At 44.7% G+C, this 60948-nt stretch overlaps 1 protein-coding gene across 3 annotated transcripts; it reads left to right on the top strand.

Annotated features, from left to right (window-relative positions):
• Positions 1-19053: 19053 nt before the first annotated feature.
• Positions 19054-60012, top strand: TSPAN2 (tetraspanin 2; the record flags this gene model as incomplete). Of its 3 annotated transcripts, XM_082833409.1 has the most annotated exons (8): positions 19054-19166; positions 35134-35236; positions 43534-43631; positions 45142-45216; positions 46436-46534; positions 47998-48069; positions 50345-50428; positions 59947-60012. In XM_082833409.1, exons 1-8 carry the CDS (start codon positions 19098-19100, stop codon positions 60010-60012), a joined length of 666 nt encoding a protein of 221 aa, XP_082689535.1. In that variant the 5' UTR covers positions 19054-19097. The 3 variants fall into 3 exon arrangements, with proteins under 3 accessions (XP_082689535.1, XP_082689536.1, XP_082689537.1); XM_082833410.1 differs by lacking the exon at positions 50345-50428; XM_082833411.1 differs by lacking the exon at positions 45142-45216.
• Between the last annotated feature and the right edge of the window lie 936 nt (positions 60013-60948).

Below are 60948 nucleotides of genomic sequence, written 5' to 3' on the forward strand. Positions count from 1 at the left end.
ACCCGAGTCCCCTGCATGGGCAGGCGGACTCTCAACCACTGCGCCACCAGGGAAGCCCAAGTAAACTTCTGATAGTGTATTTCCTGTGCAATATGTGGGACATACTTAAACTTTAAAAAAAAAAGTATTCCTTCTCTATCTGAAATTTAAATTTAACTAGATATCTTTTATCTGGCAACTCTAGAACTCAACAAAATCACAAGGCCCAAACCTAAGTCCATATATGCGGCAATGTGTGAGCAGGCAGAAATTTAAAAGTCATAGCGTCAAAATGCTGAGAAGGCAGAAAATAAAGAGTGGCTCAGAGTCAGCAGGGGGCTGCCCGGCAGTGCCCAGGTTATCTGGAATACCTCAGCTTCTGACCGCCCCTGCAGGCTGCTGCTGGCTGCGTCCCTGTCCCTGGGTCGTGGGCCCGGTGAGATCCAGAAAAACAAGTCCCGCGACTTCGCAGCCAGCTGCGTCTACTCGTCCGCTCGACCAGAGCTGACGCAAAGCACCCTGGGAGCGGGCGGGTCAGGGGCGGGGCCTCGGGGGAGGTGGTGCCAAGATCTAGGGAACGGAGATGGGTGCCGAAGGGACGGTGTGCGCTTTCAAAATGAAGAGTGATACGAAGTCTTCTTTGTTGCCAGGAAAGAAACCTCCGTGAGACCCACGCTGTGAGGGGTACTGGTACACGGGAACTTGAGAGCGGAGAAACTGAAAAACAGGAAACGGCGTGAACCAGAGCTGAAGCCACAGACTCTGAAGGCCTGATCTCCCTGCGAAGTCAACTCAGACGTCAGGGAAGTCGGAGGTTTCATCTTCTAAGAGGGGACCAAGGTGCAACCTTCAGAAAGGCAGTTTTTTTTTTTTAACATCTTTATTGGAGTATAATTGCTTTACAATGGTGTGTTAGTTTCTGCTTTACAACAAAATGAATCAGTTATATATATACACATGTTCCCATATCTCTTCCCTCTTGCGTCTCCCTCGAGAAAGGCAGTTTTTCAGAGACAGTTTTAGCAACCTCAGCTCCCACAGGCCTGAGGCTTGAGAATTGCCAAGGCTACCCAGCTAACAGACTGGAGGCTGAAGTCAGGGGAACTGCCTGGTACTCACCTTGCCGCAGCTCAGGCCTTCCTGTTCCTGGTTTTGGGCACCAGCCTCCAGGTCCTTGGTGTCCTACTGCGAGGAGGGCTGAGAACATCTGAACGTCCCGGAACATCCGGAGTCAGAGCAGCTCTCACCACCACTGAGAGTGACAGCTGGGGCTGCGTGCTTTGAGGAGCTTTGAGAAGAACCTAAGGCAGCCTTAGCAAACACCACTGCTATTATTACTGTTTACCAGGCACTAATTGTATACCAGACAACGTTAAGAACTTTATCCAGTGCCTTCCTTAATACACAACCAACCTGGGAAGTGGTCACCGTTGACTCTGTTTTACAGACGAGGAAGTGACAGCCACGGGCATCTACCAGTCTAGACAGTCAGCACTCAAGGGAGACCAGTGAGACAAAAGCTCAGACTTTGGAAATGATCATCGAGGTTAAACCCCTGATTCTTGGGAGAATGGTTATCAGGACAGAAGATGCTAAGGGCAGGCTCCAAGTCCTTGCAGAGCTGCTCTCTGACAGCAGGGGGCGCCAATGTCTCCGAAAAACTACCTGTCGCAGAAAATCTAGACAGGATTGGTGCAGAGGAATACAGATGCCAAAGGGAAGAAGTGCAAAGGATCCTTTGGGCCCCACAGGCCCCAGAAAAGAAACTCAAAACAAAACTGGCCTGTGATGCAGGCAAATCAGTCCCAGATTTAGCTCCCGGCTTATTGAGCCCTCTTATCAGCTTCTCCAGAGCTCAGCCAACGTCCCATGGGGAAAACCAGCCTGGCCTTTGTGGTTTCTCGTCTGTCATACCAGCCCCTCAAGATGGCCACAACCTCTGGTTTTTCTTTCCCTCTGTGGAGTCTGCTCTGCTCAGGTCGAGTCCACACCCATGCTCAGAATAGGCAAATGCCCCCAGGGAAGAAAATGAGTGTGGATCAGCTGGCCTAGGAAAGGCTCCTTCTCTAGTTTAGTTCGCCTCCTGCTCATTGCTTCCACTGGTCTCCATTGTTTCAGTACATGACTCTGACAACTTACCCAGTTTTCTTCTTGTTACTGTGTTATTGCAGTGGTAGTGGTGGTGGTCTGCTGCAACTCTCTCTGTCCTACCCAGGAGCGGAAGTCCAGGTTCGCTCTCTAAGCTTCTGCTTCCTCACCTGTGAAATGATGATGATAGTGTAAACATAAAGGGAAAGGAAGGATGTCTATCAGCCAGCACAGTGCCCAGAGCATGGGGGCACTTAGCAAAGTGGGGCCTGTTTTTGGCCACCTGAGGGATTTGCAGGGGAGGCCCTGTGGGTCCTGGTGAAGAGCACTGGCCTTGGAGTCAGTAGGCTCAGATTTGAACCCCAGTTCCCCAACTTGTAAGTTGTGTGACCTTGAATAAATTGCTTAACCTCTCTCAGCCTGAGTTTTCTCCCCAGTCAAATGATGAAAACTAATGTCTGCCTCATAACCTTGTGAGGATGAAATGGGGTCCTATATATGAAGCCTTTTACTCCATGCCTGGCTATTGGTAGGTACTCAGTGGTAACCAGTAGCACATCTTATTTCACTTACTAGATGAAATAAGGGCAGAGAGATTAAGGCATTGTAGTATTTGGAGTGTGCCAAATGGAGGTGATAATGTTTCTTACACTTTATATCCATTGAGCAGTTTTCCCAAGTACTTTGACATTCATCATCTCTTCCTCACCACCACCAGGTAGTCAGCCCTTCCTATCTGTGGGTTCAACCAAACACAAATCAGAAACATTCAGGGGAAAAAATTCTAGAAAGTTCCAAAATGCAAAATTTGAATTTGCCCCATGGGCAACGACTTACATTGTATTAGTATCATAAGTAGAGATGATATAAAATATAAGGGAGGACGTGGGAGGTTGTATCCAAATACTATGCCATTCTACATAAGGGACTTGAGCATCTTGTATTTTGGTAGATGTGGGAAGTGGGGAGGGGATGGAACGATTCTCCCGTGGACACCAAGAGATGACTGACTGTATGATATAGTAGAACAGGTATTATCCCCATTTTAAAGATGAGGAAACTAAGGTTCAGTGTGATTAAATGAACCAGCTAATGTCCACCCAACTACTTGGGCAGAACCAGAAAAAGAATTAGTCTTTACACCCCTAGTTCCTGCCTTCATGGGTATAATAATCCTCCCATGAAATGAGCCTCCAAAGGAGAATACAATCCAGTGGTATAAGGTGGACATTAGGCAGGGGTATGAGAGAATATTGGAGAAAGGTGAGCTGTGGGAAAGCTTGTTAGCAGAAACTATGTTTATGTGTTTGATTGAACCACTGCATCCACCATTGCCCAGTGCAGATCGGAGCCCTAAAGAGGACAGATGAAACTCAGAAACCCCGATGAGAGGAAGGCTGGGAGCACAGTTCACATCTCAGGTTGTCTGACAAGGTCAGGTTGTACGTTTTCTCATGTATTCATTCCACAAAAATGTTTTGGACTCTTACCATATAGCAGGTGCTGTGTTAGACATCAGCATACAGTCAGGAACAAAAACATAGTTCCTATCCTCATGGAGCTTGTCACCTGGTGAAGGAGACAAATAATGATCACATAAAACACAAGTAGATAGATGTGTATACGTGTACAAATTGAGATAAGTGTTATGATGGGGAAGTACCAGGTGTGTTGAGAGAGCACCTAAGCAGTAAACCTGGCCATGAGTTGGGAAGGGCATGGGAAGGCCAACTCCAGGAGCCGGGCAGGCAGAGAATAGCGTGTGTGAGTTCCCCACATGTTAGTGCATGGAACACTCAAGATAAGGGAAGACAGTGAACCAGGCAGCAGAGAGAGTGATGGAGAAGGTGGGCGGAGAGGCCACCAAGAGTGGGACAGGCTGGGTCTGCAGGCTGTGGGATCTGGGTCTTGGTCTAACAAAAGTGTGCAGCCACGACAGCGCTTTAAGCAGAGGGGGAGCTAGAAGAGCACTGAGAAAAGGGAGCAGGGAACGGCCTTTTCAGGGTTCTTTGATCTTAAACAACAGTAACAGTCTGATTTACTTCAGAAAAAAACTAATTTATTGGAAGCAGATATTGTAACATCAAAGGAAAGGCTGAACAACCGAGCCTTGAAAAGGACAGGAACCAAGGAAGTGCCACAGATGCAGGCAGTGGGGACTAAGGGATGGTCACCACCATCAGAACGAATCTGCCCAACTCTCATGGGCTCGGCTTGGCCACAGGACAATACACCTAGACGGGCAGTCTCTCGATAAAACAGCTTCCAAGGAGGGACGAGTGTTCCCCAAAGGAAAATCACCAAAAACTGTGGTGACATTCCCAAAGAAGTGGGAAAGGATTCTGGAAAAGAAAATCAGAGACCTACTACAGATTCTGAAAGAAAGGCAGGAGGATCATTAAGGACAAACTGGATTCCTATGGTTTTGCCCAGGAAACAAACTCAGACAGCATCGTGTCAAGGGTGTGGACCGTATAGGAGGCTTGGGAGATGGGAAATAGAGAAAGGAGCTACCAGATGGCAACTCATATCAGGTCACACGTCACATAGCCCTCCCCCAGGCCTCATTCTCTGAGTTATCTGCAGCATTCAGAGAGATAAGGTAACCACTAAACAAATAAGCCACCAAGCATAGTGAGGGGTGGCAGAGGAAACTGAGAAGAAATATATTCATTCTACCAGTACTTATGTATAAGCATGTTCTTCTGCCTCTGACAGGCTCCTCTGCTTTGGAGAGTGAAGGAAGAGACAAGCATTACCTATTGATGAGACCCCTGGTGTGCAGGACAAAAGGAAAATATGTCATGACACCTGCTGACAGACCTGCAGGCAGGAAGCACCCAATATGGGCAGAGCCACTTCCCCTGCTACTACAGATCTGTCTGTTAGGATGACATTGTGGTTTCCTTCCCGGACAAGCAAGCTTTGCTCAAAATGTGTAAATTCAACGCATGATTTCTCACAGGAAGAACATTTCAAATGTGGGTTGCAGTATCTTAGGAAGACATTGCAAAAGGCCTAAAGATAAAAATTGCACAAGAGTTGGACACCGGGGCAGGACGGGAAGCCTTGGTTTGCCTTCGTGCTCTTTTGCTTCCTTGGAATAGAGCTCAAGGTTCTTGTGCAGTTTTGAGGCATCGGCCTGACAGTTTCTGAAAGACTTGTTTTTTCCCCTCTTTCACAGACTTCTTCCATCGCATTAGATGAACTTCTTGGTGCAAAAAGAGTGGCAATGATTCCAAGGAAAAGAGCTCAGAGATGAAACTGTGATGTGTAATCTGTCAAATGTTCAAAACACCACTGCCAAAACCAAGAGATGCCTCTCTTGCAGAAAGGCGGTAGGAGAGACCGTGGCCGCTTCTGACAGCACGTGCGGCTTCCGTGTGCCGCCATCCGATGAATTTACAATAAGAACTTGAGCAGCACAGGCTCCTGAAAGAGGAAACTCTTATTACTGATGCACTCTGGTCGTTTCCTTACTGATCTCTCCAGCTCAGATCTCTTTTTCCAATTTAATCCACTTCACACCAGCTCTCAGATTGATCTTTCTATTGAATCACCACTCTGGTGCACCTACCCTCCTAAATCATCCCAAACTCCTTAGCCCAATTTTCCCAACTCTTTATTTCCTTGATGATTCTGTCATATCAATGTACCATCTATATTATTACTTCCTGAATATTGATTAAATTGCCTCATTTCCTTTGCATCACTGTAAGCAATATTATAATTACTGTTTACATATTTTCAATGTACATGAATATAAACACCTAACTTTAAAATGTCCATCATGTACCACCAGAAATCATCTTGTGAATCCCCTCGTGGTACCACACTTTGGGAAACATGATTCAAGGCCTGCCCATGGCTCCCACCAGGCACCCTTCATGTACCTTGCACTCCGGCCAAAATGGACGGTTCACCTTTCCCTGCACACACTGCCCACGCCCATGTTTGTCCCACCACCCGTCTCTGCCTTTCAAATCACGTTAATCACTTAAAGCCCAGCCCTCCGATGCCCCCCACTGCTGAGGCCTTCCCCGACTCTCCCAGCCTGAAGGCGTCTCGCCTCTCTGAACCCTCACTGCACTTAGAGCACTGGGTACTTCTCACTTAGGACTCAGTGTTGGTCTTGAAATAGGAGGTTTGGGTAGACGCCTTCTCCTCTTTCAGAACATCTGCAGGCTTTCTGAGACCGTAGCTGGTCATTTTAAGAGGGTCTGGCTCAGTTAACACTTATTGAATGAATGTATCCTCCCTCACTATTCAGTCTTCTCTTTGGTAAAACGCAAATCTGACGTCATTCTCCTGCTTCTCACAAAATAAAGTTCCAATAACTTAGCAGACATAAAGAGAAAATGTCCTTCACAATTTGGCCCCAAATGTCATTTTATCCACTCTGCTATCTCCCCGCTCTCCTCCCAGCCACACAGTCAGTCTCTAGCCACACCCAACCCCTTGCTGTCTCTTTGTCTAGTCTCCCTACCAGCAGCCCATGAAACGTACTTCCTCTCTGCCAAACTCCAACTCAGTCCTCAAGTGTTAGCTAAAATGGCCTCTCTTCCTTGAAGCCTTCCCTAGCTCTCCTCTGTGTTCCCAAATCATTCTATACATTTTTTTAAACATCTTTATTGGAGTATAATTGCTTTACAATGGTGTGTTAGTTTCTGCTTTATAACAAAGTGAATCAGCTATACATATACATATATCCCCATATCTCTTCCCTCTTGCGTCTCCCTCCCACCCTCCCTATCCCATCCCTCTAGGTGGTCACAAAGCACCGAGCTGATCTCCCTGTGCTATGTGGCTGCTTCCCACTAGCTATCTATTTTACATTTGGTAGTGTATGTATGTCCATGCCATGCTTTCAATTCATCCCAGCTTACCCTTTCCCCTCCCCTTTTACTGAAGCACTTGTCAATGATATTAGAATTTCTCCTTTAAAAGACTGTTGTTTCCTTTGGCCCATTAGCTCCCATAAGCAGGTATCTTATTCAATATCCCCAGTGCCTAGCACAATGCCTGGCACATAGTAGGTACTCAACATTGGTGAATGACCAATGCAAGGGTAAGAATGTAAGCTCTCTAGCCAGACCTCTGGGATTTGAAACCAAACATTGTCACTGTTTATCTTGGGAATGTTACTTAACTCCTCTGTACCTCAGTTTCCTCATTTTTAAAATGGTAATAACTCATACAGTTGTCTTAAGAATTAACTGAGTTAATAACTGTAATGAGCTTAGAATAGAGCTCTACACATTACATGCTCAATAAAGTCTGTTATTTACATTATTCCCATCAAAAACTCTGTGACTGGATGGGTCTCATGTAGTTCTTGCGTAGCTAGCTTGAACATGGACTGCCCCATGAATTTTCCATGTTTGTAAATGACAGTAAAGTTTTGCTTCTAAATTCCTAAAAAGTCTTTAGAAGTTGGGTGAAGAAGAAGAAACATGGCCAAATGGGATTCATTATGGATAAAGTGATAATGTGAGTGCACGAAGATGGAAGTATTTCAAGATACACACCTAAGACAATGGGCATTTATGAGTTGAAAGCACCTTGGTGAGAAATCTGGGCACCTGGGATCTGGCCTTACCTTAACCACCAACAAACCACATGACCTCCCTGGACCTCAGTTTCCCCAGCTGTACAATGAGGAGATTAGAATGATTGATCTTTAGGGTCCCTTCCAACTCTTATGTTCTCCTTAAAAGAATCTTAAAAGCCTTTCTAGTTAGTTTCCTCATGTCTTCACCATTTAACATCACTAAACTACCAGATACCATAAAAGTAAACCAAGCGTCATTTGCCTCAAGAGTTCCCCTGTCAACCCTCCTTTAATATTATTTTTAAACTGATTAAGCTTGCATTCCATGTTTAGTGGGAAAACTGTGGTTGCCTATTTATTCAGATATACAGTAAGCCCCTACATACGAACGACCTCCATTCCGAGAGCACGTTTGTAAGTCCAATTTGTTCATAAGTAAAACGAAGTGAGCCTAGGTACCCAACTAACACAATCGGCTATATGGTACTGTACTATAATAGGTTTATAATACTTTTCACACAAATAATACATTAAAAAAACACAAAAGATAAATAAAACATTTTTAATCTTATGGTACAGTACCTTGAAAAGTATAGTAGTACAGTACAACAGCTGGCATACAGGGGCACATTTGCATCTTTGAAAGTTCGCAACTTAAATGTTCATATGTAAGAGACTTACTGTACCCATATATTTTCTGTTTTCTTTGCTCTTCATTTCTCCTAGCATCTCTGACTGTCCAGCTGGGACCATTTTCCTTCTCCCTGAAATACATTTTTATTTATTTATTTATTTATTTATTTATTGGCTGCATTGGGTCTTCGTTGCCATGCGACAGCTTTCTCTAGTTGTGGTGAGTGGGGGCTACTCTTTGTTACGATGCATGGGCTTCTTATTGCAGTGGCTTCTCTTGTTGTGGAGCACAGGCTCTAGGTGCGCAGGCTTCAGTAGTTGTGGCACATTGGCTCAGTAGTTGTGGCTCACGGACTCAGTAGTTGTGGCTTGCGGGCTCTAGAGCACGGGCTCAGTAGTTATGGCACATGGGCTTAGTTGCTCCGCAGCATGTGGGATCTTCCTGGTCCAGGGCTCGAACCCATGTCCCCTGCCTTCAGGGCTGGCGGACTCTTAACCACTGCACCATCAGGGACGCCCCTGAAATACATTTTGTAGTATTTTCTTTAATGCAAAGACTATTTCTATTGGCCTGAAAATATTTTTGTTTCTTGTAGTCTTGAAGGTTATTTTTGCTGCCTACAAATTCCTAGAATGGCAGTTATTTTTTTCAGGACACTGAAGGTATCATTCCACACTCAGAAGGGTGCAAACAAGCAACTTTGTCCTTTCTCACCACGTACCCAGGAAATCTGCTCTGCAGCACTCACCTTTGCCACCCCTGCATGAACTCTCAGGCAGTTCCCAAAGCTTTCCTGGTCCCTTCCAGTTAATAAGAGTCCCAGTCCAGAATAATTCAAATCTCCAGCTCCTCATTCCATCTAAGACTTCCCCCAGCCCTAGCCTGGGCCTATCTGAGACTAAGAAGCCTGAAGGGAAGAGACTGTGGTAACTCCCATTCCTTTACCCCATCCTCCCCCCTCTCCCACTCTCCAGGGTCAAGTACCCAAAGCAAGCAAAAGAAAGAAGGTCTTACTTGACCCCTAGAGGTAGCACATGTCCACATTAGTTGCTTTCTCTCAAGGGCTACTTTGCAAGGTCTCTGAAGCCCCCTCCCCATCTTTAGCTCTCTTGATTTGGGTAAGGCCCCTTCCAGCCATGCAATCATGAATATCCCTTAAGCCCCTGGCTTCTAACTGTCCCCACCTCTGCTGGGAACTCCTCTTGCACAAGGTCTCTTTTAGGACATCCCAAGTCCAGGTCTCTCCAAAGGGCCCATGTCTGGTCCACTGGAAACACTTGTGTCATTAGGTCCTGTCATTCTCATTGTAGTCCTATCATGAGTCAAGGACCAGTTCTTCTGTTCCCCAAACTCCAGGGGACATACATCAAGCCCTCCAGGGGTTTTCTTGAAGCTTCTTACAGCTGACTTGAAGTTGGGGAAGGAAAGCATCCCCTCCCTCACTGCTCTCCTTGGTGGAGTGCGACTGACCCTCTCTTTTCAATCTGTCAATGTACTCTTAGCCTTCTCTTAGCCAAGATGATAAGGGATGCCCTTGGGTGGCAGAACCAGGTTTCATTCCATCTTTTTGCAAGCCCTACATAGTGTGGTGATTATTATTTTGGATGTGTCTGTGAGGAGGTGTCTATGTTCAGATTAACATTTGATTGGTAGACTGAGTAGAGCAGGTTGCCTCCCTAATGTGGGCAGGCCTCGTATAATCAGTTGAAGACCAAAATAGAACAAAAAGTTTGAGTAAGAGGGAACTCCTCCTACCTGACTTCCTTGAGCTGTGTGGTCTTTTCCTGCCTTCAGACGCCAACTGAAACAATCAGATCTTCTTGGATCTTGGGCCTACCAGCTTTTGGACTGGACCTACACCATTGGCTCTCCGGGGTCTCCAGCCTGAGCACTGCAGATCTTGGGACTTCTCAGCCTCCAAATGACATGCACCAACTCCTTATAATATATATACACATACATCCTGTTGGTTCTCTTTCTCTAGAGAACCCTGCCTATGCAGATAATCTTTCATTTTGCTTTAGAATGTAAGGGTCCTTAAGTACCTATGACTTTGCCCTCAGTATTTTGGGACTTCTGCTGAAACTTAGAAACAAAAAGAAAAGTCACATTAAAATAATACCAGATGATTATTTGGTAAATTTTAATTAATTAATTTCCTAATTCAGATGATTCAAATGAGGATCATCTAGAAGATACAATAAACATTCAGACTTAGAACTTATACCTGAGTTGGTTATGTTCCTCTCCTTCCTCCATCCCCCTATAAAAGTGAAAATTAAAATGAGTATGTTATTCCCTACTCCTAAGGTTGTCCTATGGAAACAATCAATTATCCTTTGAGTTTGCCCCCTTCTCCTGTTTCATAGTCCTCTCTTGCTTCACACATGCCTGCACAAGCACGTATGCACGCCTTCCTCTCACCAGCAAACACCAGAAGCTGAAAAATAATGAGAGGAAGCCATAGCTGCCTGAATGCTGCTGGGAGAACATTGTGAGAGGAGAGCTCAGTAACCTGTAACCATGGAGATAGTTTGTAATTAGCAAACCAAGGCCCTCACCTTCCTTCCTTCTCTAGGTATCCAGACATGGTTGGTTTAGAAACCCTGAGCCCACAGACTATTTTCCAGTAACAACGGCATAGCAACAGGATTAATATGCTGCAAACCCAGCAGTCAAAACACTGCTCATGTCCTGCTTATCAAAACCAAAATCAACAGTGGGCACATTGGGCTTCTTTTTCCAGCACTAGGGCAGACTTGATATCCTGAACTACCTTTTCCATTGAAACTAAGCACTGGAGAAAATATTTAAGCATCTTTTAAAAAACACATTGCTTAGCTAGCACAAAAGGAAGGGAATCTACAACGGCCAAAATGAAGTGAAAGCAAGAACCCGAGGAAGTAAGCAGCTACCAAGACCAGCTTTGGCCTCGAGTTTCTGTTTCAACAGTTGCAAAGGCTTGGGGTTCATGAAGTAAAGCCTGAGATCCCACTAAGGTAAGGAGTCTATTAGGAGACCCCAGCCAAACCTCGTGCCCCCTCCCAAGGGCTACACCTTCAAGGTACGAGTAGATAGGAGAAAACCCCATCATGCAAAAGGCTATGTATTTATTTTGATCATGGTGAGTAGGGGGAAATCTCCCCAGGGAACTTGTAAAGCCAGCCTGTAAATACGCTTGTTATCTGAATTAATACTCTGTGGTAGGTTCTTAAGATGATTTGCAGAAGTCAAAGTATACCCTCTCTGGGGGAACAAAACCTCAACCGAGGACTCAAAGAATCTCGACAATTTTCCAAGGAAATGAGCAGCTTACAGTAAGAAAAGAAAGAAGAAAGAAATCACACAATACACAAGGAGGCGAGACACAAAATTCCAAGCAGCATATTCCACAGCCAGCAAAATCAGATGACAGTTCAAATATTGGGATTAGGAGATACAGAAGACAAAATCTTTCTACAACTCCACGCTTACCTATTTTCTCCTGTCTCCAGATGTAAATCCCCACCAGTGCTCTGGCTCTCAGCCACCTTCTGTTTCTTCCGAGACTCTGCCCTTGCTTTACTTCTTGTTCAACCTTTCTTTCTCCATAGACACCTTCCTCAAGGACTAAGAACATGTCCAGATATTTCCCATCAAGGAAGGAAGGAAGGAAAGAAAAAAGGAAAACTTGCTTCCCCTTCATCTTGCTCCATTCCTTTAGCTAAGCTTCCTGAAAGAGCAATCATAGTGAGCTCCCCACTCTGCTTTCACTCCTAAACTGCAGTCTGGCTCCAGCACAGCCGCCTCCGCTATTCTGAAATAGCTCTTACACCAGTTGTCAAGGCCCTAAATTACCATAATACCAATTCCAGTGAACTATAATCCACCTATTATTGCTGAGGTATTTGTACGGTGGCCATTGCCTCCTCAGAAGCTCTTTTCTCCCTCGGCCTCTGTGACATCACTTTCCTCTGAGTTTTCTCTTACCTCTCTGGTCATTTCTTCCCAGTCTACTTTGAGTCTACATCTCTGCCCACTTCCTACATTGCTGTTGTTCTTAAGTTTCTGTTCTCAACACTTTTCACATTCTCCCTGGCCATGTCATCCATCCTCGTGGCCTAAAACAGCCTTCTATCTCTGGGGCATGCATATAATGGCAATGTAAGAAATCTTTCCAGAGGGTACTCCCACGTGAATAGTTCTAAAAGAATCAATTTTCCAGATCCTCAATTTCCACGTGTATTCCTTCCTAGAATCAATCTGCCTGAGAATATGCCTGTGATCAAGGTGTCTCCCCTCACAAGCTACCTCTCACTCATCTGAAATCCTATTACAGTACATTTCTCCTGAGCTTATATAAAAATCTTTTGGCCAGCAACTTGAAAAATTCCTTAGGTACTGAGACCACTAACAATGACATTAATATAGTGAATGACTATAACATGGGTAGCAAATGCTCTTGTAAGTTAGAAGGGTTCCAACTATGCTTTAAATAAAATTGAAGAAACACTAAAGTTGTCAGTTGATTGATCATTAGAAATAGTTTTTGATTTAAATTTATTTATTTATTTATTTTTTGGCTATGTTGGGTCTTCATTTCTGTGCGAGGGCTTTCTCTAATTGTGGCAAGAGAGGGTCACTCTTCATCGCGGTGCGCGGGCCTCTCGCTATCGCAGCCTCTCTTGTTGTGGAGCACAGACAGGCTCCAGACGCGCAGGCTCAGTAATTGTGGCTCACGGGCCCAGTTGCTCTGCAGAATATGGGATCTTCCCAGACCAGGGCTCGAACCCGTGTCCCCTGCATTGGCAGGCAGATTCTCAACCACTGCGCCACCAGGGAAGCCCCTAGAAATAGTTTCTGATGACAGATCAGTATGTGAATTGGGGCATACAATTCAGAAGGGGTTTAAAGAATTGATTGGCATTGCTATAACAACTCCTTCCATCCTTATCTACTTATTTGTCTAAACAAAGTTTCTTAGCATTAATATCAAAGCAATAAAAAATATTAAGGGAATTTATGCTGAGCCCTGTGTTGTTCTAGCAATAAGGAATATTCATTCATGGATACATGAACTAGTAGAAAAAAATCCCAACCCCACCAATCTCACTAACAGATGCATTTCCAGTAATATTTTATGTTTAATGATTGATTATTTATATTGTATTTGTTATTTTAATTAATTGTATACTAAGAATAATTTTAATGATAACTCAGCCTAGAAGAAATTAATTAACACTCAGAGCCTTATGGTCTCAGAAGGAAACATTAATTTCTTTTATTAAACATATAATAATATTTGTTTGAACAAGTATAAAAGAACATTCAAGAAAAATCTTTCACACATAAAAATGCATTGCTTTGGGATTACACTTCATGGAAAAAGTGAAATAAAATACAAGTTTAAGGAGACGAAAGAAAGACATAAAGCTTTCACCATATTAAAGAGGAGCTTTTTCATGTACTTTTTAAAATAGATGATGCGTATATACAAATGTTAAATCATTATGTTGTACACCCAAAATTAATATAATGTTGCATGTCAATTATACCTCAATTTAAAAAATTATTTTGGGGCTTCCCTGGTGGCGCAGTGGTTGAGAGTCCACCTGACGATGCAGGGGACACGGGTTCGTGCCCCGGTCCGGGAGGATCCCACATGCCGTGGAGCGGCTGGGCCCGTGAGCCATGGCTGCTGAGCATGCGTGTCCGGAGCCTGTGCTCCGCAACAGGAGAGGCCACAACAGTGAGAGGCCCGCATACCGCAAAAAAAAAAATTATTTTGAATTAAGTTTCTCATCAATGAGGAATGTTTAAAAATTGAAGATACCATCATGTACAAGTCTTGATCAAAAATTTCATGTTGTCATTTCAAATATCAAATCTGATTTTAAAAAATGGACGATGGTTGGTAGCCGATCACACTGGTATTTAGTTTCTATTGAATGCATTAAAATGAGGGATGTGACCATTTTCTTTTAAAATGTCAAAATTTGAAATACATCAGAAATGACATCTTTTGCATATACTCAAACTTATAATAAATAATTTTATATGTCAACCATGTGTGAGGGTAAATACTGTACAATTCCATTTATATAATATTGTGTAACAGGAAAAACTATAGTAAAAAAAAAATCAAAACAGTAGTTTTCTTTAGGAGAGGTGGGGTCATGGATTGACTGGGAAAAGGTACAAGGGAACTTTTCAGTGGTGATAGTAATGTCCTATACCTTAATAGGGTTTGGAGTTAGAAAGGCAAAAGTATTTGTCAAAAATCATCAAAGGTATGCTTAAAATGTGAACATTTCATTCAGATAAATTTTATCTAAAAAAAGAAGGACTATAAGCAAATATTTGAACTCTAGTTACTGTTATTCATTCTGAAGAGTTTAGGGGTAAAATGTATTGTCTAAAATTCAATCTGGAAATGCATAAAAAATAAGATAGGCTGACAAATGGACAGATGAAGAAGTAAGTAATGTAACTAAAGTAAAAAAAAATTTTTTTAAGTTCAAACGTTTTTATTAATTCAAACTATTTGTTGTAGTTCCAAAAAACTATGATTTTCACCATAAGGGCTACTTGAAGAAGGCTTTCTCTATTCTTTGACATAAACAGACATTTGCTAAATGGAGATGACAGTTGGTGTGAATTTTAAAATTTTAAATGCAGCTTATTTCTTAAATTAGAATAGTATCTGCAATAATACAAACTGAAGATTGAACCTGATAAAGTATAATATTAAATCTGATTTGTTATGAGTAAAAATGCTGGTATATTACATTTTTGGGTGTACTATGCTACTAAAATGCCTTAAGGGTAATTTGAGGATGCAGATGGAATTATATGACTTTTAATAAACTGGAAATAAGTTACGTATGGGTGTGCTTGACTGACATATGCCTTACCGACAGTATGTCACAAAAATAGAAATATACAAAAATGTTATACATCACTAGATATTGATTCTTGTAAATCATGATAAAATTTCTGATTGGAATATTTTTTATAACATCTTTATTGGAGTATGATTGCTTTACAATGGTGTGTTAGTTTCTGCTTTATAACAAAGTGAATCAGCTGTAGTAGAATCTAGGTGGCGAGTATATGGTGTTCACTGCTCAATTCTTTCAACTTTTTTGTATGCCTGAAAATATTCATAATAAAATATTGGGGGAAATGTGCAAGGGAGAATATATTTTTTCATAATTCTTTTAGGGAACGTGTGAGCAAAAGTTTGTAGACCACTGGTTTCTATTATCAACATTTGCTGATGAATCTTTAACTTAAACTTACAGTCCAAACCTCTCCCCAGAATCTCAATCATATTTCCATTTGTCTCCTGGACACATTATCGGGATTTCCCATCACATTTAAAACTCAACAGATCTAAACATGAATTTATTGTCTTCACATGTCAGTTAAAATATCATCAGCTAAAAGTAACAGAATATAAGTGTCAAACAAAATGAGGGTTATTTTTCCTACATAACAAGAAACCTGGAGATAGGTGCCTGCTGGTGTTGGTTCAGCAGTTCAATGATATCCTGGCTGGCAGGTCTGCAATTCTCTTGGCCTTTCCTCATAGTCACAAAATGTTCTACAGCTCTAGGCATCATGCCTGAGTTCAAGACAGGAAAAGAGGGAAGGAAGCAATGCCAGTGACAATTGAATCTTTTTTTTTAAAATAAATAAATTTATTTATTTATTTATTATTTTTGGCTGCGTTGGGTCTTCATTGCTGCACACAGGCTTTCTCTAGTCGTGGCGAGCAGGGTCCGCCCTTCATTGCAGTGCATGGGCTTCTCATTGTGGTGGTTTTTCTTGTTGTGGAGCACGGGCTCTAGGCTCACGGACTTTAGTGGCTGTGGCGCGTGGGCTCAGTAGTTGTAGCTCGCGGGTTCTAGAGCGCAGGCTCAGTAGTTGTGGCGCACAGGCTTAGTTGCTGTGCAGCATGTGGGATCTTCCTGGACGAGTGCTCAAACCTGTGTCCCCTGCATTGGCAGGCAGATTCTTAACCACTGCACCACCAGGGAAGTCCCACAACTGAACCATTTACCAAGACAATTTCAGGTTTTCCAGAAACCTCCCAACAGACTTCCACATAAATCCCATTAATCAGAACTGTGTCCTACTACCACCCCTACCTGCAAAGGATACCAGGAAGCAAGTACTTAACCTTCCTATCCTCTAAATTGGACATAGGATTGGGTGACAGGTGAGCCCACCTACAGTATCTGTAACATTCTCCCCAAAACCTGCTCCATCGTCTATAAGCTCTATCTGTGTTAATGGTTCCATGATCTGCCTAGTTACCCAAGTAAGAAACCCAGGAGTCATCATTTCCTCTCTTTCCCCTCCTATCCCTATATCCAATCTGTCTTGATCTTTCATCAAGCTTTTGAATACCTCTGAAATCTGAGCCTCCTTCCTAAACCCATTGCCACTGTCTTGGTTCAGGTTCTCATTTCTTACCTGAACTGCAATAGTAGTCTCTTAATTAGTCTCAAGCCTTAACTTCAAAGCATCCTCCATGCAGCCCCAATTTGACTAAAAATAGAAATCTAACCATCTTATGCCCTGCTTTAGCTCCTGTCTCTGGCTTTGCATAATGTCTAGTTTAAAGGCTAACTTCCTTATTTAATTTAATGTAGTCTCCTACTTTCATATAATGATGTACTCTTGAACACGTGTTATCAGTTAGGATGTCCTAGTCCTGTCAAGGGTCAGCTCCCCTAAGACACAGCTTTGTTGAAGGGTGGGTGGCTGGGGAAGTCTACACTCAAAATCTATATCTGTTACGTTAGGCAGGCAACCCTCTGTCTCTAATGCATGTGTGCTAACATTGTAGTGTGAAAGGATAATAGATTTATAATAGGGGTTCTGTTCCCAGAGGGTCGAGAATGTATTTTGTCTTAGAGACATAAAATTCAACAATATATTTAAAGTATCATAGCATTGTTGTTCATTTAGTTCAGAGATTTACTGAACGCCTACCATGTACTGGACACTATTCTTTAGTTCTTTTCTTTTTGGATAGATCAGAGAGGACAATAAGTGTTTGACTGACACTAAAGATGTGCCTCTTTCTGCATTCCTAATGACTTCCATCTCTGCCTCTATTTCACTATTTGGGGCTTATACTTATTACCAGAATCCACACATTCATTTTTCTGTCTTCTCTTCATTTTCATAAGTTAAAATTCATGAGATATTCAAACAAGTGTCCAAAGACACAGATGGTAAAGACGGCAACATGGTAGAAACTGACTGGTAGAGTACAACACAGTGATAGCTAACCCTTATATTGTACTTACTTACTCTGTGCCAGACACTGTTCTAGGTACTTTACAAATATTAACTCATTAACCTGCACAACTCCACGAGGTATGTACTGGTATCTCCATGTTGCAGATGAGGAAACTGAGGCCCCAGGACAGCTTGGCACTTTTGTGAGCTGACTGAAAGCTGTGCCCTAGCACCTTCTCCACTCACCTCCCTCTGCTCCACTTGGGCTGCTCCCCTTCTCACAGGCCCCCCAGGAGCCCCTGGCTTCTCCAGCCCTGTGCTTTGGCACCTGCCGCCCCGTCTGCTCTTCCCTTCTGCTCAGACTCGTTCAGGACTCGCTCAGGCCCACTGTCCTCAGCAAAGCCTTCCCTGTCCAGTGCCAAGAGGGCAGGCGGTGCTTACCAGAACCTTGCCCCACATCCTCACCTTGCTATAATTTGCTCATAGATCTGTCTCTACCACCAGAGCCAGTTGCAGCAGGCCTGGCTGTCTCCTCGTTGTCGAGTCCCTGGGGCTTGCTACTATCCCTGGCCTATAACGGGCACTTAAAGTTTTACTGAATTAATGCATAGGCTCCCTGGATTTTACACTTTCTTGTCGCCCCCGTACTGCCTGGCACCACATGTTGCAGACACTTAGTCATTCGGAGTGGGAGCCTGGTTTCCCCACCAGACCCCTAACTTAATAAAATAAAGCGAAACAAAACCTTCCCCACTTTGCTCCCATTTCCACATCACAATAATCCCCGAGGATCTGGATTCCTTTCCAAGCTCTCCCATCAGTCGAATACAGCAGGACCCGGAGTGTCTGACTCCCCTCCAATGGCCAGGCCGAGCAGGATGGGTCGCAGTCTTCTGGGCGCAGGGAAGCCGCATCCCACGCCTTCTTCTCCCAGTTCTTGCCTATTAAGGTAAGAGTTGGAGTCGCGCGGAAGGGGCCGAGGGAGGGTCCCCTAGAAGCTGCTTCCGCGGCCTGTGCGCTCGCAAGGCGCTGGGGAATCACAACCTGGGACCGGGTGCCCCGGGCCGGGTGTCCCGCGACGGGTACTGCCAGCTTCTGGACGGCTTTGGGTCCTACTTATCTCTTCTACCCGAGGCCATCTTCCTAGTTTCCATAGCCACCAGGGCCGTGTCCTTATTCTCAACTATCACCGCAGGCCTCAAATGAGTCTCTGCACAGAGCTCTGATTAAATGAGTCTCGGGTCCCCAGTGGACGCTCCTTCCTCGCAGATGCTCCGATAACCACCGCGAGAGGGGTGCCTGCGGGGCGCGTCGCCCGGCCTGGGGAGGGAAGGAGGCGGCCTCTCGTTCCGGAGGTGAGCGGGGTACCTGCTCCTTCTGGCCGCTCGACCCCCCACCCAGCGGCGCTCCCACCCATCGCCAGCCTCTTGGCTCGGGGTCCTCCCCGGCCCTCTCTCACCCTGTGCCGGCTCCAGCCCCGCCCCCCCGCCCCCCCCCCGCAGGCCCCGCCCAAGGCCCCTCGCGCTCCGCCCCCTCCCCGCCGGCTCCCGGCGCTGCCGGAGCTCCGAGCCCGGGCCTGGGGACTCGGGATCCCGCCGCCGGGGCCGCAGCATGGGGCGCTTCGGCGGGGCCCTGCGGTGCATCAAGTACCTGCTGCTCGGCTTCAACCTGCTCTTCTGGGTGAGACCCGGAGCGGAAAGGGCCGGGCAGGGGAGGGGGCTGGGCGGGGACGCAGGGCAGGGGTCCCCGGGGAGCTGATCGCTGCGGCTTCCGAGCCGGGCTCCTGAAGGCAGGGTGTTCAAAAAGACGGAGGGAAGAAAAAGGCAGACAAAGTGGGCGGGGTGGGGAGGGGGGGAGGGAGGGAAAGATGGAGGGGGAGAGAACCGACAGAGAGAGAGATTGAGCAATGAGAAATGGTGAAAAGGGGGGAGACCCCGTGCGGCTCTTCCCTTTGAGGAACCTCTCTGCCTCGGTTTTCATCTGGAGTCTGGTAACACCAGGTGCGGGGCCACCAGCTTCTCTGCGCACACACCCCCTTCTCGCTCTGTCTTTCCGCTGGAGCAGGGGCCCGCCAGGGCGCCGGGACTGCCAGAGGTGGTGCCCCATCCGGAGTGTGCGGAGACATCACCTGGCTGTGGCGGGCTTGTGTAGGAAATTGGGGGTAGCAGTGGAAGTGGTATTGGTGGGGGTTCAGCCTTTTTCTGGGCATTAGGGGAGGGTACCGCTGGATGGAAGGAGGCGGTGGTGCTCTTCTGTGAGGGAATGGGCGGAAGGGAGGGGCTTCCAAGGGGCAGCAGCACCTCCCCACAAACCCCAGCTCAAAGCCTTTGCTAAATCCTACTGCTCCCAGAGATGATCTCATTCAACTTTGCATTGAATGAACAACATTCCCAGGATTAGTGGTTCACCGGTTGATAGGGCCATGACCCTTGTCTCCTGTATTACTGGGACAAGATTAGGGCTAGACCATCCCTAGATTCCTGGATATTCTGCCTCAGGCCCTGAAGGACTGGGAGACAAGGTCTGAAAATTGTCTTGTCTGCACATTTCCTCTTGGGCTTCCTCAAGGGAATGTCAGTCACTATAACTGCTCAGACAGACCCTGAAGGAAAATACAGATCTTGCATTGGGTGAAGAAGTTCTTAGAGCTGGGAGGGAGCAGCAAGGGGGCTGGGTGCTTGAAAATAACTAGGATAGAGGAGGTTGCTGTTTGTCTTATCTGCTCTGGGGAGTTTGTTTTCCCGTGACTCCAACTAATTAATTATTGAAGGATGGTCTCTGCTTGTGTCTGCCAACCCTTTAGCCCAGATGCCTGGGTGACTCCAGCAATTCCAAGCTCTCAGAGGTCAAGTTGCCATCCTCAGCATCCCGAAGCAGGGGAAGGTGTGAAGGAGGTACCCCATAGACAGCCCTGAATTTTAAAAATACACATGGCTTTTGTACACTTGGGCATTTACATCCAGCATACTATCGGGAAGGACATTTCTAAAGGCCCTTTATGTTGTGCTTTTGAATAGTCTGGCTTAATTTCAAAAGCTGTTAATTATAAATGTCATGCTTTAGTGACACTCTTCACTCTCACTGCTTACAAGTTCAAAAGAGGTTTTATCGAAGTCTGAGAAGGAATTCTTAGGCTGGGTACAGTGCTTATTTAGTGCCTGATGCTGTGCCAGCCTTTCCAGAGATAATAGGCAACATTTATCGAGCATTTTCAGTGTGTCAGGGACAGTGCTATGCACACTGCATTCATTATTAACTTAATCCTCACAACAATCCTGAGGTGCATACTATTATTATCCCCATTCTTACAAATAAGGAAAAACTGAGGCTCAAATAGGTCCACTTGCCCAAGGTCACACAGCTAATAAGTGGCAGAGGAGGGACTCAGACTCAGCCTTCATGCTCCTAAGCAGTGTGGTACATGTAGTTAACCAGTGGTTCTCAAAGTGTGAGTCCTGGGCCAGTAGCATCAGCACCTCCTGGGAACTTGTCAGAGACGCACATTCTCAGCCCCATCACAGGCCTGCTGAATCAGAAATTCTGGAGGAGGTACCCAGCAATCTATTTAAACAACTCCAGGAAATGCTTATGCCTGCTCGAGTTTGAGAACCACTCTGTTAAAGAATCAATGCACAAGAACTGTAAAAATAACTTATATATGTAAATATAAATAATTTATATTGACAAAAATATATATATAATTTATAAATTAAAAATACTGTTCCCTAAGCTGCTAATCTAGTTGAGGAAATGACCAATGAATATAGAACAACACAAACAAAAAACAACAGCATATAATCAAGTGACAAATTTCACACCTCTGACTCTAAACACAGGAAGGAAGGGAAGTAGGAACAAAGCAATGTTAGAGTGCCTATCATGTATTAGCCACTGGGGTTAGGCATGACCTTTTATATATCCGACCTAATTAAGGAGTTCCCAGCAATAGTGAGGAGTTGGGACAGTTGTCCCGAAGAAGGGGACGTTTAAGCTGAAGATTGAAGGACTGGTAGGATGGAGGTGGACAAGGGTGAGGGGGGTGACACACCACCCATGGGCAGAGGAACAGAGCAAGGGTGAGTGTGACCACCAGCTGACAAAAGGATCAGGCTCAAGTGCAGAGACCGCAAGCAGAGTGTGCTTGAGCAAATTATCTTTACTTCTAGCCCTGTTTTCTCAGCTGAACAATTGAGGTAAGAGTTGCTGAGAGGATTCAAAGGAAATATGTAAAGTATCTGACTTCACCTTCCTGTGAGCCCAGTATGTAGTAAGTGCTCAAATTTTTTAAATTATTACTTTTATTATTAAGTGCCTGGCACATAGAAAGCATTTAATAAAAGTTAGCACTCTTTCCCCAGAGTCCCTTAGTATCGGGGAATAGTGTATATCTTTGCCAAGTAACTTACAGCTTGTCTTTGCTTTAGGATAACTACGCACTGGCTTCTCAGTTTGTACTTGTGGATTTTCCCCACTAGGACTTAGAATACTCTGAGAGCAGGAATCTTTTTCTGTCTTGTTCATGGATATATCTCCAGCGCCTAATAGTACCCAGCTTATAGAAGGCATTCCATAAACATCTGTAGAAAGAATTGATGAATCTACAGGTTAGGGAACTGGATACAAATGGCCTTCCCGATTTGCAAAGGTAATCAATTGTCAACTTTATCTGGAGGGCTGAGCCTGTCTCTTCCTGCTCATTCCCTGTCGGTTTGTTCTTTGTACAGATTGGGCCCAGGAGGAGAATATGGGGCCTTCCTCACTCTCAGTTCCATGGGGAATGGGGACCAGGGACCAGCAGCAGTCACAGACAGCTCTCCCATGTCTATAACTATACAACCAAAGGGAAAGGGGTGACCTGAAACAGGCTCCTAATTATTTAGAGGAAAGCGATTGTTTGGGATAAATTGTCTAGATGTGTACCTTCACTGTAACTGAGGGAACCTGATTCCAGGAAAGCCCCACCCTAGTTTTTGAAGTTGTTTTTTTTTTCCTGGTTAGAGGGTTTGTGGGAAGTTTGGGGAAGGGGGAGAGGGCAGGGGACAGTTTTCCTGGAAGGACAGGCGTTCGCCATGACTTCAGGCGTTCTATTTACACACTCTTAGATGCTTGGCGTGCCTGTCCTTCTGAGGTCTGGGGTCCCCATGGGTGACAGCACTTCCTTTCCTGTCAGGAACTCACCAGAAGGCAGACGCAGAGGCTGGGTGGGGTATGTTTTGTGATCTGCAAATCGATTCGAAACCTCCTTCTGGCAGCTGGGTGAAGTTTCCCTAGGCTGTGCTCCTGGTTTTATAAACATTCAGCTAGAGCCTGCCAGAGCCAGCAGAGCACTCCCCGGCCCAGGGCTGCTGACTGTGCTCACCATTGAATTTTAACAAAACAAAAGTAAAGCCTGGCCCCAAGCCCCACTAAGTTAATTTCTCTTTTCATGGCTGATGTCTAACATGAAACCCCTCCCAGTATCTGTCATGTCTAAATTCGGACATTACAGTCAGATAGCATGGCATGGTCCCATGCCTTTCACTGCGATCACCTTTATTTTTTTTCCCCTCCGTTGCATAGTGATATAAATAAAACACCACAATCTACCAAGCCACGTGTGTCGGTTTAAAGAAAAAAGAAAAAAACCTGGGCTGTTTATTCCTTGGTTTGTTGTGTGTACTCGGCGTTTTCCCACCGCTGTGCTGTGTGAGCTGCTCAGGGTCGCCGACCAACAGGAAGCAGGACCGTTCATTGTTGAAAGTCAGACGCCATATATGGCTTGTTTGAAGCTGCTCTCCTTTCCTTCTCACTGTTATTAATGCAGCTCTGGAGTTTCACTTGGTGATGCCTAACAGGTGCTTTTAGGAAAGACCGTGTCTCGTGGGCTTACGAGATGTCTGACTTGTCTACTCCTCTTTCCCAAATTCATTTCAAACTGTAGCTCCAGAGCTACCACCTGTCAGAAAGACTTGTTTAAAAAAATACCTGGGCTTCCCTGGTGGCGCAGTGGTTGAGAGTCCGCCTGCCGATGCAGGGGACACGGGTTCGTGCCCTGGTCCGGGAAGATCCCATATGCCGTGGAGCGGCTGGGCCCGTGAGCCATGGCCGCTGAGCCTGTGCGTCCGGAGCCTGTGCACCGCAACGGGAGAGACCACGACAGTGAGAGGCCCGCGTACAGCAAAAAAAAAAAAAAAAAAAAAACCTGAAGAAAGTATTCTATGGGTCCACCCAAAAGCTAGACCACCCCAGAAGGCAGATAGGAATTTCCTTGGCCCTGTCGTTGGATAGTCTCCATTTCTGATTTCTGTCAAAGTGGGGAGAGAGCGGCAGCCTCCCCTATTTTGGACAAGAGGGGCCCAGTGGTGCTGGGAGGGGCAGGACTCTATGATAGGAGCCAGCCTGCAGAAGCCAGAGCTATGGTTCCAGGAGTCTGGTAGACCTCGGCCAGGTCTAGGCAGCATGGCAATTCATATCCACGAATTCAAAGCCTGGAAGGTGGATACTGGCATCTCACTTCCTGGGTTTATCCCTGGCCATAGTATTTACTAAACAGGGGTGCTTCGTTAGTAAGCTGTTTAACCTCTTTGAGCCTCCATTTTCTCATCTATATAATGGACATAATCAAGTATCAACATCAGTGTATGACTTTGGTGCAGATAAAAGAGTAAATATATGTAAAGTATTAAGTATGGTACATGAGATAGTAAATATTCAGTAACATAGATATATATTACTGGTAGTCATATTTAAACGCTAGAAAACGAGTGGGAAAGTGGAGTCTAGAATCCAAGAGATTCATAAAGGTAAGGAGAAGTAGGAAACAGGTGTCCTAAGTCCAACCAACCAAGCAAAGTGGCAAGAGTCTTGTAGCTTATCAAAGGCCTGAAGTCAAAAGGAGAGGTTCTTTCCTCTGCAATTAGTCACTCAGCAAGTATGTGCTTACCACCAGCTATGTGCCCAGCACCCTACCAAATGCTGGGCATTCAGAAATGGTTGAGACACAGTCCCTGATCTTGAGGCACTCAAAAGACCTTTATTTGGTGCTCCTTTGTGCCTTTGAGTATAGTTTACTGACTCTTTAATGTCTTTGCTCCTCGGGGCAGGGAGTGTGCTGTGCTGGTATCCTTCTTCTTCCATCTCTCAGCACCTAGAATAGCTTCGGGCAGTCACTGGCACAGCTCTGGCTAACAGACCCTAGCGCTGGAGCTGTTTGTTTGTTGCCCGCCCTGCTTCTGTGCTACCAAGGGAAGGCCAGGGGGTAGAAATAGGAAAACCTTTGGTGATCAGTGCCTCTCAAACTTGAACATGAATACAAATCACCTGGGAATCTTGTTCAAATATATATTCTGATTTGGTAGGTCTGCATTTCTAAGAAGCCCCCAGATGCTGTTCATGCTGCTGGTCCAGGGAACACACTTTGAGAAGCACCGGTTTAGATGTGGCCTTAAGAGGTCAAAGATCCACTGGTGGCTCTCATTTCTGAATGGGGCAGGGAGTGCCCTTCCTTTAGGCCTGCTCACCTGGCTTCCTTGTGGCAGTTCTCTTAATTCCATTTACCACTTTACCGTTATTCTTCTAAGAATTTTCTTTTACGCTGAGACTTGTTGGTTTCTACAATTACCAGGAGGCCACCTGTCCATTGCCCATTATGCTTCACTGTGTTATTCCAGAATATGTAGTATCTTTGGGTCTCCAATCATGTGTGACAAAAGAGAACATAACTTCCATTCCCCACCTTAACACTGACAGTTAATATCACAACAGGGCTGTTCTCCTAAAGCAAGTGACACTCTACTAACCATCATGTCATGCTTGCAAAGGAATTAAGGAGAAGGAATTGAGAAAGAAGCCCATAAGATGGGACGACCAGATGGGCTGAGAGCACATGATACAGACGAATAGGGGTTACCGTGGCTTGCTGTTTTCATCCTCTTTGGATTTAATTAGGGACAAAAATAACATTCATATGATGCTTTGGTTTAAAAATGCTCTTACATGCATTATCCCATTTGATCATGAATCACAACAATCCCATGAAGTAATGTAATCCCCGTTTTACAGATGTGAAAGCCGAAAGGCAAGCACAGTATGTCTGGGGTCCAAGAGTTAGGGAGGAGCAAAGCCAAGATTCACACCCTGGTCTTCTGATTTTAAACCCTGTGTTCTTTTCACCATACACATTTATGAGGGCACATGGAATGTAAGGTATAATAAATGCTACTGGCTTAGAAAACGTGAAGTTTATGGCTGGGGAGATTATATCCAGTGTTGGATTGTCTTGATGCATTCCAGAAATGCAGGTGCAAAGAGGTGCATAACGCTCTGGCATGTGGGAGAAAGAAGAGAAAGGCTGAGAACACCCCTGATTGGTTTAAGGCAGAGGAAAAGCAAGATGGGAATTGAGAAAGGGTATGTATCAAGAGACAGTGTTTAAAATTAATTTCAGTAGCAAAAACTTGAAGAAGAATATTAAGCATTTTATAAATGGAGGGTACGTGCTGGCTGCTTTCCCATGCACATTTTGTATATTAGCTTCCTTAATTCTCACAATGACCTGAAATAGCAGCTATTGTCACCCCTAGTTTATATATAAGGAAACAGAGGTACAGAGAGTTTAAGACCCTTGTCCGAGGCCTCAGAGCTGGCCAGTGGCAGAGTTGGGTTTCTGTGCGTGGCCCCAGAAACTGTCCTCTTAACCACTCCAAGTCTACAGACTGACAAGAAGAGAAGATTGAAGCTGTGATGAGCATGTGAATTCCAGACCTGCACTCTCCAATATGGCGGCTGTGCTACTAACCACATGTGGCTTTTCACACTTAAATTAATCTATATTAAAAAGAATTTAATATTCACCTTCTAAGTTGCACTAGCCACATCTCAAGTGCTCAGTGACCATGGGTGGCTAGTGGCTGCAGTATTGGACAGCACAGACAGAGAACGTTTATATTTACATCACTGGAGAAAGTTCTTTTGGATAGCTCTAGCCTAAATATAGTTATTCTTTCTCTCATAAGTCATCTTTTCCTGTTTTTCTCTTATTGGGTCTTATAAAAACTAAAACCAAAGAGAGAGGGGGAACATACTTTCTGGAAAGCAGGACCGACATACCTAGTATAGAGGTTTAGAAACTCAAGGGAATCCCAGCTGTCATGGAAAGAGTGTAGTGCTAAAATAAAAATTAGTAAAGGAAGGCAGCTGAGGACTAAATCATTAGAATCGTGGCCATGGTGTTTCCTATCTTGAGTAGGATTAAGTTTTCAGTTTGAATATAACATTAGTGAGTCTACCACCATAATAACAATAAGTGCTGGGCAATCACAGTTCTGAGTGGTTCTAAGTATGTAAGGTGAACTCATGTAATCTCTTAAGGAGGCACTATTATTACCCCCACGTTGCAGCTGAGGAAGCTGAAGGTTAGTGAGGTTAAGGGACTTGCCTGAGATCACAGGACTACTAAGTGGCAGAGCCTGATTCAAACCCGGGCTGCCTAGAACCCCCTGATTTTATCTGCTACAACTCCTCGACAACACAGAGTATAATGTGGATTGTTTTTGTTACTATCCTGTCCCAGAGCATCATTATTCAGTCTGAATACTCAGAAGAGGTAAAATGATCTACAAGAGCAGTTGGGGAATGTTCCAAGGTGTGTGCCAAGCCCTGTCCTCCCCATTGTAATGGTGACTGGGAAAGAGTCAGCTTATAAACTGGGGCAAAGGAATTAGGCAGGGACAACAGAGCCCCCCAGTGGGGCAGGGATGGGGCCTGGAAGCTGCTGCCACGCATCCAGGAAGCCCACATGGTCTCCCTGTGCTCCCTGTACCCGTCTAGTCCCCTGTAAGTGGCCCAGTGCTGCCTGCCTCTCTGACCCCAAATGATTTCTGGTCAAATTGCTGTTAAGAAAAATTCACTCTAGAATACAAGACTTTCAGGATTCCATTCAAGCTAACTTTTGAATAAACAAAGTGTTTTGGCTTGTTCCAATCTAACCTGAGTTTTACCTGAAGCATTTTTTTCTCCCATTGTCTGTCTGTAACAACTAAAACCGGGTGAAGATCATTATTATTGATTGATATTCAAAAATCCTGTTTATCTGCTCAAGAGTAGTTCTCTCAAACTACCTTGAAAAATATTAGGCTGTAAAATAAATATTGTTTAATGTTCCATCTTTGCTTATGTAAAAGTGCAATATAGTTGAGATGTCATAGACATCAGGGTAGCCCTCAAAGTCCTGTTTACTCAGAGGGCAAGCCTGGGATAAGAGCCAGCTGGATGCTGCCAGGAGGGAGTTCAGAGATCACAGAAAAGACCATTATTGTCCTCCTGGAGCTTGTCCCCCCGGTCAGGTAAGACAGACACTGGCTTTAAATCACTTTGATAACTTGGTGGATTGGATTTTACTTTAGTTGTATTTGATCTTCATTTGATAGAGCCGTCTGCTCAGTGGAATCATTAGCCAGTAGCCTGTGGCATTTGTTTTTACTGTATGAAGAAAACTATACAGCCATCATCTTTCTCCTAATCCTTACTGATCTTCTCCTCTCCTTTTCCCTGTATCTCTTTAGAAGAAGGCATTGTGTACAACCACTGAATAAATACATACACTTTCCATATCTATATTTATCTGCTTTATCATTCAGAGCAAGCTTTTCATCCTGGCTCAGTTTCCTTCCCCGACCTTAGTATCCCCCCAGCACTTTTGTACTATCCCCCCCCCCCCAGCAATGTCAATTGATCCACACAAGTTAACTCTAACAACCTAAACAAACAGCAGAAGGTATAATTAGGACAAATATGTAGCCCAATTATCTTTCTGGAGATGCATAGAACACTCCTGCTCTATCGTGGTTTGAATTGCAGAACCCATCCATTAGTGCAGAGAATTAAGCATTGATTTTTAAAATATATCCTTACCTGAAGGAAGTCTTTCAGGAATTTCTTAGCATAAGCTTGTTCTTATGAAATTGTTGTGAGGAAAATAATAGGGGAAATCAGAAACACTGGCAACTAACCAGTGCGGTTCCAGACTGACAGCCATGCATTTCCAACCTAGCAGCCGTCTCATCATATGCTGCCATAGTCCTGCCTCCCAATTCCACCTCACCTGGTCCTGATGTTGAGGCAAGGGTAGCAAGCTTCCTCAGAGGTGGTTTCACCTGGATGTCATATGGCATTTGGCTCTTGGATTTCTTCTGACAAAATCCTTGATTTTGAGGAAGTGCCATCTCAATCCTTGCCTTGCTTTCACTGCATAATTGGATGAAAATCTTGGGAGCTGGCTTACCTCTTTGAGAAAATTAGTATCATCTTCTAGAGCAAATGTGCTTCCGACTTTTTCCTGCTAAAAGGATGAAACTCCCACTACCCTTATGGTATCATAATGTGATTTGCAATCAGATCAAGAATTGTGAGTGTTCATTACAGTGATTCCATCTGGGGTGAGAATTGCCACCAAGAGCAAGTATTAGCTTAAAAGCTTTTAATGACATTTCTCGGATTGAAGTGTCATTTCCCTCTGAGTGACGTCATCCCAAAGAATAGAATTGCAAAAGAGTTGGGTATGTATGTACATGGTATTCACCCTGGAGGGGCAGGAATACAGAATTCATTTTGTTTATTTTTTCATTCAAGTGCATTGTGTGTGTGTGTGTGTGTGTGTGTGTGTGTGTGTGTGTGTTGCCATGATTACATTAAGTATTCATATGTCCTGCCTATAAAAGGCATGTATAGATTTATTCTTTGTGTCCATGCCTGATGCATGGCACACATCCCTGCAGGCTTGGAAAACACAGAACTGATACTACCTTCTCTAGTTTTGTTTTGTTTTTCTGTGGGAAAATGTTTTGCTGAGTATATTCAACAGTGTATTCACACAGTGCCATCTGAGGTGTCTGCACAGTGTTTCCCAGGTGCAGATGAATTTGAAATCAGTACTTTGGGAAGTATTCCCTTGGAGGGCTGTGAAGGAGTTTGTTCACAATTGCTTCTATCAGCCTGTCTTAGGTCAAGTCGCCATAAAAAAAAAAAAAAAAAAAAACTATAGATTGGGTGGCTTAAACAATAGGAATTTATTTCTCACAGTCCTGGAGCCTGGAAAGTCAAGATCAAGGTATCAGCTAATTCAGTTCCTGGTGAAAGCTTTCTTCCTGGCTTCCAGACAGCTGCCTTCTCCCCGTGTCCTACGTGGCAGAAAGCACTCTCTGGTGTCTCTTATGAGGGAATCCCATCTTGGGAGCCCCACCCTCATGACCTCATTTAATCCTAATCACCTCCCAAAGGCCCCACCTTGAAATGCCATCACATTGAGGGTTAGGGCTTCAACGCATGAATTGTGGCAGGGAGCACAATTCAGTCAACAGCACAGCCTAAACTGTACCTATGTGAAAGCCCTCCATGCATTCATTTAACAGATGTCTGTTGGGATGTGGCTGTGCAAGGCAGAGGGGTAGGTGCTTGGGACACAGCAATATAAACCCTGTCCCTTCCCTCACATAGCTCAGGACTTAATTTTTCTTTTTTAATTACAGAAATATTTAAACAGAAGTGGTTGTATGAGACATGGAGGAAGACACACACCTGGGCTAGGCTAGGCTTCGCAGAGGAAGTGACATGAGAGCTGACAGCTGTGAGTGGGTGTGAGCCAGGTGGAGGGGAGCAGAGGATAACTTTGTAAGCTAAGGAAATAGCAAGAGCAGGGTCCCCAAGTGGGAGAAGGAACTGAAACTGTGTGGCTAGAGCTTCTGAGGATAATTAACTGGGTCTCCTATCTAGGGAAAAGCACATGAGCTGCCTGAGAACATCCCTAAGTGATGCTTTTTACCCAGAAAGGGAGCTTTCTGGTGGGCTTAGTCATCAGACAGCAGAGTAGCATGTATTCGCTCTTTGTGATCAGGGTGGGCTACCTTCTGCTGGAGGCAAGGGGTGGAGGTGGGGGGAGCTGAGAAGAATGAAGGACCCAGGCCTGGGGAGTGATCTTCGTATTTTTGTATCTCAGCACTACCCTCCCTCCAATTTGGTGCCTTCCTAAGAACCACGTTTGTGATTCATGAAAAAAAAATTTTTTTAAGTAAAAGAATATGTCCTCAAGATAGAACATTTCATCAGCAATCCCAGGAGAGTGGAAATAAATACAGCACAATATAATTGAAATCCAATAACAAGCTTTGCTTCATGTTAAATGACTTGTTTTCTGGCAGATAAACATTAATTAAAGGAAACTTTTTGTTCATCCACTTTGCTTTAAAAGTTTTCCAGTTGGGTCTGTAGTCCTCTTTTCTGCTGCTTTAGTTTTAGAACACATACAGTCTTCTCCATGGACATATGCTTACAATTTGCAACTTTGTCCTGCAGACTCTCTGGAATATGGTTAGCTACTGAAATGACTTGTCCATGAAAATGCATAATGTAATTGTACCAGGTAATCCCCGATCTAATGTCATCGTCTATTCCTTACATTTCTATCTTCTTTTTCTATTTTACTTCTCTCTTCTTTTTAACTAGTGTACACACTTTTGCCCTCAAAATCCTGTTGCATCACATTCTCTGAGTGCTTAATGCACAATTGGTGCACAGAAGACAAATGGTGATGCAAAGAATGATGACATCTGGGGTCTTCTCAGGGGCTGGTTCTCTGACCTGCATTGTTAGAGTTCTTCTTGGGCCACAGAGGTGGGATCAGTTTCTCCACTAGCCCCTGAGATCCTTTGGAGAAGGAACTGGATCTTCCTTATCTATGAATCCTTGCCTCCTGGCTCACGACAGATGCTCAGCAAATGTTTATTAAATGATTAGCATCAAAGCCCTACTCATGCTGTTGTATGAAAAAGTCCATCCCTGGAAAAACAGTATTTCTAATGGTAATTGTTCCAAAGGCATGGGGATTGGTACTAGTCGCGGATGCGGAGTAGCCCTCGGCAAAGTTCTTTGGTTGGTAGAGCGGATCCATCATGGCCCTCGCCGATCACCGCGTCCAGCCCCTAACATCCCCCCTCTGGCCTTCAACCACTCAGGTCGTTACCTTTGGCTTCTCATCGTGTCTGGCATCAGGCAACACTCGTGCTGCTCATTGCCCCCATCAGAATGAGGGCTCCCGCCTCCCCTCTCCTCAAGGCCCTGCCATGGACTTTCCACAATGGTAGCAAGCTTAGTACAAGCTGTGAGCCGTGTGCCCTAACTCCTGTTTCAAGCCCCAGACTCTGACCTTCCCCAGATTCCTCTCTCTCCCCAGCACAGGGTTCCACGAAAGGCAGCGCAGCCCTCACCCACACCGTGCCCTCTGCCTGGCATTCACTCCTCCCTCCAGTCCCTCCCTGCTCCGACGCTTCTAGCTCATTCTTCAAGCTGTAAGTCAAAATGGAACACCTTCTGCTGCACGCTGGTCATCACGCTTTGCTCTAATCCCTGGGCAGTGAAGCAGGTCCGTGGAGCACACTTCCTGCATCCTGTGGCATTTATTAGTTTACGGGATTATCTTCCATGTCAGACTTTTCATGTCTTTTTCATCGTTGCTTCCCTAATGCTTAACACGGTACCCAGTCAGGACCATCCATAGTTACCTCCTCCGTGAAAGACAGGGAGGAAGGAGAGCAGATGAGGACGGGCAGGGGCACGAGAAGGAAAGCAACATGAAGGGGCAGCCTCTCCATCCTTATTTGTTCTCATGTTGGCTGCAGTGTTGAGGTGCAACCAGAGGTACAGTGTTGTATCTGAATGCAAAGGAGGGGCTGAGAATGGGGGCATGGGGTGGGGTTGTGGGGTTGGTCTAGTAGGGTTAAAATTTAGCACTAGAGGCTGCTCAGTGAGACTTCTCTTCCCGGGTATGGGGCGCACAGAGCAATGGGCCTTACTGACACCAGACTTGCTCACTTTGCCCCTGACTGGACTGGACTTGGTGTGATTTTTTTTTTTTTTTTTTTTTTTTTTTTTGCGGTACGCGGGCCTCTCACTGTCGTGGCCTCTCCTGTTGCGGAGCACAGGCTCCGGACGCGCAGGCTCAGCGGCCATGGCTCACGGGCCCAGCCGCTCCGCGGCACGTGGGATCTTCCCGGACCGGGGTACGAACCCGTGTCCCCTGCATCGGCGGGTGGACTCTCAACCACTGCACCACCAGGGAAGCCCGGTGTGAATTTTTTTCAAGCAATTTCAGGTGTGTGATAGAGCAACCAAAGTCCAGTGAACACAGAGTATGTCAAGAGTCTTGAAAGAACAGTGAGTTACAAAGGACCAAAGGGCTTCATTGTCTCTGTTGATGCCACTTTCCAAATCGGGCTGGCTGTCATCAGGCGCAGCCTCGGGCTTGACCTGGCCCCGCCCACAGTTTTCCTGATCGGGCGGCATGCTGGGAGGATTCCCTCCGCAGTGACGACATTCAGCCACACCACGGTTTCCTTGACCCAGGAGGAAAGCCTGCGTTTGGGGTTGGGGGGGTGTGGACGAGCAGGCGCCGAGTTTTTCTCATTTTGCCCCTTGGCTTTAAATTGCAGCCTCTCTTTTAATTTTCCATTATGCATCAAACACATCGGTGCCAAAAATGGACAAATGTATTCCGTCTGGGAGGATGATCCCAGACAGCTATAAATTAGAGCTTGTGGTCAGAGGTGCCAAAAATGTGGCCTCGTGATAGGGTGTCCCTGGGACCAGTCACCTCCTCCACAGTCTGCTTGGTGATTACAGGCCTTGGCCTGACGCCTCCATCAACAGATTTTCGCTTCGTACTTGGAAACTCTTTCCACCGAGTTGCTGCAGAGGCGGCGTAGGCAGGGCTGCCTGTGAGGCTTTGCTGGGCACATCTGTCCCAGGGAGCCCCTAGCACTCCGAGGATGGGGCTTTCCCAAGGGCATCAGAAAACAGCAGTGACCTCACAATGACCTCTTCCCTGCACCAGAAACAGCAATGACCTCAAAGCCGATTTCCTCCCAAACTAAAGCACAGCCCAAGAAAACTCTCCCCATTTTTTTCTGAATTGATCAGTTAAACTACCATATCACACTTTTAAACTTACAAGAGTAATACCTGCTTCACGCACAAACCTTAGAAAGTATCGTGAAAAGAGAAAAGTCACCTGTAATTTTACCTGTCAAAGAAAAGTATTGTTAATGTTTTGACATGACTTCTCGGAATATTTTTCCACGCCTTGCTACCCTTTTAAAAAATACAAAAACCTTTGAAAGCTGGTTGCACCCAGTTCCTTTAGCTGTTCCTCACATTATCTAATTAGTGCTTTCGTCTAAGTACTGGAAACTTTTAGTTGTTCCACATTAGAGAGTCCAGCTGGTAGACCTCTGCCCCTCCAATTCCTCCTGCAGCCGTCATGCTGCTCTGCTTAAGAAGCTGGCCATGGAGGGAATGGGCCTTGGGAAGATGGAGGGTGAAGAAAGATAAAGTCCTCATATATATTCAGACAGATAGCCCGGCCCTTTACAAATAGCCCACAGACAGCAGGATCTTGTATAAACAGGGCTCTGGTCTGACCCTGACTTTGACATCATTTTTCCTTATTAAACCTCTACTTCTCTGACTTGTGTGCTTCTCTCCCTTTTGCCAGCATCTGTGTCTACTCTTCCCTGCTGGGGCGGGGGCAGCCTCTAAACTGTTGGTCTGGGGATGGGTTAGGGGAGCCCAACACTAACTGGATGGGTTGGCAGAACCACGGGGCTCTTTCTACATCTCTGCTCACTTGTGGTGCCTTGAGTCCAGAAGGTGCCAGTGGCCATCTGTTGATTGACACAATGAAATTCGAGATGGGTGTTTGTGGAGAGAGAGGAGACCTGGCTGGAGCCTGCTGGCGGGCCTTTGTGACAGTCCTGGGAAGGAAAGGCTTCCAGCTCAGGTGCGGAGCCTCACAAAAGCCCTCCAAGTGGCGGAGAGGAAGCGGGCCATGACTCTACCAGCCGCCAGCCTGCCCAGCCGCTGCCTGCGCCGGCCACTCATCTCTCCCTGAGCCACACAGCACACAGACCAGGCTTTTTCAGAAAATTACTTTTTCCTTTCTTGCTTTCCATGGAAACCCAAAATAGCAACCAAAAAAAAAAAAAAAAAGAAACAAAACAACCCCAGCCAGTTTCCCTCACTGCCTGCAAAACCATCCCCAGGCAGTGCGGCACAGTGACAGTGGCAGCCGGGGGGTTAGGACGGCTTCTAGACGTCTCTGAAACGGCTTTCTAACTGGGCACTGCACACTCAGGAGGTGTGGGCAGGTTCTGAGGTTGGCGTGTTTTCTTCCCATTTAAAAAAGTGGGTTTCCCCCAGTCTTGGAGTTCACCTTGCTCTCGGTGACCTCTCACTGTGGTGTTGGTGAGGAAATCCCAAGTGCCCAGCAGGGGACAATAGGGCAGGAACCAAATACCTTCCCGGGGGACTGTTGTGGGAATACCCCTTCTGAGACGCCTCCTGGGCTGTGCTGTGTATGCCCCATAACCGCGGGGCAGCCTGGCAGAATGGGAGAAACTCCGGGCTTGCAATCAGGAAACCCCAGTTTTAATATTGCATCAGGGACCTGGGGTGGGCTGGGGGCTTTGAGCACATCATTCCACTCCTATTATAAGAAACGTGAAGGGGAGACGGGCTGGTTTCTTAGGGACCCCCCTCCAACCCTCAGATTCTGGGCCTCAGGCCTCCCAGGTCCTGCACACACTTTCCCCTCCCTTGTAAATGCGGGCTGTTTGCCTTTCAGCTGGCAGGGTCGGCAGTCATTGCTTTTGGACTGTGGTTTCGGTTTGGAGGCACCATGAAGGATTTCTCGTCGGAGGACAGTTCCCCAGAGTACTTCTACATGGGTGAGTGACTTCAGCTCTCCTCCGCCTTAGCTGGGGCTGCCCCGGCTTCGAGTGGAGCCTGCACCTGGACTTCTGGGACGGGGGATGGAGGGAGAGAAAGGAGGCACACCTGAGCCCCAGATGCCCACCTGGCCCTGGGGTAGGGATGTGTGGTCCAAGCGGAGAGGAGAGGGCCCTACCACCCCTACCCTGCCCACCCCACACGTGGTTCATCCCTCTGCTTCTAAAACCAAGGAAGACCAGGTGGGACTGAACTGTTGTGTTTCTTTCAGCCACTTCAAGAAAAGAAGCCCAGCATGTAACCACAATTCATTTCCAAAGAATTGGAAAAGCCCCTTTGCCCCCCTGAGTGAAGTGGGCACACCACAAAGTCAGTTATTCACTCATCCATCTGGGGTGACGGGGGACCCCTGCCCAGTCAGGGTCTGGTTCTGTGTATTTGTGATCTTGTATTTTGAATTGTCTAGGAGAGACACATAATTCAAAATGAAGAGAGACATCTCAAGATGTGGAGGGGTCAATCTCAGTCCCTCCATGACTAGGGACTGCAGAGGGGAGAGAGAAGGGGGAGAGGAGGGGGGTGGAGAGAGGAGGGAGGGGCGGAGGGAGGGCTGCCACGGAGAGAGGCCTCAGTGTGGGAGGGGTAGTAGCCGTCTCCCTCCAACTGTGGGAAAGGGGTGAGGAGTTGGAGGCTGACGTAGCCTCCAATTCCGAGACCATGTGATAAGTAGGGGATGAGAAACTAGTGTGTAACCAAGTGCTGACTTAGTGGTATTTGCAGTTGGTGCATCAGGGGTCATTCTAAACTGGTGAGGCAAGAAGGATTTGAGTTAGGTTTGAAAGACCAACCATAATCGATAGAGAAAAGGAAGAATAGGGACTGCAGAGGTTTGGGGCACACAGTGTGTCTACAGGATAGTGATTAGCAAGCCGAGGCTGGGCAGAGGACTCTTACCAGAATGTAAAGGATATGGGCATGGTAGGAATTAAGATTAGAAAAGTTGGGGAGGGACAGAGGACAAGTATAGGGGGCCTTGAATGTCAGGGCTAGATAATTTAATAAACAATAGAAGGATGATTTAGGGTTTGGGGGAGGGTACGACCTACACTGCATTTTAAAGAGATTATTGTGGAATGAGAGGGGAGGACAGAAAAAGACGGTGTTAGATTATTGATATAGTCAGGCCTAAAGAAATAAGGGCATAACCCATGGTGGTTGCAGTAGGAATTGTGAAGAAAGGGACAGAAAGACAAGAAACTTTATTAAGCGTTATTAAATATTATTATTAAACATCGTTAAACTCAGGGACAGAAGGAATCAAAACAAAAAAGATATCAATGATAGACAGAGTCAAGCCTAGAATTCACAACTCATGGTTTTCAGATGGAAACCTGAGGTAAGGGACCCTGCTCGGTTAGAGAGAGGGGCGGGTATGTGGAAGGAAAGATGGAAGCCAGTCTGGGGGGCAGCCTCTGTCTGTGTTGCTCCAGAGACAAAGCACTGATAGCAATTTCACAGGTGTAGATTTGGGGCCAACATAAGAAAAGCTTTCTAATGACTTGATAAATCAAAGAAGCTGAGCAGACTTCTACAGGTGAAAGTGATCCTTCTGATACCTTGGTTTTTAACCCCAAATCAGAATGGAGCCTTTATCAATACAGGAGATTCCTGCATTAAATAGGAGAACAAACTAGTTCTATACAGACGTTCCTGATCCTATTTCCTAATGTAAACTAAAGCAACACGAACAGCCCAAGATGCAAGAAATGTCATATATTTATGGACATATCGGTCAGGACTCTTTTAATTGCAAATCACAGAAACGACTCAAACTGTCTAGAGCAAAACAGAAATTTCTTGACTCACGTAACTGAAAAGTCAGGATTAGTTCTCATCTCAAGGACACAAGTGATGTGATTGGAATGCAGTCTGTAGCCACCTCTTAGCTCCGCTTTCCTGTGGCCCCAGTTTGGGGCAGGTTCCCCCTAGACGTGATAAAACGTCCACCCACAGCTCCAGGCGCCATCTCCCAGGTAACCTCAGCAACAGTACACGCTTCTTTCATTCCAACTGATCCAACCGAAGTCCTGGGTCGCACTGTCACTGGCAATCTTGGGTCCAGCGCCCGTTCCCACACCAGTCATCGCGGCCAGCTGCTCGGGACGGGCTCGTTGGCTGAAGCCTGGGCTTCACACCTGCCTTGGAGCTGAGGCGAGTCAGCCCTCTCAGACCACAAGGACTGAGAGTGGAGGAGGTTCTTTGTCTAATAGAAAAGAAAAGGAAGTGAACTCTGGGTGGGGAAAACAACAGCCCTCACAGCGGGGCCTGAATCCTTCCTGCTTGTTCTTGGCACCTGGGGCGCGGCGTGGGTCTGCCCACCCTTGGTTCTCCCTCCCCTCTCTAAGTCACCCTTGAGTGTCTGGTGGTGAGAATGCTCACGGTCAGTGCTTGAAGTCCAGAGAAGTGGATTATCATAGAGTCTTAGCGCTAGACGGAATAAGGAAACTGAGGACCAGGGGTTGAAGCAGAGGAGGAGGGGTGCTGACCGTCAGCCGTGGTTTTCCAGCCCTTCAGGGTGGGGCTCAGCCCGCACCCCAGGTCTGCCAACGCCCAGGCCTGTGCTGTCTCTCTGGAGAGTGCCAACAAGAAAAAGTCCTTGTGAGGTCAGGAAACTTTTCTCCACTTGAAATACTTCTTATCATATAAATAGGAAGAGCAATATACATGTTTACAGAAATGGATGTTTCTTTCCTCAATAAATAATTTTCCAAATAGGAAAGACACCAGTTCCCTAGCAATAAAACGAGAAGAAAAGTACACCAGGATTCCATTTTATGGACTTGCATAGCAAACAGTGTGAGGTAACAGGACTTTAAAGAAGAAGCAGGCCCAGTTTTTGGAAACTCTCACTTCATGTCACAGGGTACTGTGCACTGCTCTGTGTATTTTCCTTTTCAGAATAGGTTTCAGAGCAATCAGCCCATTACACTCTTATCACCCCATTGTTAAAGAGCCCTGGAGATAGGCTTGGCCCATTGAAGCACTTTTAAAGAAATACCACCTCTCCCTGAGAGGGACCTCAGGAAGGCACGTGGTCTAGCTCCCTGCTTCTGGGCAGATGACTGCCGCCTCTAGGGGGATGCTTTCCTCTCTGGGACCCTTGGGTCTTTCTCCTTGGTGATGGAGAGAAGGTCCCTTCTTATAATAAAGATCTGGAGGTGACTTCACAGCCAGAGGCCAGTGTGGAGAGGATCCAGCTGTGAGGGGAGCTGGAAATGAGGCCAGGAAGCCAGGGTAGTCAGACTGACTGCACCTGCTGCCTCTTCTCAAGGACCTCTGAGCTCAGGTCGAGACCTGGAGGCTGACCCGGGCTGTCGTGTCCACTGGTTGCTATCGTGGAGAAAGGAGAGCCTGGCAAGAGTGGAGCTGGCAGCAAGAAAGGCTGGGTGACTTGGTGTTTCCCAGACCCTTTCCACATTAGTCTCCTTCAGTGAACTCTTGGGAGAAGGCCCCAGTGTCTTCCAAGTTCCACCAATGTGCCCCTCTGCTTTCCTGTTACAACTTGTCCCTGGGGCTGCCCCTTAGGGGTACAGGCAGCACAGGGGTCTTCTTTCCAGGAGGCAGAGTGAGGAGCGATCCCCTCGGCCCTCAGAAAGCTGGAGCACATGAAGTCATGTCTGTGAGCAGAGGACCGAGGGCGTCATCGGGTTTCTCCATGAAGGGGAAGGGGCTGCCCACACAGACGGCAGCCACTCGCTCTCCGGGATCACAGGCTGTCTGTGGCTGTCCCTCCCTGTGAATCCAGAGCCGCAGAGCCTGGCTTTGATGGCAGCTGGATGTTCTGTGTAAGGAAAGCATTCCAGCGCTGAGTGCTGAGGGGCTGGCTGGACTCTTTAAAAACTCTGACTCACTCTGCAAATATTTTTTTACTTCTCAATTTTTAGTTGTACCTGAGATTCCTAGTAATTGCAGAACAGACACGTGCCATAGCTTACACTGTTGAGACAATTTCTCCAAAGCATTTTTACAAGAACTTAATAGATAATTATTGCCATATTACACATAACAAAACTGAGGCGTGGCTGGCAGACCTGGATTTCTAGCTCCCACCAATGTGCTTTGAAGGGAAAACCCAGAAATCATCAATGATAGATCCCTCGGGCACTTTTCTCAAGGAAGAAGGAAAAGAACCCTCCTGCCATTTGTAAATTGCAAAATTCACAGATTTCTAGCTAAGAAAATCACGCTGCTTCTGAGCTCCTTCTGAAAGTGCAGCATAGGAGTGAGGGTGTGCACTTTGGAATAGAACCCCGGGTTCAGTTCCAGTTTCCCCCCTCACGAGTCATGCAATCTTCCATAAATTAGTTCTCCGTGTCTCCGATTCCTAATCTGTGAAATATGAATACCATTTCTACATACCTCATAGGGTTGACGTATGAGATGATTTAACCTATGCACGTGGCTTGAGCGCAGTACCTGTTGTGTCATGAGCCCTCAATAAATGTCAGCTGTCATTACAGCAGTGAGGGCAGGCTGAGGAAGGAGGGAGGCACAATGATGTGGGAGAGTAAGAGAGGGGAAGAAAAAAGAGTGGTTTAGATGCCACGTAGTCAGGGCAAGACACCAACTGGTAGCACTGAGGCTTCCAGGTGGCAGGTCCCTGAGATAATGCCTGCCTAGGGCAAAGGACAGATGCTGCATAGAGCAGCTGAGGCACTGGGAATGGTGGTGGTTACTCAGTGTTGAATGACTCCATGACTAATGTATGTTCAGCTCCTAGAACAGCACTCAATAACTAACAGCTGCACAGTACCTATTCCTTACCTTCCCCATAAACTAAGTCCCATCCAATATTCTAAATACGTATATAATTATGTGTGTCCAGGGCAAGCTGGGAGAGAGGGAAAGTTGCACAGAGGCAGAGAAAAATATTTTCAGATGAAAAATGGTCATTAGGCGGGTATGTGAAATCATCTGCAGCTAAAAGCCACCGAAATCGATGAGCGCGTCACTACCCAGTCCTTAAAAGGGGAGCCATTTAAAAGTGAGTTGATGCAGGCAAGCCTTTTAGGATGCCGCCGTCTCCTTTCTGCGTTAACTGAAATGATGCTTCTAGCTTCAAAAGAAGGAGTGGAAACCAGAGACAAGTGATGGAATTGTCAGGAAATTGGTGGTAGCATGTCACCTGGAGATCACTGGCGTTGCAAGGCCCAGCTACTAATGCTAAAAATGCAATATCAAAGTGTTTTCTCTTTTTCAACTCAAGGGAAATAGGACTCAGAAAGCATAGGGGATTGAGAAATAGGTCATACACTTGTCACAAAGCTGCCGCGGGAGCGAGAGGGCTCTACAGAAACCATCTTGGAAGTAAAATGTGACTGCCAATTAATGTATTCATTCAACAACTATGTTTTGAGGGCCAGATCAAAAAAAAAAAAAAAAACGATAAGGTATGCTTGGAAGCTACAAGTGGCCTTGTGGTGTGCAGAGTATTACAACCAGATTTGGAACTGAAATCAGCAGGCCCAAGAAATTTGCCACGTGTAGAATTTTCTCTGATTTTCCCACCAGCTCCAACCAGCAGTGTTCATTTGGCATTGAACTGAGTCCTGTGGCCACACATGCACATGGAGCTTTGCTGGGGAGAGGCCTCAGGAATCGGAGCCCCTGGGGCAGTTTCAGGGTGTTTGCTGTGAGCTCTGGAATTCTGATAGCCTAAGAATGAAATATTGTACAAATAAGTGAATTTTCTTGGGGAGCTCTTATTTCAGAAGGAAAAGGGGCTGAGTTAGCTTGTTTGCAGTGGGGAGCAGGTCTGTCCTCCTCAGAGCCCGGTGCCTCTGTCCACTGTACCCCAGCCTCCGCAGGAGCACCCCTCTCTCCTAGATTCCACACTCTCAGAAGGCTTTCCCCGCGGTGTACAGCCGTGCCCTCATCTACCTGACTTGGGAGAGCCCAGCCCTCTGGTGGCTTCCTGGATGCTTGTTGGAATGTATCCCCAGCATGTATCTCTAAGCAAAGATGGGCAACAGTAGACAGCCAGTCCAGAACTTCAGATTTAGTGTGCTCTTATCCTCTTATCCAACAAACACTAACCGAGAATTCTGTCTTGTTCCTAGCATATTCTATGTAGGGTGAATAAGGTTTGTTTAAGGACCTAACATCTATAGAGAGAGACATAGATGAGAACCCACAGAGGTACAACATGGAAAAGAGTAGGCTGGGTCACATCATAGTGAATTCCTGTGTGGCTGGAGTGTAGGATGGATAATGTCCCCAGTGGGTCCAGTCTTTAGTGACTCGAAGCAGTATCTGTAGACTGTATCATGTAGCAGTGAAGAGGCAATGAACATTGTAAGTAGGAAATCAGTACAGTAAGGTGGCCCACCCAGGAGACATTCTGTGAGGGAACTGCTCCAGTGGGGTGGGAATCGGGGCTCGAGGCTTTGCGTGTCCAGCCTGGAGCCCTCTTGCCACTCTTACCCCATTAGTAAAATGGAAATGTGTATAATACTTGCCTTACTTAGTGGCGCTGTTTTGAGGAGCCAAAGAGATGATGGAAATAAAAGAGCTTTGAAAAATAAAGAAAAATTTTAAAACAATAAGGTATTTCGGCAGTGGGACCAACAATAGTATTATTTTTAATACAGTATCATTTCTCTCATTACCACATCCATTCCCCATGAAATTATTTTTTTTAGAGAAAAGGAAAAGGGAGGAAGTGGCTGAGCCTGCCTATTGGGAAATAAATAAATACCCATCTCAGGACCTCGGAAGAGCAGGGCTTCCTGGACCCTGAAAAGGGCCCTGAGAACAGCCTGGGTGGTGCAGGGAGCAGAGCAGCCCAGCCTGCCGCCTAGTCTGTCGGGGAACAGAGAGGGCTGCCCACAAACAACTGTCAGCACCCAGAGGGGCCCCTGGAGACACCCTGCAGGCCAACCTCAGCGTTTCTCCACAGAGGTGGGACGCCAGCTCCCCGCCCTCTCGTGGATGGGAGTGGTTCCCAGCTGACTCATATGAATGAAACGCAGAAAATAAAGTTGAGGTGATTGGCATTATTCTAAGCAAGTCGAGTGCCAGGCCCCATATTTTGTTCTAACTTATCTCAGGATCAGAAAAGGAAGTAAAAAACTGGCTTGCTTTTATCTCTCTCAGAACAAGACATTTCTGCCCTTCTCTTTCTCTGTGGAACAGCTGTTCCTGTGGCTTGACTTCAGAACTAAGTGAAACGACCACCCAAGCTAAGGCCGCTGTTATTGTTGGAAAGGCAGGATGGGATAATGGTGTTGAGCTAGCTTTAGGGGCAGATGGGTGTTTTTATCCCAGCTCTATGATCTTGGGCAAGTCACTTAACCTTTGGGGGCCCAGTTCCTCTGTCTAAAAAAATGGAGATAATAATGGTACCTGCTTCATGAAGATTAAATTAATAAATCTGTGCTAGGCGCTTAGAATAGTGCCTGGAGAAAATAAACCCTTAAAATAAATGTAGCTAATATTACATTAATAATAACATTATTTGGTGCATATTACCTTATCACCTCCCCTCACTGGCTATTTTCTTGTAACACTTACCACCTTGCGTGCCTCCAGTGTATATGGTACTGTCTTCTAGAGTTTATCTTTCACACAAAACCATATTGTCTCATCGCTGTGCCCTCCGCCCCTCTCCTTGACTAAAAGCTCCCCTCTTCCGTTCCACCGACTCCCTGCTTCTCCATCTGAGCCTGGGCAGATCAACGGCCCCCCTCCCGTCCCAGACACTTTGTCCTCAGGGCCTCTCATGAGATGGGGACAGCCACTAATTCCAGAGTGCCACGAGGGCCACGGGCTCCTAGGACGGTCGGGGTTCACGTCCCAGCTCCGGCACGGGCTCCTCACCGCCCCTGGACCCACTGTCGCCAATCTCTGTGCATGGTATTAACGCCCACTTTACAGGGGTGGCGGAGATCCGACAGGTGAAGTGCGTGGCACGTAGGAGGCGCTCGCGGATGACTAAGCGTAAGCTGTGGGACAAAGGCGATTTCCGATCCTCGCTGGTTGTGTGAGCCTGGGCGGCTCCCTTCACCTCTGTAAGCATGGGCTTTCTTTGTTCCCTGGGAATTACAGCAGCCCCTACCCCTCATGAAGCTCTCAGCAAGAAGCCCTCCACAAGGGTTCCCTTTATCATATGAACAACTGAAGGCCCTGCGGGGCCAGATGCCTGGGGCAGTGGTGGCAGAGGCTGGGCTGGCAGCACTGGTGCCGGGGAGAGAGCCGACCTGGAGTCGTCAGCCTCTTCTCTGGCCTCTTCCCCCAGGGCTCTACGTGCTGGCTGGAGCGGGGGCCCTGATGATGGCCGTGGGCTTCCTCGGCTGCTGTGGAGCCACGCGGGAGTCCCAGTGCGTTCTCGGATCTGTAAGTGGGGCGAGGTGGGGAGGGGCTTGGCCTGAAGGGAGCTGGACGTTCTCTTTGTCCCTACCTCTGTGGAAAATGTGAAAAAAACCAAAAAATAGGTCATTAGGGTGAAGATGTTTTGGGAGAAAAAGTGCCTAATAATATTTCACAGTGAGTGAGGCAGCTACAAGATTCCCATAGTCAGGGAAGTACTGTTATCTATAAGAAAAGTACTGCTGTTTGAGATCAGTAATTTAAACAAACATACCTCTTGTGGTTTATTTTAAGCCTATTTAGTTTAGTAGCCTCTGGTTTTTTAAAAAAAAATGAAATAATTTCCGTTAACTGCTATACATCCAGTGCCAGTGTGACCTAAGAAAGACGAGGAGCAGGAAGAAAGTTTTTGTGTTTCTCCATGAGGAGAAATGGCAGTTTTATTAGGCGGCCTCTCCTTACTCATTGCAACCTTTGGTGTTTGAACTGTGGCTGCTTCTCCTGATCTCTCTCTTTTTTTTAAATAAATTTATTTAGTGATTGATTGATTTGGGGGTGTGTTGGGTCTTTGTTTCTGCGCACGGGCTTTCTCTAGTTGCAGCGAGCGGGGACCACGCTTGATCGCGGTGCGCGGACCTCTCACTGTCGCGGCCTCTCTTGTTGCGGAGCACAGGCTCCAGATGCGCAGGCTCAGTAGTTGTGGTGCACGGGCCCAGTTGCCCAGCGGCATGTGGGATCTTCCCAGACCAGGGCTCGAACCCGTGTCCCCTGCATTGGCAGGCAGATTCTCAACCACTGCGCCACCAGGGAAGCCCTTCTCCTGATTTCTTGCCATGTAAGATTTCTAACTCATTCCCTCAGTTCTCTATTCTTTCTCTTTCCCCTGTTGCTGAGCATCTCAGGTCTTGTTTATCACTGAACTTAGTTTAATCAGAGCAGACCCCGAGATTGGAACAGAAATCTGTCCAGAAAGACACCCTTCACCTCCACTTCCACCTCCTCAGGGAAGCCATCCAGGCCACACAGTCTCAAGTCACCCCCTCCCCAACCGCAGTCCCACCAGCCACTCTCTATCTTCTGGTCTTATTTTATATCTTTATAGAATCTCTTTTGTTCATCAAGTAGTCACTGAACATATGGGTGCTGGGTGCTGTTCTAGGTTGTGGGATTTCTATATCACTCTCTGAAATTAACTTACTTTTTTATTGCTTACTCATTTATCATATCCTCCTCTCTCTACTATAAGGTCCCTGAGAGCAGAGGCACTGAGATCTTATCTTATTCACCACTGTATACCCAGTATCAAGGACAGTACCTGGCACAGAGCAAATGCTCAATAAACAATTGCTGAATGAATTAATGAGTGAATGAATGTGTGAACAAACTACAGATGAACTAAGGGGCCACATGCTTCCTGCTAGATCTCTTCAAACTAATAACCTTGCCTAGTGCTTTTCAAAAGGAACTAGAGTCAAAGAGGTTAAGTAAACTGAAAAGGTATTGAATTAATGAAGTTAGTATTTTCTCTCCTCTACAGTTTTTTACCTGCCTATTGGTGATATTTGCTGCTGAAATAACCACTGGAGTATTTGCTTTTATAGGCAAGGATGTAGTAAGTAAATATTACTTATAATTGTTTTTTAAAGATGGTTAAAGTGTTCTCTTTACGGCAAAGGTCATGAGAATATTGGTACCCACAGTGATATTCCAAAGCCAAATAACCCCCACAATAATCGTTTATGCAGAACTTTTTACCCTAGGAGTGTGGTGTGGACTTTCATTAGATATATAGAGGGGGCTATGTTTTTTTGTAACAAAAGGATCTCTAATTTAAGATGATCCTGTTTGGAATGTGGGAGGAGTTAGATTGCCGATATGAGAAAGAAGGATGGGGAAGAACACGGATCCTCATCCCTTGTTAGCCTGTCCTTTGTCCTTAGGGTTTGGCCTGGGCAGAGGCCAGGTCATCCTCAAAGACTATAGGCAGCCTCCTGCGTGCCAGTGAAGCCAGTTTAAGATTTTTGCTCAAACTATAGGTGAGCAGAATAGGTTATCAGGAGAATCTACAGAGGAAGGGGTCTTTTTAAGTGTAAACATGCAGTGGGGAAGAGAGGAGTGAAATGGAAAAGGAGGAAGAATGGAATCTTAAGTTTACTGTATTTTACATAAATTCATGTGCTATCAATATTGTGTTTATGAACTTATTTTAGATTTTAAAAACGGTAAACATGTAGAATAAGTAATGTCACCTCCTCTGGAATTTGTCTAAAGTAGCTGGTTATATTTGTAGGTTAGAGGAATTGGATCTTACGACTTCTTGAAAACATATGGATTTGGGGATCACATGCAATTATACTAGAAAAAGCATTCTCTACATTTTCTATGATATTTGAATGCTGGAACAGTTTTCCTTGGTCGTGAACACCTTTTAAACCATGTCGTGAAAAGACTTGAGTACTTGTAACCAATGGAGTCCCAAGAATGCATAGGTTTCTACCCTGGCTGTGCACCAGAATCACCTGGCTGGGGCCCAGGAATCTGGGGTTCAGCTATTGCCGATGTCCATTCAAGGTTGAGAACCTCCACTCTAAGAAATCTTTCTAGTCTATGAAAATTATTCTTGGTTAATCTATCCTTCCATCTTCAGAAGCATATTAGAAACTCCAGAATCTATAATCTGTTCCATATAGGCAGAATTACCCTTAAATCCAGATAAACATATGGAAACGCCATATTTTTGAAGGGTAGGGAAGAGGGGCTTTATTCTTGATGAAAGAGGAACGTTTGAAACTTCTCACTCACGTCCTCTTGTTTTCCTGGTAATTTTTCAGGCTATACGACATGTTCAGACCATGTATGAAGAAGCTTATAACGATTACCTTAGAGACAGGGAAAAGGGAAATGGGACTCTCATCACCTTCCACTCAACAGTAAGTGACTTTACTTCTTCCTTAAAATGGAATCTTCTAAAGATTATACATGAGCCAGGTTCTCTCTAATCACCTAGATTAAAAATAAGTTGAGTGAAGCCAGGCAACTGCACTATATGTCTGCCTTCGTGGGAGCCACGGTTTGCATTATGTGTAGAACCTAGAAGAGAAAGAGGCCTAACACAGAGTCAACAGAAGGAAGTCAGGACATGCACCCAAAGAGACAGAAGCGCACACACAAATAAGAACATCGAGAAAGCCGCCCAAGTAAATATCAGGTTCTCTCAAGAGTGGCCTTGTGGGGCTTCCCTGGTGGCGCAGTGGTTGGGAGTCCGCCTGCCGATGCAGGGGACACGGGTTCGTGCCCCAGTCCGGGAAGATCCCACATGCCGCAGAGCGGCTGGACCCTTGAGCCATGGCCACTGAGTCTGCGCGTCCGGAGCCTGTGCTCCGCAACGGGAGAGGCCACAACAGTGAGAGGCCCGCGTACTGCAAGAAACAAAAACAAAAACAAAAACAAGAGTGGCCTTGTGATGTAACAGAAACAGCTGTGACCTTCAAGACAGAAAAGCTTGTCTCTAGCTGCAGCTGTGCCATGGAACAGCTTTGTGACCTGAAGCAAGTTCCTTGCCTTCCTGATCCTCACTCAGCGCCCTCAGTTGTAAAATGAAGGGGCACATGAGACAGGCACGCTGCTTTTCTCCCGGGACATCCTGTGAGAACGTGCTGTCAGTGCAGTGTTCTCAGCTACAGGCAGTTCATCAAGGAAGGCTCCCCGGGGGAGATGGGCCAGGCCAGTGTCGTCCTGATTTCTCAACCCCTGTCATATGGAGAAGTAGCTATGAACTCCTGGCCAGGTGTTTTAAGGTAGCCCAGTTCTTGTCTGTCACAGGTCTGTCCTGGAAGGTTCCAACCATTTATCCTGTTCAGCTGCAGCTGCCCCAGGGACATCAGACAGCACACAGGTTCCTTTGTCTTTGAAGGGCAGCCGTAAGGCAGGACACCTGTTGGCTGGCCAGTATTCAAGCCCCAGTCTTTTAGCCCCTGAGGTTTACTGTGGCCACTTCTCCTGTCCGTCCCAGGCTCTCCTCAGTTAATGAGCCTTTCCTGAAGCTCATAAAACTTTAGCTATTCAGCAAGGCTGAAAGGAAGAATCTAAAGACCTAACTCCTGTCTAAAAACAACAGTTTACACAGGCACTGTCAGCTAGCTTCTTGCCTTGTTTGCATTGCCTTCAATCACCTCCTGTCATAAAACTTGGACAGATTTGGTGAAGTCCTTTCTTGCTTTGCTAGCACGACTATGTGACTCTTCATACTGTCTCCAGAACGGCCACTAGGTTGTAGTGTCAGGCCTCAGAGCTGTTTTGCGGCCTCAGCACGCCCAGTCCTTAGCAGTGATACCCGGACTTGTAGCGTCAGCTTCTCCCTCCTTGTGCTAAAAGCTCTTTTCGGACTCTCTAGTTTCAGTGCTGTGGAAAAGAAAGCTCTGAACAGGTCCAGCCGACCTGCCCAAAGGAGCTCCTAGGACACAAGGTAAGCTTCTCTACCAGGTTCCTATCCTGCCTGTGGTGTTAAGATGGTTCTTGCCCTTGGGGTGGAGGGGTGATTCTGGGAGGCCCTCTGCCAGTGGCTTCTAGCCTCAGCTTTATTCTAGGCAGAATAAGTGAAGCAATGATGAGTCCCAGGCTCCTGGTACCCTGGGGAATAATGGTGTGCTGACTTGCCAGTAATGATGCAAATGCAGTGGCATTAATTAAGCTCACCAGGGCCAGAGGTATGCACCCTAAGGACGTTGCCCCGTACCCTTCCAGGGGTGTCATCGCACTGATAAATGCTTCCTTTATTGAGTGCTGCGTGGCAGGCACGATGCTAGGTTCTGGAAACTCTAAGGTGAAAAACACATGGTCCCTGCCTCAGTGGCCTCACAGACTAGTCAAGGGAGCTGATGCTTGACAGAGCACAGTATCTGTACAGAATACAGTGGAGTCAGGAAAGCTTGCAGAGGATGGATCCTTGAGCCAAGTTTTGACAAAGGAAGGTCATTCCAGGCCCAGAAAGCAGCAAGAACAGAAGCATGAAATTCCAGGACTGGAGGAGAATCGGGAGTCCAGAGGGAATGGTGAGGGACATTTTTGAAAAGGCAGGCAATGGCATGGTTTTATACCTGGAAGTTTGGAGAAGCCGTTGCTTTTAGCAGAGGATTAACATAATCCGTTTTGCATTGTTGAAAGAGCACTCAGGCTGCTGGGTATAACTGGTAGAACAGAAGGCTGGAGACCAATGGAGGGAGGCCGCTTAGGTGGCACTTATGTTTTTCCTGGTGAGAGAGGATGAGGAACTAGAGCAAGTCACGTACCGTGGGGAGGGAGAGGAGGCGACAGATACAGAGACATCCAGGGGTAGAGTCAACAGGCACAGGTGACTGACTGGGTGTGAGTGGGGAGTGAAAGGGAGGAAGCTAAGACTTCAGATGTCTGCTTGGCTACAGAGAAGGAGAGGCTGAGTGTGTAGGAAGGAAAGGAGATAAGTGACAGCACAGGCTTCCTGAGGAGATGAGAGAATAAGATCCAGAGCCAGTAAAGGGGTTGACTTTCAGCAGAGCAGGGCACTTCTTTGGCTTTAATGAGAAGGAAGTAAGAAGCAGTGTGCCTTTCTCATCTGCATGCTCACTGCCTACAGCAGCACCTGCCACCGGATGAATGGAGTGTGTAAGTTTATAGGTGCAGGTGAGGAAGGTTGGAAGAATTTCTACAGCTTGACTCCAATAAGTAAGGGAGCCACTATCTAGAGCAGTGGTTCTCAACTTTTACCAGAATGTATTGTAATTATTTTTGTGAGTCTGTGTCCTTCTCTAAACTGTGAGCTTCCTGAGGGCAAAAGTAACCATGTCTTATTTTCTCCATATCCACCATGCCATTCTGGTGACTAATGCAAGGCAGATGCTCAAGAAATATTTGTTGAATAAATGAATGATGAATGAATGAAGTATGACAGGAGATGTGAGGATAGCAGTAAGAGTTTCATATAGCTTAGGTGGGTATCAGAGAGAGCTGACCATTGACAAGTAAAAGGACCTGGGCAGCCTAAGGACAAAATTGGGTTGAGAGAATACCTCTGTATTTAAGAGGACCAAATAGAAGTTGGAGAAACTAATTGCAATTACAAGTGATCTGTTCTGCCCCCTGTCCAATATTCCTCCATCCGTGAAGGTTCTTTGGACCTACACTGCACAGGTCTCTATGGGACACAGATGAAAGAATAGGGCCACCCAGCCCGGCCGCCATAGAAGAGAACAGTCCTCCAACCCCCAACACTTGGCTTTCCTTTGTTAAATTTGAATCTATACAGACTTTATAGCTTCTTACTAGGTGATGCCTACCTTGTATAGTAAATTGGACTAAGTATGTAGAAAGTCTTTTAAACTATAAATGACAATCCAAAAGCAAGGGACTGTTATTTTGGAGATATTTTACTCTTTTTTATTTGCTGAAAGTAAGAAGAGGCCCCAAAGTTTTAATGCCTCAGGTCCCAGAATAGCTTCATCCAGCCAGGTTTCGGAGCTTTGAAGCAGCCATTGGCCTAAATAGGAAAATTCCACCAAAAGGAGAGTATTGTCATTTTTCCCCCCAAAACACTTTTGCTTTAAATTTATCAGAGTGATATCTGGGAGGAATGGTTTAAATAGGAACAGAAGCTGACATGGGTTAACTCTCACAGGATGCTCTGTATAGAAGGAAAGGATTGGATCAGGGTGATGATTCACACATACCACCAGCTGTTATTCCTGACTTCTTCTTTTCCAAAACAGAATTGCATTGATGAAATTGAGCGCATAATCAGTGTTAAGCTCCAGCTCATCGGAATTGTCGGTATTGGAATCGCAGCCCTCACGGTAAGAAAGTTCCAGAACATACCTTCTTTGACACCTAAGAAGCCTTGAACCTTTGTATCTTGTTTCTCTTCAAGTGTGATATGGCAGTGTCTTAGGAGAGATTTTTCGTAAAAGACAAAGATGTTTTTGACAGAATATCTAAGAACAAAGCTAATTAGATACATCAATACTTAGTTCTCTCAAATATGATACAAATTTCAATGTTAAGCTAATTATGACTTTGAGTCTATCATTGCAATAACTTCCCATTTTAAGGTCACCAAGCTTAAACTAGATGAGTGATTTTTAATTCTGGGTCTCTTCCTTTGTTAGATATTTAAGACAACATAGATTAAACTCTCTCACCTATGATTTGCAGAGGTAGCGCAGTGTAGTGATTAACAGTGCAAACTCTGGCATCACACTGTCTGGATACAACTGCTAGCTCCACTACTTACAAACCCTGGGGTCACTGGAAAGTTTCTTAATTTCTCTATGTCTCAATTCCCTCATCTGCAAAATGGGGATTTTAATATATCAACCTCAGAAAATTGTTGTGACAATTAAGTGGAATAATACATATAAAGTATTATTAGGAATTAATTCATATAAAGGGTCTGGAACATAGCACTCAATAAATGCTAGCTCTACATAGAATCTGAGTGTTCCCAAACCCTGGATCCAGGCGAACTATATATGGAAGTGTGAAGCATAGTGCATCCTTGCACCTGTAGGTAGCTCAGTACTTCTAAAGTACAAAAGAAGAGTGTGCAAGAGTTCATAGGGGCAGAAGGCTATGGTAAGTGTAGCAAGAGATGACACTGGAGAGGATTATGAGGGTCCACATACTTGTGTTCTCTGTGTGACTTTTTGATAGGTTGGGCTTTAGCCTTAAGGTAGAGGGGAGCCACCCAGGTTTGGAAGGACCTGTAGTGCAGTGTGGAGGTAAAGTTGGAGGGAAGTAAGATTGGAGTCAGGTAAGCCCATAAAGAGGTGATTCCCATTGTCCAAGGGCTGAGTGATAATAGCTAATGCTAAGATAATACTTACCCTCTGGCCCTCCTATGTAGATTAATTCATGGCCTAAGCTGAGGCAGGGGCAATGGAATTGTGAGGAAATCAATGAATTGGCAGTTCTCAGGGGACACACAATCATCTTCCCTCCTTTCTGTATTTAGAGCACAGAGGGCTGGGGCAGTGGGTGAAAATACTATGCTGAGGACCTCCCAATCCAGGGTCTTCTCTCAGGGCCTCCCCACCCGCCCTGAGGCTAGCCTGATGGCCAGTCTGCGGCTTCCCAAGGACAATTCTGAGGCAGATGATTTGAAAATGTTCTGCATTAACGGAGGTATCAAATAGACGCTCCCAACAATTCTAGAGTCTCAAGGAATGAGCATTCTAGAAGTGGTCACCCCTGACTCATGACAGTGGCAGGATGAGTTTCTTTCTGAGGGGATCCCTTTAGGTACAACGAGGTCTAAGCAGGGGTTGCATCCAACCTTACAACCACGGAAAAGGGGAAGGCCCCGTGTTGGCCATCTTGCCTCAGAAGAAATGCCCAGAGTTTCTTCTTTAATTCTTTTCTTCATAAGGTAAGAGTTTCACAATGTAATCAGTTAACAAAATGTCCATTAGGTGTCTCCCCTGCCACACACTGGTACTGAGTTCTGTCAGCCAGAAGCTTGGAGCCCTGATCCCAGCTATTCCCTTAAGTCTGCCCCTTCCCCTCCAATAACTGATAACACATGCCTTTTTAAATTCAGCATTTACAGATCCTAGTCTAATGTAGGATAGGATTGAGGAGAGAATCAGAGAGATATGGTACTGATTTCTTTGAACAAACATTGAGAGTATTCTATGAACAACGCACCTACAGATAGCATATCATAGGCTCTGCAAAATTAATAGGAGAAGTGATTGAGGACAAGAAGGATTTTTTGGCGTCCTTCTATCCAAACCGTTTAAGCAGCTATTAATTTTGCTAAATATTTGTCTTTTCAAAGAAGCATCCAAGTGGTAGAAGATGTCAGTAGTACCATAGTACAAACACCACAATTTATGCTTTGGTAAAACTATTGAGTTAAATAATAAAGCATCATGTACACTTAAAAATGAACTGGGAATGAAGGGATGCTCCACTTTTTAATATATGGTCACTGTTGCAAAAACTCCAAGTTTTGCCAGCAATAGAAAACTATTTAGACTGCAAGTGTATTTAAACAACAAGTGGTTACAAACGCATTTTCCAAAATAAAAATATAAATGAGAGAGATTGGTTCAAGATGGTGGAGTAGAAGGACGTGCACTCACTCCCTCTTGCAAGAAAACTGGAATCACAACTAACTGCTGAACAGTCATCAATAGGAAGACACTGGAACTCACCAAAAAAGACACCCCACATCCAAAGACAAAGGAGAAGCCACAGTGAGATGGTAGGAGGGGCGCAATCACAGTAAAATCAAATCCCATAACTGCTGGGTGGGTGACTCACAAACTGGAGAACACTTATACCACAGAAGTCCACCCACTGGAGTGAAGGTTCTGAGCCCCACGTCAGGCTTCCCAACCTGGTGGTCTGGCAATGGGAGAAGGAATTCCTAGAGAATCAGACTTTGAATCCTAGCAGGATTTCATTGCAGGACTTTGATAGGACTGGGGTAAACAGAGACTCCACTCTTGGAGGGCACACACAAAGTAGTGTGCACATCAGGACCCAGGGGAAGGAGCAGTGACCCCATAGGAGACTGAACCAGACCTACCTGCTAGTGTTGGAGGGTCTCCTGCAGAGGCAGGGGGTGGCTGTGGCTCACTGTGAGGACAAGGACACTGGCAGCAGAAGTTCTGGGAAGTACTCCTTGGCATGAGGCCTCCCAGAGTCTGCCATTAGCCCCACCAAAGAGCCAGGTAGGCTCCAGTATTGGGTCGCCTCAAGCCAAACAACCAACAGGGAGGGAACCCAGCCCCACCCATCAGCAGACAAGCAGATTAAAGTTTTACTGAGCTCTGCCCACCAGAGCAACACCAAGCTCTACCTACCCCCAGTCCCGCCAATCAGGAAACTTGCACAAGCCTCTTAGATAGTCTCATCCACCAGAGGGCAGACAGCAGAAGCAAGAAGAACTACAATCCTGCTGCCTGTGGAACAAAAACCACATTCACAAAACATACACAAGATGAAAAGGCAGAGGGCTATGTACCAGATGAAGGAACAAGATAAAACCCCAGAAAAACAACTAAATGAAGTGGAGATAGGCAACCTTCCAGAAAAAGAATTCAGAATAATGATAGTGAAGATGATGCAGGTCCTCAGAAAAAGAATGGAGGCAAAGATCGAGAAGATGCAAGAAATGTTTAACAAAGACCTAGAAGAATTAAAGAACAAACACCTAGAAGGATTAAAGAACAAACAAACAGATGAACAATACAATAACTGAAATGAAAACTGCACTTGAAGGAATCAATAGCAGAATAATTGAGGCAGAAGAACAGATAAGTGACCTGGAAGACGGAATGGTGGAACTCACTGCTGCAGAACAGATAAAGAAAAAAGAATGAAAAGAAATGAAGACAGCCTAAGAGACCTCTGGGACAACATTGAACACAACAACATTCGCATTATAGGGGTCCCAGGAGAAGAAGAGAGAGAGAAAGGACCTGAGAAAATATTTGAAGAGATTATAGTCGAAAAATTCCCTAACATGGGAAAGGAAATAGCCACCCAAGTCCAGGAAGTGCAGAGAGTCCCAGGCAGGATAAACCCGAGGAGAAACATGCCAAGACACATAGCACTCAAACTGATAAAAATTAAAGACAAAGAAAAATTATTGAAAGCAACAAGGGAAAAATGACAAATAACATACAAGGGAACTCCCATAAGGTTAACAGCTGATTTCTTAGCAGAAACTCTACAAGCCAGAAGGGAGTGGCATGACATATTTAAAGTAATGAAGAGGAAGAACCTACAACCAAGATTACTCTACCTGGCAAGAATCTCATTCAGATTCAACGGAGAAATCAAAAGCTTTACAGACAAGCAAAAGCTAAGAGAATTCAGCACCACCAAACCAGCTCTACAACAAATGCTAAAGGAACTTCTCTAAGTGGGAAACACAGGAGAAGAAAAGGACCTAAAAAACAAACCCATAACAATTAAGAAAATGGTAATAGGAACATACATATAGATAATTACCTTAAATGTAAATGGATTAAATGCTCCAACCAAAAGACACAGGCTCACTGTGGATACAAAAACAAGACCCATATATATGCTGTCTACAAGAGACCCACTTCAGACCTAGGGATACATACAGACTGAAAGTGAGGAGATGGAAAAAGATATTCCATGCAAATGGAAACCAAAAGAACGCTGGAGTAACAATACTCATATCAGATGAAATAGACTTTAAAATAAAGAATGTTACAAGAGACAAAGAAGAACACTACATAATGATCAAGGGATCAATCCGAGAAGAAGATATAGCTGTAATAAATATATATGCACCCAACATAGGAGCACCTCAATACATAAGGCAACTGCTGACAGCTATAAAGGAGGAAATCAACAGTAACATGATAATAGTGGGGGACTTTAACACCTCACTTACACCAGTGGACAGATCATCCAGACAGAAAATTAATAAGGAAACAGAAGCTTTAAATGAAACAATAGACCAGATAGATTTCATTGATATTTATAGGACATTCCATCCAGAAACAGCAGCACATAGAACATTCTCCAGGACTGATCACATCTTGGGTCACAAATCAAGCCTTGGTAAATTTAAGAAAATTGAAATCATGTCAAGCATATTTTCTGACCACAACACTATGAGATTAGAAATCAATTATGGGGAAAAAAATGTAAAAAACACAAACACATGGAGGCTAAACATTACATTACTAAATAACCAAGATATGACTGAAGAAATCAACGAGGAAATAAAAAAATACGTAGAGACAAATGACAAGGAAAACACGACCATTCAAAACCTATGGGATGCAGCAAAAGCAGTTCTAAGAGGGAAGTTTATAGCGTTACAAGCCTACCTCAAGACACAAGAAAAATCTCAAATAAACAATCTAACCTTACACCTAAAGGAACTAGAGAAAGAAGAACAAACAAAACCCAAAGTTAGTAGAAGGAAAGAAATCATAAAGCTCAGAGCAGAAATAAATGAAAAAGAAATGAAGAAAAAAATAGCAAAGATCAGTAAAACTAAAAGCTGGTTCTTTGAGAAGATAAACAAAATTGATAAACCATTAGCCAGACTCATCAAGAAAAAGAGGGAGAGGCTCAAATCAATAAAATTAGAAATGAAAAAGGAGAAGTTACAACAGACACCGCCAAAGTACAAAGCATCCTAAGAGACTACTACAAGCAACTCTATGCCAATAAAATGGACAACCTGGAAGAAATGGACAAATTCTTAGAAAGGTGTAACCTTCCAAGACTGAACCAGGAAGAAATAGAAAATATGAACAGACCAATCACAAGTAATGAAATTGAAACTGTGATTAAAAATCTTCCAACAAACAAAAGTCCAGGACAAGATGGCTTCACAGGTGAATTCTATCAAATATTTTGAGAAGAGCTAATACCCATGCTTCTCAAATCCTTCCAAAAAATTGCAGAGGAAGGAACACTCCCAAACTCATTCTATGAGGCCACCATCACCTTGATACCAAAACCAGACAAAGATACTACAAAAAAAGAAAATTCCAGACCCATACCACTGATGAATATAGATGCAAAAATCCTCAATAAAATACTAGCAAACAGAATCCAACAACACATTAAAAGGATCATATACCATGATCAAGTGGGATTTATCCCAGGGATGCAAGGATTCTTCAATATATGCAAATCAATCAATGTGATACACCATCTATTAACAAACTGAAGAATAAAAACAATATGATCATCTCAATAGATGCAGAAAAAGCTTTTGACAAAATTCAACACGGATTTATGATAAAAACTCTCCAGAAAGTGGGCATAGAGGGACGTACCTCAACATAATAAAGGCCATATACAACAAACCTATAGCAAACATCATTCTCAATGGTTAAAAACTGAAAGCATGTCCTCTAAGATCAGGAAAAAGACAAGGATGTCCACTCTCACCACTATTATTCAACATAGTTTTGGAAGTCCTAGCCATAGCAATCAGAGAAGAAAAAGCAATAAAAGGAATTCAAATTGGAAAAGAAGAAGTAAAACTGTCACTGTTTGCAGATGGCACGATACTATACACAGAGAATCTTGAAGGTGCCACCAGAAAATTACTAGAGCTCATCAATGAATTTGGTAAAGTTACAGGATACAAAATTAATGCACAGATATCTCTTGCATTTCTATACACTAATGATGAAAAATCAGAAAGAAATTAAGGAAACACTCCCATTTACCATTGCAACAAAAAGAATAAAATACCTAGGAATAAACCTACCTAGGGAGACAAAAGTCCTGTATGCAGAAGACTATAAGACACTGATGAAAGAAATTAAAGATGATACCAACAGATGGAGAGATATACTATGTTCTTTGATTGGAAAAATCAATATTGTGAAAATGACTATACTACCCAAAGCAATCTACAGATTCAGTTCAATCTCTCTCAAACAGAAATATAGATCAATGGAACAGGATAGAAAGCCCAGAGATAAACCCACGCACCTATGGACAACTAATCTATGACAAAGAAGGCAAGGATATACAATGGAGAAAAGACAGTCTCTTCAATAAGTGGTGCTGGGGAAACTGGACAGCTACATGTAAAAGAATGAAATTAGAACACTCCCTAACACCCTACACAAAAATAAACTCAAAATGGATTAGAGACCTAAATGTAAGACTGGACACTATCAAACTCTTAGAGGACAACATAGGAAGAACACTGACATAAATCACAGCAAGATCTTTTTTTATCCACCTCTGAGAGTAATGGAAATAAAAACAAAAATAAACAAATGGGACCTAATGAAACTTCAAAGCTTTTGCACAGCAAAGGAAACCATAAACAAGACCAAAAGACAACCCTCAGAATGGGAGAAAATATTTGCAAATGAAGCAACTGACAAAGGATTAATCTCCAAAATTTACAAGCAGCTCATGCAGCTCAATAACAAAAAAACAAACAACCCAATCCAAAAATGGGCAGAAGACCTAAATAGACATTTCTCCAAAGAAGATATACAGACTGCCAACAAACACATGAAAGAATGCTCAACATCATTAATCATTAGAGAAATGCAAATCAAAACTACAATGAGATATCATCTCACACCAGTCGGAATGGCCATCATCAAAAAATCTAGAAACAATAAATGCTGGAGAGGGTGTGGAGAAAAGGGAACACTCTTGCACTGCTGGTGGGAATGTGAATTGGTTCAGCCACTATGGAGAACAGTATGGAGGTTCCTTAAAAAACTACAAATAGAACTACCATATGACCCAGCAATCCCACTACTGGGCATATACCCTGAGAAAACCGAAATTCAAAAAGAGTCATGTACCAAAATGTTCATTGCAGCTCTATTTACAATAGCCCAGAGATGGAAACAACCTAAGTGCCCATCATCGGATGAATGGATACAGAAGATGTGGCACATATATACAATGGAATATTACTCAGCCATAAAAAGAAACGAAATTGAGCTATTTGTAATGAGGTGGACAGACCTAGAGTCTGTCATACAGAGTGAAGTAAGTCAGAAAGAAAAAGACAAATACTGTATGCTAACACATATATATGGAATTTAAGAAAAAAAATGTCATGAAGAACCTAGGGGTAAGGCAGGAATAAAGATGCAGACCTCCTAGAGAACAGACTTGAGGTTATGGGGAGGGGGAAGGGTGAGCTGTGACAGGGCGAGAGAGAGTCATGGACATATACACACTAACAAACGTAGTAAGGTCGATAGCTAGTGGGAAGCAGCCGCATGGCACAGGGATATTGGCTCGGTGCTTTGTGACAGCCTGGAGGGGTGGGATAGGGAGGGTGGGAGGGAGGGAGACGCAAGAAGGAAGACATATGGGAACATATGTTTATGTATGACTGATTCACTTTGTTATAAAGCAGAAACTAACACACCATTGTAAAGCAATTATACCCCAATAAAGATGTTAAAAAAAAAAAAGAAATTTTCACAGTGAAAAAAAAAAATAAACAAATGGGACCTAATGAAACTTAAAAGCTTTTGCACAGCAAAGGAAACTACAAACAAGATTAAAAGACAACCCTCAGAATGGGAGAAAATATTTGCAAACGAATCAATGGACAAAGGATTAATCTCCAAAATATATAAACAGCTCATGCAGCTCAATATTGAAAAAACAAACAACCCAATCCAAAAATGGGCAGAAGACCTAAATAGACATTTCTCCAAAGAAGACATACAGATGGCCAAGAAGCACATGAAAAGCTACTCAACATCACTAATTATTAGAGAAATGCAAATCAAAACTACAATGAGGTATCACCTCACACCAGTTAGAATGGGCATCATCAGAAAATCTACAAACAACAAATGCTGGAGAGGGTGTGGAGAGAAGGGAACCCTCTTGCACTGTTGGTGGGAATGTAAATTGATACAGCCACTATGGAGAACAGTATGGAGTTTCCTTAAAAAACTAAAAATAAAATTAGCATATGACCCAGTGATCCCACTACTGGGCATATACCCAGAGAAAACTTAATTCAAAAAGACATGTGCACCCCAATGTTCATTGCAGCACTATTTACAATAGCCAGAACATGGAAGCAACCTAAATGCCCATCGACAGACGAATGGATAAAGATGTGGTACATATATACAATAGAATATTACTCAGCCATAAAAAGGAATGAAATTGGGTCATTTGTAGAGACATGGATAGTTCTAGAGACTGTCATACAGAGTGAAGTGAGTCAGAAAGAGAAAAACAAATACCGTATACTAACGCATATATGTGGAACCTAGAAAAATGGTACAGATGAACCAGTTTGCAGGGCAGAAATTGAGACAGATGTAGAGAACAAACGTATGGACACCAAGGGGGGAAAGCGGTGGGGGATGGTGGTGGTGGTGTGATGAATTGGGAGATTGGGTTTGACATGTATACACTGATGTGTATAAAATGGACGACTAATAAGAACCTGCTGTATAAAAAAAAATAAAATTCAGAATTTCAAAAATATATATATATAAATTAGATCTGGGATTAACCTGAAATATAAAATTCTAAAACCAGTAGTGTATTAGTCTTTTATAATTATTAAGAACTGCCCTATAAGCTAGAAATAGGGTTATTTTCTTAAACCAGAGTCTTGCTATTTTTTAACAATAATAAAATAAGAATGTATTTTAAGCAGTTAACGGAAGTCTTTAACCAGTAGCCATAATTAAGTAGCACATATAAAAGTGCCACTTATATTCAGTAATTATTGCTTATAATTATTTGTCAACATGAGTTAAACATGCAAGCAGTTTGCTGGCCTTTTTTTAAAATCAATTTTCATCATTTGAAAGTCATTAATAAGTGGTTCCTTCTGTTTCAGATCTTTGGCATGATATTCAGCATGGTCCTTTGCTGTGCGATACGAAATTCACGAGATGTCATATGAAGCTACTTCTACATGAAAGTTGTAATCTAGAGCATACAAATGTCACAGGAGCTGTCTCCTGGCTCATTTTTAATATTCAAAGGACATTAGGATCTAAAATAATTTGCTGTTAATTGTACATTTGCACATATATGTATGTTTGGCTCATTACTGGTTTACCCCTTGAGTGAATGCCTATGTATGTTGACTGAAGCATATTCATGTGTGATCTGCATGTTTCTGGTATATGCATAATGAAATCTGTTTGCTGAGAATTCCTGATTCTTGTTATGTGAGAGAAACACATATTTAACTCTCAGAAAAAGATCAAAAAGCTTTGATAAACTTTAAAAACTTGGTTATTTAGGAAAAAAATATGATAGTGGGTCAGTTTCTCAGACTCTAGCCATAGGAAGTTAGATACAGAGAATTCAGGGATTTCTAGTTTGTGGAAGAAATAAGCTACAGGAATTGAGAGATCATGGTGCAGTGTTAAAAGTAACTGTGTTTGGGTTAGGTGTAAGGGTTTCCTGGGATTTTTCTTATATACATACTCTCCCCAGAATTCAGGACTAAACACATCTGTAAAACTAAATATAGCTTGGAAAATCTAATTTGACTAAGTCATACTTTCCTAGTATTTAAAAAACAAAACAAAACAAAGAAAACCTTGCTCTGGAAAGAGATGTCACCCAGACAATCACATGCCCTATAAAACTGAGTGATGACTTTCCTTTTCTGACTCTTCCCTGAACTACTGTAACCCCCCACATACACAAAAGGGCTTTTATCTCCAACTTTTCTGTATTTCTTCAGATGTAAGCATAGAAAGACTAAAGCAAGAGATCTGGCAGTTGCGAATTGTGGGAAAGAGAATTTTTATTGGCACTGTATCTTTGAAATACCTCATAACTTGAGTTTACATATTTTCCTAATTTTTTGGTATTTTTCTTATTT

Source organism: Leucopleurus acutus (assembly GCF_964270905.1).
Source record: "Leucopleurus acutus genome assembly, chromosome: 2".
Lineage (NCBI taxonomy): Eukaryota > Metazoa > Chordata > Mammalia > Artiodactyla > Delphinidae > Leucopleurus > Leucopleurus acutus.